General features: G+C 42.4%; 1 long non-coding RNA gene across 1 annotated transcript; it reads right to left on the bottom strand.

The window, feature by feature from the left end:
- Positions 1-36,287: 36,287 nt before the first annotated feature.
- On the bottom strand, positions 36,288-52,507 carry LOC134478980 (uncharacterized). The gene is made up of 4 exons (XR_010051816.1): positions 52,320-52,507; positions 50,480-50,552; positions 45,939-46,040; positions 36,288-36,631 (listed from the first exon to the last, which is right to left on the bottom strand). It is a non-coding gene; the product is annotated as an uncharacterized LOC134478980 (long non-coding RNA).
- Between the last annotated feature and the right edge of the window lie 19,582 nt (positions 52,508-72,089).

Genomic DNA, 72,089 nt, shown 5'->3' with positions numbered 1-72,089 from the left:
ATCTGCTCTTCAGAGAGAAAGTGACAAAGTCAGGCCTGATGGCACAAATTAAGCTACCAGGGAGGTTGAGGCAGGAAAACTCCAAGAGCGATTTTTCCATTACTGAGTTCAAGTTCAAAAGGAAGTCCTCCCTAGGCTTTAGAATGAATTCAAGGTTCACAACTTGGGGAGAATTGTCTTAAATAATAAATGAAAAACAGGGCTGGGATATAGCTCAGTGGTAGAGTATTTGCCTGGCATTCACGAAGCCCTTGATTTGGTCTTCAGTACTGCACTCACGCACATATAGAAAAAAAGAGAAGACTTGGGAGTAGACATTCTTTATCAAATCACCCAAATTCTCTGTATAGTAAACTGCTAACATCACAGCTGTGCTCATGAACAATAGTAAGTTTGAAATAAATGATGGGGCAGTCTGTTGGGCTGCTGTAACAAAGCCTTATAGACTAGGTAGTTCCTCAACAATGACATTTTTTTCTCGAAGCTCTGAAGGCTGCATTTGGTTCCAGTACACTCAAGTTCCACTAAGGAACCCTCACACATGAGCTTCTTTAATAAGTTATCTACTCCCACCCACAAGTGACCCAGACTCATGATTTAGGCCCTACCTCCCACTGTCACCCTTAGAGGTTAGAGCTTTGCCAAACAAATGATGAGGCCATAGCAGATGACTGGCTAGTTTTATGTCAATGTGACATAAGCTAAAGTCGTCTGAAAGGAGTGAACCTCACTTAAGAAAGTTCCTCCCCTTTTCTGAAGAGTAAGGGAAGAGGAGTGTATGGGGGAGGGGAAGTGGGTAATAAAACCATGAGGAGAGGAAGGAGAGAAAATTGCAGTCAGAATGTAAAGTAAGCAAATAAATTAAGAATAATTTTTGAAAAGACAAAAGGAAAGAAAATGCCTCCATAAGTTTGAGACTGTAGGCAAACCTGTAGAGTGTTTTCTTAATTAGTGATTGATGGGAGAAGGCCCTGCCCACTTTGGATGATGCCATACCCGGTCTGGTGATTCTTGTTTCTATAAGAAAGAAGGCTGAGCAACACATGGTGAGCAAGTCAATAAGCAGCACCCCTCCATGGCCTCTGCAGCAGTTCCTGCTCCAGGCTCCTGTCCTGACCTCCTCTGGTGATGAACAGTGAAGCTATCTGGAAGTGTAAGCCAAATAAACCCTTTCCTCCTCAGCATGCTATTTGGTCATGGTGTTTCCCCATCGCAATAGAAATCCTAAGATGATAGCACTTTCTACAAGCAATTTTAGGATTACCGAGTGTTGTCACCTTATGCAGAGACAGTCACAGTGTTTAACCTATCTCATTGCTCTGACTCCCAGAAATGGAGTAGACACACAGTCAAATAAATTGACTACCTTAGGTAAACAGTCCTAGTTTGTAAGTCGAGGGGACAGTTTCTCACTTTATGCTTAAAAGAGAAGGAGATTCCAGTCAAATGATAAGCTCAAATGTCAGGAGCAAATTTATCACGGTTGCACTTCCTTCTTGCTCAGACTGAAGTTTCGCCTGAAATCCCAATTCCCATGCATCCCCTTGAGCACTCTGCCTTTGACTCATTTGAATATTTGAGGGAAACATTAAAGGATGAAAAACAAATGTATGAAAATCCTAGTGGAACTTTTTACTGTAAGTGAAAACACTGGAGGGGGGAGGGGGGATTAGATGACATTGGATGTGGGTGAAATTTGGAAGCGTGACATGGTGGGGAAGGGATGCATTCAAGAAAAGAGAACCATATAAACAGATACTTGAAGTAGAATTCTTCAGTAAGGAATCTGATGTGTGAAGTGGACAATTCACCTAGCATACACTCCCTTGCTCTGTCCTCACATAGAGACCCCTCGCTCATGGTAGTGACTTGCTGGATAACCAGAGCATGCCAGGCTGCCAGAGTAATCCATGTTTAGATTCTTTTTTTTTAACTTCTGTACACAATATTCTTTCCCCCCACAATTCCTACAGTCAGGTGTTAACTGATTTTGGACAATACTCTGCGAGTCACTTGGTGCAATTGCTAGTTCATGGTTGGCAACATGTCTTTCTTTCCTGTATCACCTGAAGGTATACATGCTGCAAACAGTTGCTGATCCGACTGAGAACTGCTTCCTTATGGACCGCTCAACGTCACACTTTGTGGCTTTGAAGATCTGATTTCTTTCTCTCCTTGTTTTATTATTTTAACTTGTTTTTTTAAAATACTCTCATATGAAGCCATTTTAGGAATGTGTGTTGTGGAAGCATGCCTAGCTTATTATGACTAATATAAAGAGCTTCCTAAAAGCAATCAAGAATGTTATGAAGACCATTTTGGATCCAGCATACTTAGTTGCATATCTGAGGAGAGCAATCTTAGATGCACTTATGAGCCAAGAGACACCAAGTCCATTGGTCAAATGCCTCAGATGTTCATAAACACTTCTCTTAGGGGAGCTGCTCACGACAGTAACTCTAAGGTCTGTGTAGCTTAAATGTAAAGCACCGGTGCTATGAAGCACTGTTGAGCATCCTGAAAACTACATTGAGACTCAGATAACACGAACAATGACCTCATAGCAGCTTTACCTAGCAATAATTGCCACCAATTAGCAAATTACTGAGAGTTCAACATATTAGTGGACAGGACACAGCTATGGCTGGTTTCACTCTTACATTTATCCTGAAACATTTGAATTATTATGTACAATTTGCTCATGAGAAACAAGTTCACAGATTGGAGAGGGCTTTCTTAAGTTCACTGAAGTCAGTAAAGGAAAACTTAAGGCACGGGTTTATTTATGGTCAAACCCAAGGCGAGCTCCCTTCTCATGAAGACGTATTCTGTTCTCTGAAAGCTCACAAGCAGGGTGTGCTAAAAATAGAATCTAACCTAGGATTTCTCCTTGTAAAAATTTATTTTCATTTTTAAGCATGATGTGTGCCGGGGTGGGGGCTGTTCCATGTACATGCAGGTGCCCTCAGAGGCCAGACAGGAGGGTCTTGTTGCATGGAGTTGGAATGACAGTTGCAAGCTGCCCAACATGAATATTAGGAACCCAACTCAAGTCCTCTGCATGAGCACTAAGTGCTCTATCCACTGCACCATCTCTCTAGCTCCAGGCAGTTTTCATTTTTAACTGAGGAGAAAAACTGAAATGTGCAGACAAAGAGTGTAGCGTTCAAGTAATTGAGTAACAGGTTGGTGTCTTCTATTGCTTCTGCTTACCCAGGGAGATACACAATCCAGTTGATGTGTCCACACAATGGAAGAGGACCTTCAGGATTAATAAGAAGTAGCTCTATTATGCTAAGCCAAGGACAAGTGTAGAGATGTGTGTGTGTGTGTGTGTGTGTGTGTGTGTGTTTTCCTATCACAACCAAATTACAAAATAAAATCAATTCTGGTGGTTCAAGATACACTTTGCTCATTGGTCCTTGCATGGATCCCATTTATTTATCTTATTAGCTCTTTAATTCTTTATTCTTTTTAAAATGTATGTATTCATAAAAAGCAGTCGTGCAAACTAAAACTAGGACCTTGGTAATAACCTCATCTACATACATTGTCCAGTCCTTCTAGCTGCTTCTCCCCTGCCTTCCAGCATGTATGGCGACTGTTATCCTGAATACTAAGCTTTTTATTCCCTTCCTTGCATCTATGATTTTACGGTGTCTGTATCTCTCTGAATTTCTTTTTTTAAAAAGTGTGTGCTTTAACACCTATAAAATGATATCATAACATAAATACTCCATTAATATCTAATTATTTTAATTTAACATATTATTAAATTATATTGATGAATATTTCTGTTGTTTTTTTAACTCATTTTTACTGAATTTTATTTTTCTTGTCATGCACATGCCTAGATCATTCTTGCCTTGATAACTTGGGAAATTTATTCAGTTTCCATAGCCACTTATCGTAAGAGGACAGTTTGGAAGCAACGGAAAAACTAGAGTAGCCATGAATCCATACTCCATCTTTTCCAAGTCTAGTCCTGTTTCCTGTTCATTAAAATTGTCCCCTGAATTCTCTTCCTATAGGCAAAGATTCATTCATTGAGACTAAAAAAGACAAAACACTGTGATTTCTACCACACTGCACAAATATTATCACATGTAAGGGGAAGTTCCTCCAAACTACTTTCTAAAATACACACACAGAGAGAGAGAGAGAGAGAGAGAGAGACAGAGACAGAGACAGAGACAGAGACAGAGAGACAGAGAGAGACATGCAGAGACAGAGACACACAGAGACAGAGAGAGTGAGAGAGAACACAAAAGATGGACAAATACACACACACACACACACACACACACACACACACACACACACCTCTAGCTGATTCTCCTAAAGTGACAAATTCAACCATGTAGACACATTTCTGTGCTGGCTGCCTTCTCTCTAAGCATGGGTAAAATGAGTGGTAGACTTGAATCATCCCTCAACTCTGCCAGCCGACACCGCCCTCTTCTCCAACAGTTGAGATGATGTTCATTATCCATCCACTGGACAATGGCAGTGATGTAGCTTCTGATTTTAGCAGATCTACTCTGTGTGTGCTGCTTCCCTCAGTTTGCACATGTAGAGATGGAACTCAGTTTGGCTGAGCTGCAGTTTACACTATGCAGAGTATTTAAAACAGTTTGCAGACAGTGGATTCAGGGTATATACCATTCATGGTTCTATCTTTTCTTTGGAGGATTTCATATATGAGTACTGTATCCACATACTTTCCCTCTCCTTCTTCTAATTCCTTCAGAGCAGTCCCTCTTCAAATTCATAGCTCCTTATTTTTTTAATTATTATTAATATATATATGAATTTATAACAGCCTTCTGAATTTATTTAGTGTTGCCCAGTGCAAAAAACAGTTGTTACAAAAACTGAATCAGCTAATGAGTTCAATGCTGAGAACAGACCCTGACGTCAACACAAATCTCATTTAAATGCTGCTCCTGTTTCTTTCTTTTCCTTTCCTTGGAAGTTCTTCTAGAGATGTTTAAGTAAAGGGAGTGGAATGGTTTCAAACACCTAATATTGTGAAGCTTCCTAATGCTACATTGCTAACCAGATGGCAAGATCCACACAAGTGCAGTGGGAGTATTTGCACACAGATGACTTTGCCGACCAAGTGCACATCCCATCTCCAGAGCCATCTGCAATCACCACGATCTAGAGTAGCAAGACTCCAAGTGTTTTTAAAGACTATAATGTCAAAAGTCCTTTATTTCTCAGAGGTTAAGACTAGGTGCTGGATTTACCAGCTAGCATGTAAGCTAAGATCAGAGATGAAGTACCGAAGGATTTCATCTCATAGCCTTGATGTTAGAAAAAAGCATTCCTGGAAAGATCATCAGTCATCAAAGTGCTTTCTGCATGAGTGTGTGACTTCCAATCCCAGCACCCATGGGAAAGGTCATGTATGGCAGTGTGCACCTACAACCCCAGCTCTGGAGAGAGAGAGATCAGAGGATCATTGGGACTTGTTGCTATTTTTTGAGGTCCAGGTACAATGAGAGATCCTATCTCAAAAATTAAGGTGGGGAGTGATGGAGGACAACCCTTGAAATTGACTTCTGGCTTCCATATGCATGTACAGATATGGGAACTCTCTCTCTCTCTCTCTCTCTCTCTCTCTCTCTCTCTCTCTCTCTCTCAAATTTAATAAGACAGTATTTGCACAGAGATACCTCCTTCACCCCTTCAAAACTAGGTTAGATTACAGGCCCAAAATAACAGAAGAGCTGGAGCCTCCATTAGGTCACTGAAAGCAAGCAGGTGTCTTCTTCGGAATTTCTGCTTCTTCAGTCCAATAGAAAGAACACCTGTCCAGAGTTTCCTCCATGCAAAGGCCTGTGCTGAGGACATCCTTCTGTAAGCCCCACCAAACCTGAGAAAGCTAGACATGTACAAAGCCTGAAGAGAAGTTCACATCTCCTGTGGGGAATTCCTACAGGATTCTATTTTGATCATGAGCTGTACAGAGCTAGTGAGGACATCAGATGATACACTTAGATCCTGTGTTTGACTTCAGAGTACAGGACTAGGGTGGGGAGCCTCCAGACAAAGCAGAGAGGATTTCTTGCCAGTTATTAGCTGTGTAGTCCCTGGCTCAATTACTTCACTCTTAGGATTGTCAGACTGAGTACATGAAAACACAGTCCACCCACTGAAGTTTGAGCCTCAGTGTCTTAGTTAGGGTTTTACTGCTGTGAACAGATGCCGTGACCAAGGCAACTCTTATAAGGACAACATTTAATTGGGGCTGGCTTACAAGTTCAGAGATTCAGTCCTTTCTCAACATGGGTGCATGGCAGTGTCTAGACAGGCATGGTGCAGGAAGAGCTGAGAGTTCTACATCTTCATCTGAAGGCTGCTAGAAGAAGACTGGCTCCCAGGCAGCTAGGATGAGTATCTTAAAGCCCACGCCCACAGTGATGCACTGACTGCAACAAGGCCACACCTCCTAATGGTGCCGTACCTGGGCTGAACATAGGCAAACCATCACACTCAGTTTAAAGGGAAATGCTTTTTCAGGGTAGCACATAGACTCAACCTTCATTTCTCTGAATTTGAATTCTGTAAGCCCCACCACACCTGAGAAAGCTAGACGTGTACAAAGCCTGAAGCGAAGTTCTCATCTCCTGTGGGGAATTCCTACAGGGTTCTGTTTTGATCATAAGCTGTACAGAGCCAGTGAGGACATCATTCTAGCTTGTATTTTGTCTGACACTATCATATACACTTCTGCTTCCATTTATCCACCTGTAAACTAAGAGTTAAAAAGCCCACCTTGCCTGTGTAGTTACAGTTGAAGTCAATGGGGTGGGAAGAGGGGTCTGAGTATGTAGTTTTCCTTCCTCCCTGCTCTGTTATTGTTGTAGGTACCTAGCAAATAGCAAAATAGAACTGAAGAACAGAGCCTCTTCTGTACATGGCTTCCTGGATACTTGACTCCTCCACCCACGAAGGACTTGGGGTAGACACTGAGGTGAGTATTTGAAAACTGAAAAGCAAATTTATATTCACTGTGCACCTGGTCTGATATTTTCTCTTCTGTCCTCCTGTTTTGAGAATCATGAGGGTAAGCCTCCGAACGGGACAAGAGCATGTAAAAGACCTGGAGCCAATTCACTTTAACCCTTCAATCTCTGTAGTGAAAACTCAACTCTGGAGACTAAACACTCAAAAGTTAGGAATGGAAGGAGACTTGAGAAGGAGGTCAAGACGAGAAACAAAAAAACCCTAAGTCCCATTCCTGACCAGCTAGCTGATACATCTAATGAGGTAGATGTGCTCCTAGAAGAGGGCATCTGGCAGTGCCTGACTTACACCAGGTCATCTCCACTCTGCTCAGCAAACTCACAAGGCAGTTGTGGTTCATGCATATCATAGGGGTAGAGAGGATGCTCCAAGGAGATCCAGAGACCCTGGGCAGGGATAGCTTCTGACCTTGGTTCCATGCTCAGCTCATGCCGTCAGCAAGCCTTCAAGCTTAAGCAAGCACTTACTTATAATACACTTTTGAAAATGAATTTATAATTTTCAAAATGAGTTGCTAAGAAAAATGAAGCTAACCTCCCTTGTTCCATTTGCCATGTGACCCTGCAAAGAGGGGTGTGGATGCCACCGGAAGGTCTGCCTTGTTTGCTCAGAAGTCATCTTCTTACTGGCTATATGTATTAGCTCATGTTTCTCAGATGTTCAAGGTCACATGCTACGGGAAGACAAGAGCCTACTGTAAGAAAATCATGAGTCGGAATTTTAAAGGCATTTTCTTTATTTATATATGCATCTTGTGCATGCATGTACCCATACATGTGATATGTATGTATGGCTGTGTATGCACGTGTGCATGCACAGAGCCAGGATAGACACAACAAGTGTCCTTCTCTTTCACTCATGAGTGTATACCCTGGAACATGGGAGCTTACGACCAGCCAGGACTTCTAAGTGAAAAAAACAGTGAAGAAATAAAAGAAGTCCATAAAATTCATAAAGAGAATAGACTGATTCTTCGGGACTGCATTTGCTCTGAATAGGGGGAAAACAGGACTGGAAGTGAGCTTCAGTTTATAAGTTTCATCCCCTTAAGAAACTCCCGATGTCCTGAACAAGACAAAAGGGATCTTCATGAGGGAATGAGTTCCTCATCACCGGAAGTATGTAAGGAAAGTCTGGGAAGCCACACAAGAGGGCTGCCGCAAAGAGAAAGCCAAACACGAAGGGGAAGCTGGAGTCAGAATAGACCGCAAAAGCTAAAGGCTCCCAACATCCCCAACAGCCTAGCCATGTAAGACTAGGCTTTTGAAGACCCAAACTGGTTTTCTAAAAAACCTCATGGACAGTGCTTTGTTGGCCATATCTCTCAGTATCCCTTGTCAGTATGGGGCACCGAAGGACTGATTCATACATTGCCTTGGAATACCCCCTCAGTCTTCGCAGCTGACAAAACTCCACTTATGCTGATTAATGCGGTGATCCTTCCAACTGCCCCACCAGTCAGCTTCCCAGAGGAGGCTCCAAGAGGTGATGAGCGCTGCCCAAAATGACGCAGCTGGTAAATGACATATCCTCCTGGCATCATGCACTGGTATTCTTGCCAGTATAGTTCGACTGCCTCTACTCTGGGCCAATGACTGGGCTAGCACCCAGGATCCCAAGCCGGTTTCTGACATCTGCGTTCTCCTCTGTGGCTCGTGCGTAAAGAGAATGTTTGCCCGGCTTGTTCCTGCCAGGTACCAGCTCACTGCTCACGTAGAGGAGTCTTTTACGTCCCCGGGAATCCTTCCTAGGGAAATAATACTGGACTCCTGAGAAGCCGCGAATTATTTGACTCTCCAGGCTAGCTAATGAGCTATTTGAGTCTAAGATTGAGGAAGCCCTGCATCAGCTGGAGAAGACAGCAGAGAGGTGCGGCCCCTCCTTCTGCAGCCTGCCCTCTGCTCTGCTCACTGGTTACCACCTCTCTGGAGTGGCACTTCCACGTGCCCGAGGCCATCTCTCCTTGGGCAGAGAGCCCATCAGATTTTACAAGCCAGGCAGGGTCAGGTCTGGTGAAAACATGAATGGGAATGCCCAAAACAACAAAGGCAGCAGGCGTTTTCCCTCAGAAGTTGGGGTGAGCCAAGCCACATGCTGCCAGTTATCGTGCATCTAGAGCGTGACCTCTGCAGAACCCCAATATGAACACCAACTGAGGACAAACCTGCTGGGATTAACCAAGTCTTCCCAAAACTGTCCCGACCTTGCAGAATAATTCCGATGCCCTTCAAATCACTTTGGATTGCTAAAAGGGAAGCAAGCTAGCAAAATCAGAAATCTGTAGAGAGCGGGGTGGGGGAAACGATTTCAGAAGAATGCCACATAGTAGCTATTTTAGGCTTCATGGACATAATAATTTTGTAGTGTGAAAACCCCATAGGAGATGCAAAAATGGATGAGTATGCATGATCAAAAAAAAAAAAACCAATTTGTATTAATGCACACAAACTGGAATTTTGTGTAATTTCCGTACATCGTAAAATGTGTTCTTCTTTGATTCTTTTGACAGCCATTCAAAGTTGTAAAAACGACACTTTTAGCTCATAGCTGTAAGAGAACAGATGGGTTGAGTTCGACTTGGAGGCTTTGGTTTTCCTGTTTCTTTTTTGAGGCAATGCTTCTCAACTATATATGGCAAGCAAGCCATTTTTAAAGATTTTCGAGCTTTCTTGGTCATACATTTGTGTGTGTGTGTGTGTGTGTGTGTGTGTGTGTGTGTGTGTGTGTGTGTGCACGCACACGCATATATATATATATGTATGTGTATATATATATATATATATATATATATATATATATATATATATATATATGTATTCCAGCCAAAAGGAAAGAGAAGGATCAGGAGTAATGGCACCAGCCTATGGCCCCAGCTTTGTGGAGGGGGTGGGGTCCTGGCCAGCCTGGGCTACATGGTGAAGACCAGTTTCAAACAAATAAACAGTCTTGGTCTTATTGATGGATTCCAGTGTAAATGTATAAGAAGGAGATAAAGAAAAGGGGAGAGAGAGAAGGAAGGAGAGAAAGGCAGAAGGGAAGAAAAGAAAGCAGAAAGGAAGGGGAAAGAGAAGAGGAAAGAAGAAAAGAGTTGACAGAGAGAGATTATGAATACAATGGTTAATTTTATCTGTGGGCTTGATGTGACAGTACCTAGACACAGGCTAAGCTCGCCTTCTGGGTGTTTCTGTGAGGACATGCAGGAGAGAAGAATACCTTTGACTTTTCAGACTCCTTAAAGTGGTTTGTGCTTCTCTGTGTGAGTGGGCGCCATCTGATCCACAGAGCACCTAATGGAACCAAAAGAACAAGAAAGGGAGAAGCCATTCTTTTTGAGAGCTAACTATCCAGCTCCTTCTGCCCTTGAACCAACACTTGCGCTACAGGCTTCTCGGGGTCCCAGGCATTTGTAGATAGCACAGACACTAGTTTTCCTGGATTTGTAGTTTGCACCCAGCAGAGCAGACAGCTTGGCCTTTGTAACCACAAGAACCGTTCTTCCTAATTAATCTCATAAAAATACACAAATATCTATCATGTTCATATGCAGTTCATATATATATACATATATATATATATATGCATGTATCTATGGCTCTGGTTCTCTGGGTCACTCTAATGCACTGGACACAGACACTTGGTCAGATATGTGCTGTGTAATTTTTTCGTAATGTGCCATTTGACTTTCCATTTTCTAAACAGAAGCTTGTAAAGATTAAAAGCTCTTGATTTTGATGAAGTAAGGTTTTCCAATTTTTATTTTACAGTTAATATTTTTCTCTGTTCTAAAGGTTCAACCTCATATTTAGATCTATGAGTCAAGTTAATTCCCGTTCCTTCTGTGAATTAAGGGTCACGACCCTTCATATACATTCACTTATCACGTGATCTTCCAATGATGTTCATGCTGATGTGCAGCCAATCATCCCGACTCCACTGAACAGTATAGATTACTCTCTTTAACGCAATCGGGCCTATATTCTGGAATGTCTAGCTCACTCCACTGACCCATATGTCTACTCTTAAGTCACTCCTGTAGGTTAATGATTATAGCTATACATTAATTCTTAAAACCGGATGCTTGTCTTTTTCAAAACTTTGTGCTTTTCGTGTTTCAATAAGTCTAAGAGTTACACTAAAAACAGACCCTGACATTTTGACTGCAGTCACACTGAGCAGTGAATCAGTAGATCTGATACTAATTCTTCCAGTGAACATGGTATAAACATTTAACTTAAAAAATTCTTCTAAATTTCTCTCATTGACATAAAGAAATTAAGAGGTGATGATATTTATTATCTCTGTTCAATTAGCACATGTTGTACTCTTCTGTTGAATATCACAGCTGTCTGCCTGCTATATGACAAGTCTGAGGTCACCCTGATCCACATTACACCTTGTATGAGAAAGAAAAGCAGAAGGAAGGAAGGAAGGGAGGGAGGGAGGGAGGAAGGAAGGGAGGAAGGAAGGAAGGAAGGGAGGGAGGAAGGAAAGAAGGAAGGAAGAGAGGGAAGGAGGGAAGGAGGGAGGGAGGGAGGGAGGGAGGAAGTAAGAAAAGGAGGGAGGAAGGGGGGAAGAGAGAGAGAGAGAGAGAGAGAGAGAGAGAGAGAGAGAGAGAGAGAGAGAGAGCAGGCAGGAAGGCCTACCCCTCTGAAAAAAAATCAGAATTAAATCCCACATAGTAATCAAGAAATGTGTTTAATAATTTTATCAGATCACATCTTAATGTTTTCATCACCAGCAGCTTCATTCCTTCTGGACACTCTGGAGATTTATCTAGCTCTTGCCTTTTACAGCTTCTAGGCACTACCTACAGTCTCTGGCTGGTGGTCTTGTCCATCCACTTTCACAATCAACAACCCCAGTCTGGATTCTTTCTGAGCAGCTATCTCTCTTGTGCTCCCTGTTTGCACTCTCCTGTTGTAATAGTATTGGGTCCTTCTAGATGAGGGGGAATCATCTTTCCTTCTCAAAGCCAGCTTATTGACACTCTTAATTCCATGGGAAACTCCACTCTGCCAAAGCGACCTATATTCCATCTAAGCTAAGGCTTAGGAGACCATAAGTCTGCCTGCCATTCATGATCTCTGACATAGAATGAGATTTTAATCTGATAAGCTATATTTCAGACTTCTAATATAACCAGTGCATTTCTGTGTTGTTCTAAATCATTACACCATTTGTGCTAATGTGTGTGTAGACGTGTGTGTGTGTGTGTGTGTGTGTGTGTGTGTGTGTGTGTGCGCGCGTGCGCATTTGAGTGGGAGGGACACGTGAAGGCCAGAAGTTAATGCCATTTTCCACCTCACCTTTTGAGTCAGGTCTCTTAAGGAATCTTCAGTGAGCTCACCAATTTTGCTATAATTGTATTTGAATATCCTACTGACTGCTTAGAAAGGTTTAATGTTATAATAATAATTATACTGTAGATTTTTGTTCCTTTTCAGTTCTTTAATATTTTTCTCATAAATTTCAGTAATTAGAAGGTACTTGCAGAGCAAAGGCTTCCTGGTAAACATACCCATTCATCACTCTGAAGCCTTCTAAATGGCCAACAGTATCTTCTGAGTTCCACAATTAACCTGGATTTTTGCCTTTTCTCCACAATTCTGCTCTGTAACTTCATGTGTGCTATTTTTAAAGTATGATTCTTTTCATCATTTCCTCTTTATCTTTGTTGTGTGTTGTATCTGTGTGTAGCCATGCATACAAGTGCTGCCGCCCATATGTGAACATGGAAAGGCCAGAAGTCCACACATCTGGGTGACTTCCTCTATCTCTCTCCACTTTAAATTTTGAGACTGGTCTCTCACTGAACCTGGCACTCACTGATTGGCTAGGTTTTCCAGCCAGTAAATCACCAGAATCCACTCATTCCTGTTTCTCCCAACAGCCAGAGCTGGGATTAAAGCAGATATCAGAACACGCAGCTATTACATGGGTGCTAGAGTTCTGAACTTGGGTCCTGATGCTTGCTTTGCCCACTAGCCACCTCCCCAGGCTCCTTTCTTGAAGTGAGAACATTACTGGATCACAACTCTTTATACCATGTCACCATCTCCTCTTTTTAGGGACAGTATCAAACCACTTGTATCCAAAGCAATTATTGGTAAGCTGGGCGTAATTCTACCATCTTTGTATTTGTTTTTAAGGCTCCCATAGAACTTATGTCCCTTCCTTGATCATTTCCTTTGTTTTATTACATTTTACTTTCTCTGTTTGATGACATTTTTAATAGTAGCTATAGTATTCAGAATATAGATCTTTCTCATGATCTACAACAGTCTACAATTGTAAAATGTTACATTATTTCATGTAAACTGTTACATTGTTTCATGTTCAATGTAATATCATTCCCATGACATATTTATGTTCCATTGGCTTGTGTGTTATGCCTACTGCTAAGGACTGATGCATCTTGGATCCTTATTGACTGCCCAACATCTTCAGCAAGCTCTCTCTACTGTGACTGGCTGGAACCAGTCTGTCTCCAAGCTCTGCATGAGCTCTGAGATTACTCAGTTCATGCTCCCAAGTAACTTCTCATTGCCTAGGATTGTGAAATTTTAGCCTTTGTAAAATTTGCATTCAGCCAAATATTTGAGAAAATTTTTATGTGGTCTGAGGGTTGAAAGACAATCACTTGATAAAACTACACCTGCAGTGGATTTGGGAATCTTCAGGGATTAAAAACATATCAAATGATAGATTATTAGTTTGGTAACCATTGCTGAAACTTCTTGGGGGGTGGGGGGATTTGTACTGAGCCCAGATCCAAGGTACAATGAATTCTTAGACATATGCTTCTAATTTGGAAGTTGAGTCTTTGCTTCTGAGAAGGATGAGTCTAGAGACTTGAATTGCAACACTCATAAGTGAGTCCCAGTGAGGACGAATGTGTCTATACAGAACCGTAGGATCTGAGGGGAATGAGCAAGTAGAGGAAGGAAAGCTGACTTGAAATGAGTGGGCAGTCAAGCGAAATGCTGTGATTATAGCGCCTGCAGGAGGATTTCACAGATCCTCATGAAACCAAAATGCCTGGACATTTCACTGGGATTCAGAGGATAGCCAGGCCCAGCTTCACAGATCAGGAAGCTTGAAGAAGGATTTAACGAATATTTAGGCAAATCCAAAGACAAAAGCAGAACCAGCGATATGTCCCAACAAAGTACTTGAGTACAAGCACAAGGTCATGAATTCGGATTGGCAACATTTTAAAAAAGAGTTGGTGTGTGTTGGGGGAGGGTGCTGGTGTTCACAGTTGATTCCCCAGGGCTTGCCAAACAGCTGGGCTGGCTGCTTTAGAAAGTTCCAGGCCTGTGAGGGTTCCTGGGTGAGGGCACAAGGTGCACAGTGCCTGAGGAATAGCACCTGAGGTTGTCCTCTGACCATCACACACGTGTAGCACATGAATGCAAGTACACAGGCTCTCACACACATGTGTAACTACCCACATACACTAATATGCAGGTAAATGCCCATATGTTCAAAGGCAAATGCTCTTTCAAATTTAAGAAGCAATGAAAAGAGGCACAGAGGGATGAACATATATGAACTAATCTGTCACATATGTGAGCTATTCCGTCTTTGCACATGGGTGTAAGTATGAGTGGGTAGGAAATGCCATCATGAAATGCAAGTCATTGGTACTCTTTGAGTTTGAGAACACAGAGCACAGGTGAACAGTTTACAGCTTACAGGTGAACCAAAACCAAGAAGAGCCAGTGCTTATGGTGTTGAATGTAAAGTTACATACCACCATTAAAAATGTGTGTGTGTGTGTGTGCGCGCGCGCGCGTACACAAGAGTGCGAGTGGGAGTGTGGGTTTTCGAGAGTGTGTGGGGATATGTGTGTATTCCTGAGTACCACATGTGCAGGAGCCCACAGAAGTCAGAAGAGGGGTGTGGGACCCTCCTAACTGTGAGTTACAGATCATTGTGAGTTGATACGTTGGTTCTAGGAACTGAACCTGGGTCCTGTGTAAAAGCAGTATGTATGTGTGCTTAACCACTGACCCATCTCCAGCCTCTTGTGCAAACCCTTTTAACAAGGGCTGGTCCACCCTGATCTAGCTGGAATCTTAGAGGGTCTTTATTTAGACGTGCTGGTGTGGTTGACTCCTTTGGACTTCAGTAACTTTGTTATATGGATGAAGTATACATGCCCTTACCCCCTGTACTTTCTTTAAAAATACTTTGATAAATTAACTGGAAAGAACATTAATCGTACACGCATGTAAGTATGATCTTCAACGTTTTCCTATCGGTCACTTCTCCATGAAGCCCAAACGGAAAGTTGGGATGAGAAATGCCTCTCCCTAGAGGTGAGTGCATGGAATCAGACTACTCACAGTGTCTCAGAGCCACTCTGTAGCCCAGTCCAAGTGTGCTCCGCCCCACCTCTCCCTATTCTCCGGCTTCACTGCTACTCCACACTACGAGCTGGGCCTTAGCACGGCATATACTGTAAGTGCTCAGCTGTGGGTGTGCTGGTCGGACCTGATCTGGCCCACAGAGGCTCTGGCCTTCCTGGTGGCTGCCTAGAAAGGTGGCCTAGCACAATGCAAAGTGTGAAGAAGTTCATGCTTTGACCTCATTAGAACCAGAAAGCAAACAGTGGAGAGTGGGTTGAATCTCAGGAGTGTACAGGTCATTCTAACACACCCCAAATCCCATGACCAGATAGTTTATCGTGAGGTTTTTGTAGTTGTTGTTTGTTTGTTTGTTTGTTTTTTGAGGCTCCAGGCGGTTCATTCTCAGTTCCCCAACTTTTCTTACTTTTTCTCCATAGGGCTTACACATCCTAATGTAACATCACCGTTTGAACTTTGCCTCAGACTCAACCTTGCCTCTGAAGATCTAAGGTGGCAAAGCACCTCTTCAGGATATACTAGATGTTCCACCTATGCTGCACTCTTTCTTCATTATTAACCTTCTCTTTTCTTAGAACTCATGGGTTGTGTGAGGCTCAATGAAGATAAGACATGAAGCTGGGAGGCGGCTCAGTAATAGATGACGTGCTTGGAGTGCATAAGTTTATGGATACCATCCCCCAAACCTAACCACTAACAAGCATCTCTGAGGTAACACATGGAGAAGCATCGTGTGACATTCTTATAAACATTCTAGCAAAACAAGTGGCTTTGCTTTTACAGAGCAAACAGAGCATCTTTGTTCAAAGGGAAGATTGACAACACATTTTATTTTATTTTATTTTACTTTATTGACCAGATGGGATATCTTGAGGAAATAACCCATTTATTTTATATATGTATGTATGTATGTATGTATGTATGTATGTATGTATGTATGTTTATATGTACACATCAGGAGCTGTGGAGACCAGAAGAGGGTATCATCCTGTAAGTGGAGTTACAGGTGGTTGTGAGACGCCATGTGAATGCTGGGAAAGCGACCTAGGCCCTCTGCAAAAGCAGTGAATGATAATTAACTGAAAGGTCCTCTCTCCATCTCTAAGAATCTGGACTCTTGAAGTTTAGATGCTAATGGAATCATTTAGTTGAAATAAGAGTTGTCAAGAACCTCATAGATTTACACATTTTAGAACATAGTTGGTTTTATAGCATTTGTGTGATTTATATCAATATGTTATTTTATCAGCCTCACAATACTTTGAGGTGGGGTATGAATTCCCTCATTTTTAATCATAGAATTTTTGCAACTTGCCTCCAGTGTCAAAGATGATTATTTGTAGGACAAATACTTAGAACAAGCTTTGCCTCATTCCCAAAGCTGTCCTTGTTCCTCTGCACCAGGCTGCACCCAAAAGGCTTGTCTTGTCCTCGGTCACAACTTGCCTAGTCCTCTTAGACTGTGCTCTGAAAGTTGGAAGCATTCATCTGGAATCTCAGTCCCTGGGAGGTGGAGGCAGGAGGATCAGTAGTTCCAATTTATCTTTGTCTACCTAGCAAGATCAAGGTCACCCTGGGCAACATGAGACCCTGTCTCAAAACAAAACAAACAACGAGCAGTGATCACTAAAATCACTGTGAACACAAAAACAGATTCTTAGTCCCTTAGAAAAATTACAACCCCTGGCCCTCACACAGACAGACAGACAGACAGACAGACAGACAGACAGACAGACAGACAGAGCGGTCTTTTAGTGTTAGTCTATTTCCTGTTTCCACAGTATATGCTACAGCTAAGTTGATTTTACCACCAAATGAAGGGGCAGTCCTGTAGCAAACCAAGATGCAGGCCATAGCTAAATCCCTGACTTTCTCAATCTATCTCTAGAAACTAGAATCCACAGAGAATTATCTCAAAGGATTTTCCATAATAGTTTCTCTCTGATCCTAAAGCAACTGCTATCCCCTTCAACCACGCACAGGCACTGCAGTCTATAAATGCCAAGGTAAGAAATACTTTAGCAAGGTAGATTATACCACATGGGTTACTCTTTTCTTCGTGGCTGCTTTGAGTTTTCTCATGCATTTTGGTCACCTCAGAATCCTAATTGTCATACTAACTCTGGCATTTCTCTTCATCCAATTCTCGCACCCTTGTGAAAAAGCAGGGAAAGGGTAAAGACGAACTTCATTTGGAAGATTATACTGAGAAATTAACAGTCTAACAGAGGGACATTTTCATTAACACAAATGCTTCAATGGTCACCTGTGTTAGTTGGGGTAGCGTAGCCAGAATGAGGGACTGAAATGATGTCTACTCCTAGTATATAGTGCAGGTTGCCTAGAATCGGCCATCTATGTTTCCTAAAGATATATTTTTTGAAGTAATACAAGAAAATCATAGATGTCTAGAACAGAATGTGCAGGAGAGCAAATATTGGTAACTTAACATGAGGCAAACACTGTACTATGTACTTCTTCTGTCTTCCTGATGTCCCCCTTATACTTTCAAAATAACTGAGACTTCAGAGAAATGCCTTAGCCAAGACCCCACATAGATTTTCCCATGCAATTCTCTCTCTGGCTAATACTTCTGCTTTCTCATGATGACTTTAGATAACAGAACAGTGAGGGTTCAGCAACTCAGGTCATTGTCATTGTAGGTAACCACCCAATGGGAAGTTTCTGTGTTAAGTGAGAGGACCTTCCCACCGTGACGATATCGTGAGCTCAAAGGTTGCAATCCCTGTTATACCTGCTATAGAGAAAGGAAAACTGGCATTTCTGAAGCTCTCTTCTCTGCCAGGCAAGATGTCCCTCTTTCCCCATAGGTCAGCAGTTTATATCCTCACAATACCTAGCTCTCACCTTGTCTGATCAGCAGTGTGGCCAACCTCATGCATCTCTCTAAACATTCAGGCCTATATAATTGACAATGGGTATTCTCAGTCTCAGGCAAATATCAGTCAATGAGAATTGTGCATCAAAGTGGGCCTATTGGTCACCAGATTTCCTTCATGGCTGTGTCCCTGGCTCATGTTCAACAAGAGACCATCCCCTTTTATTCCCTTTTCCAAGAAAACATCATCTTATCCCACAAAGCAGGCAGAGGGGAAAGGAAGCAGTGGGGAGAGAGGAAAACCAAAACAGGAGACTCACTTTTTCCTAGCCTGGGGGATGGAGATGATGAAGCTCTGGTTTTGTTTTGGGTTCTGGGATTAGTATTTGATGTTGTTTGTGTGTCAATTAATGGAGTGCCAAAGCTAGAAGTCATTTTCCCCAACAAGCAGATGCTCTGATGAAAATGGACACAAACCTTAGAGTTTTTAAGATCATTCTGTTTTTCCCAGAAGGTTGTTGGGTCTTCAGCGTGGCTCCTCCTCTTCATCTCTTGTCTTTCCAGCCAACAGTGTTAAAGGAGCGGAGGCTGGCCTATAAAAGACTATTGGAGTACAACTGATTCTACCATGGCCTCTGCAGATGCTCATTGTGGAGCTGCAAGATTGATATTTATTGGGTTTCAGTCATAGTTTGGCTTGATGTCTTTGGGAATGAGAATACTTAATCTGTGCTATAATATTATGGAAGAATGTGACATTTTATTAATCCATATTTTTAAAATAGGGGTTCATATTTAAGAGATCAAATAGAGTATCAGAAGACACCTGGAGATTTGAGCTTTTGAACAGTGATACGTTTTATGGATAAAGAGTCTTAGCAATGGACTGAAACAGATCTTGCATTGTGAGATGAAGTTGAGACTGTGAAACACAGTATGGAAAGTTATGACAGAAAACAACAGTGTACTTTGGTTTTAAGTTGTTAAAGGTATATTAATAATATACCTTTTTGACTCAACTTCAGAGAAACCTCTCTAGGTGTTCTTATGTCTGGGTTGCCAAAAAGCTTTAAATGAGGAGGGAAAACCCACCCTACATGTGAGAAACATCATCCTATGGGCTGGTAGGGGTAGAAGGGACCCTGGAATGAGTGAAATGTAGAAAGTGGACTGAGCACCAGTGTTCATTTCTCTTTTCTTCCTGCCATCGGCTGCCTCTGTTGCTACGCCTTCCCAACCTTGAGGGACTATACTCTCTTTTTCCTGAAGTTGTGGTGTCAGGCAGTTTGTCAGAGGAATTAGTACATTACCTAATACAGCATGATCCCCAGAAGGGCTGTGGCTCCACTTGCCTGTCCAACCTCTTGTGGTAAGCAAGGCTTTCTGCATTGGACCGGGTAGACCTACCACAAAGGCTGGTAGAAGTGAATCCCCCTTTGATCTCATTTCTTCTATGAAAGCTCTCTAAATGCAGACTCCACTAAGAAAAACTTGACAGGCAAACAGTAGGTACAGCGTTTCACTGGCTTCTTCACTGCCTACTGCTGTTCAGTCACCTTGAAGAGCACTTCTACTCATGTTCATCTTCATCTCAGGAAGTCATTTAGTGTATGCCAGGGAAACCCCTTTGCTGGTGAAAGAGGTGAAGTGTCCATGCCGTGTGGGTTCATCGTCTTACTGAGTACTTGCTGTGCACTCGTGTGGTGTTTATTGCTGTCAGCTACACTAGCAGACGAGAAAGTGAGATTTGAAGAGATCAACTGACTTCTCCAGGAGGCTATGGTCATCCAGGATGCAGTGGTCACTTCCATATCTTGAGCTAAGTATCCAAGCAGAAGGAACTGCTGTTTGACTTTATGAGATGATTCTAGAGCACACTCGGAGAAAGAAATTTTATACTTTCTCGGCAGTCTCCATTAACAAAGCCCTCAGGAGGAGAACTGCAGATCAGTCCCATAACTTCAAGAATTCCTCGACAATAAACCTTAGAGTTATTCCAGATTGCAAAACCACTCGCATTTCATTAATTAAAAAGTTCTGTCCGAGATAATAATCAACAGAGTGGCAAAGGACAGTAAAATTCCTCCCCTCTACTGTGGTCCAATACGTCCTATAAGTTCAAAGGACTTCTGCCCTGGAAAGGGAGTAAGCTACTATTTTGACATCAAGCAAAGTGTCTCCTGTTATATTGCTTCTGTACCAGTGGGAGAGACACACACTGATTCCTCCAAAGAATATCCTCAAAACCACTCTTACTGCTGAATCCTCCAATGCCAGCAGTCTCTTAGCACATTGTGTTTAAATAGCCCCTGCCATTAAGGTCAGTAGACGCTGTTGCTTATGACCTACCCACCTAACCTAATGACAGAAGAATCCATTACCACATGTATTGGCGAATTAAGAAAAGGACTAGAGGATGTTCAGCCTCGTTGTAGAAATTAATAGATATAACATTGAACTCTTATCCAATTGGGCAGCATTCTTTATTCTGTAAGTCCCAAGTGGGTTTTTCATGGGGCATAGTGAAGTGGGGTTGTGCTTTACAGACCAGACTTGCCGGGAACTTACTGTGTAGCTTAGCCTGGCCTTGAACTCACAGTCCCCATGTCTCAACCTTTTAAGTACTAGAATTTTAGACCTGCAACATCATGCCCAGATAATTTATTTAGTGTAAATCAGAGCTCTTGACCAAAGCAAGACTGGAATGTCTCTGTATGGATCATTGACTCAAAATCCAACAGTTAAAGATAAAATGCTCATTAACAGAGACAGCCACTCGCAGTACTCCTGCAAGAATTTTCCAAGAAAGATAGTGCTGGACAGTAGATCTCAGGAACAAAAACACTACTCTCAGGGCTGGCCATATCAGGCACGGAGGTAGGGGCATCTACCCACCTTCATCAAGTTACCTTAGCTGGAGAACTTCTGATAGAATGGTTAATTTTAATTTTCAATTTGACACTCATCACCTGGGAAGGGAATCTCAGGGAGAAATTTTCTGGATTAGATTGGTCTGTAGCAATCTTTATGGAAGATTATGTTTTTTTGTTTGTTTGTTTGTTTGTTTGTTTGTTGAGGGGGAGAACTGTTCAAGATGGGGTCTCACTTTGTAACTCTGGCTGTCCTGAAAGTCACTATGTAGACCAGGTTGGCCTTAATTATCTAGGAAACTGCCGACCTCTGCCTCCCACATGCTGAGATCAAAGGTTCTTATCACTATTCCATGTGGAAGCATCTTTATTATGTTAATTGATGTGGGGAGATTTGCCCACTGTGGGTGGCTCCATTCCCTGACTGGAATCCACCTGTATAAGATGACAGGAAATAGGCTGAGCATGCATATGTCTGGTCTGCTTTTCATTGTGGATCTAATTGCTAACTAGAACTTGAACTTCCTGCTGCTTTGATTTCTCCACACAATGATGGACTATGCTTTGGAATGGTGAGCCAAATCGACACTCATTCCTCTGAATTAACTTGTCAGAGTATTTTATCAGGGCAACAGAAAACAAAACTAAGACACAAACTACCTTAAAATCATCCATCCAATCACCTTAGTCCAACATCACAAAGTGTAGATATCTTGTTATTTGAGTCTTACATCCTTCCAAAACAGTAGTCTCTAGTGTGGCTGAAACAACTGTTCCAAGAAACCTAATAGTGTATATAATTTTGTTGTTCAAGCCTCAGTAAACTGAACTAGATGTCCAAGAATCATCTTTCCTGTACCACTACCACTCCAGAAGAAACTCCAAAGAGAAAACGATAGGGGATGCTGAAGGCCAAGGTGAAGCAGCAATTGTCACATAGAGAAGTCAGTTGTGACCAGATATGTAGACATGTGGGCACATAGATGTTCCGCAGACAGTCATAAGTTCTCCTTCTCCCTGACTCAGCATCTTCCTCTCAATCTGCATGATGTGGCCCCAGCTCACTGCAGATGTTGGCTGTAGATTCACAGAGATGCGGGCCACATAGTGACAATGGCCACATTACCTCTACCACATCTACAGCCCATATAGGAAGAGGCAGTCATCAGGAGAACATGGAGAGTTATGACTAGAGACAACGGCAAAATTCCAACATTGTGAGAACAAAAAACTAGAAGTCATTCTGTACTAATATGCAGTATATGGTAGACATTTCCCCCAATAATATTTGGAGAAAACAGATTTGAAGGATATTACAATGAGCTGAGTGTTTATGGCTCCCCACGTTAGTATGCTGAAATCCTAATCCTCAGTGTGGTGATATGGAAAGGTGGGACCTTTGAGAACTGATTAGGTCATGAGGGTGGAGCTGCTCAATTACCAGAAGAGTGCCCCAGAGAGATCCCTTGCCCCGTTAGTGTTATGAAAACAGCAAGAAGCTATCGCTAAGACCAGAAAGTAGACTCTCTGAAAATAGCAAGACCAATGATGTCTTCATCCAGGACTTCCCAAACGAAGTATTGGAAATAAGTGTCTGTGGTTTATAAGCCATTCAGTCTGTGTTGTTTTGCCATAGAAACCTGAATGGACACAGACAAGCAATACTCATCTCTGACCTGGAATTTAGAGGGAATTGTGAGCCAAAGGCATTAGCAGGCTGCCAATCATCAAAGGCCAGTAATGGAGTCCCACACTTAGGCAGGAGGCATGCTAGGTAATAAGAACAACGAGGCCCCCTGAATAGGCTCAACTAATTTTGCACAACAGCGAAACAGAAAAACTGGTTGGGGAGAAGGTACAAGAATATAAATTTCATATATATATATATATATATATATATATATGAAAATTTAAAAACACATAAATTAAAAACCTGCACATGACCTGTATGAATCCTAAACACAATCATATAGACTAGGCTTTTTATCAAGCTCTTATTAAATTGAATTTTTGAAAAATAGTAGGGGAAGTACAAGTTTTTAATTACTTGTGTGTCTGCTGTGTATATGAGGAAGCACAGAACAATGGCTCGCTGAACATGATGTTGTGTGTCTGTTTCCTCTGAAATTAAAACATTCCATCTTAGAGGGAAACATCGTAAAACATGGTGCCTAAATAGAAAGTGAAAGTATCACGTATTTTCAGGACTTGATGTTTACAAGGAGGTGACACAACAAGATGGTCTAGGGAGAGATGAAACATTCCATCCTTCAGAGAAACTCCTTAAGACCGGAAGTAAAGAACTCAAAAAAGTTTCAGGAAGTCCCTGAAACTAATCATACTCAATGGATCCCTCCCATCCCCCCATCCCCAGTAAATCACTCTTAGATGAGCAAAGCAGCCTAGAAAAAAGAGAGACCAGAAAAACTGCTTAGAAGAGATGCAAACAGACTGAGACACCAAAAAGACATTCTGCAAACAGTTGAGTTGTCTGCAGGCTGTGTATTTGGTCCCGGTTTTCAGCTCTTGTGAGATGTCCCCTATGCTGATGTGGGCTTTGGAGATGCAGCGTCTGTCTCTCAGTCATTTCTACTTCTTTAAGTAATTCCTCACCCATATTGTTATAAATAACCCCAATAAAAATCATTGGTTCACCAAACCGGACTTTGGTAGTACCTGTCCTTTAGTCTTGAGTGGGCTCCCTGTACTGTGTGAGTAGACATGTGTGTGTTTAATTTCTACAGGAAAAATCTGTCATCCCACGGCCAACTCTGTTACTTATGAACCAAGTAGGTTCAACTGTTCGTTCTCACTTTTCCATCAGTAAAATGGGTATATTTCTTGTAGTAATTTTTTTTTAAGATTGTGAAACAAAAGCTTTAATAGACTATTTCTTTTAACTAAACTCTTGCATTGGACCTTGACAGACCATAGTCAAAATCAAACTGAAGTCGTTTTGCAATAAAGAGCTAAGTCATCAAAAGGGAAGTATGCTGATCATTGTCAAACAACCAAAAAAGATAGATGCCAATTTTCCCAAAGCAGCCACTAAACTAGCATGATGATGCAGTCCTCATACCCCAGACCCCACTCCCATTAAATTCTTTATAAAGCAACTTTATGTTCACCAATTAATTTTTCTATTGTTCTGGCTTGCTTGCCTCCTACAGGGAAATGAACACATCTTTGTGTTATGTCTGTTTTCCCCAGCCCTCTTCCCTTACCTCATCAGAACTCCTTATAGAACAGGGTGTTGCTACGTTCTAGCATCAGAAATAAAGACGATTAAGTTCTTCAAACAGTATTTGTTGCAGTTTTTTCTTTGAACAGAATAAAATGGGCAGTATTTGTCAAGCACACGGGAAAGTTCTTACCAATGGCAACCTAGATCTGTCTTATTGAAACAATGATTTCATGTTCATTCCATGGTATCAGTGCAGTTTTCCTGGTTAAAAAACAAAACAAAACAAAACAAAACAAAACAACCTTTCTGTGACTTCCTATGTCTAATCAGGGTCTTTTCCCTACTCCCGCACTATGCACTAGTATAAACAGATTGATCAGGGTCAGCACATAGCCATGTGGCAGTGAGCAATCCCAGGAAAGCAAATACCTTCCAGAACTGTGCTCTACATCCCAGTGGGGTCCAGTAAGATTGCAAGCATCACTGTACACTGCTACCACTCCCGAACCATTTCCCACCCTGGTCAACAGACTTTGCTTTCCTGCTATGGAGCAAGGGAGAAAGTTTATCTGGGTTGCATGTTGTGGCTTTTCATCTGGTCACCCCTTTCTTGTTACTTTCTGTCGCCATGCTAGCTAGGAGATGGTCTTCCTGAACATTATTAGTCTCAGTTCTGCGTGAGGTCATGCAGGACGATACAGGTGGGCCAAGCAGGAAAGAATATGAACTGCTTTGCCCTGGGCCCCACCCGCCTTGGCAAGCCAACAACCTTAGGCTGGTACATTGCCATGGCATTTGGAAAGAGCAGGGAGGGAAGTGGATGAAGGCCCCACTTTTGTGAGCCTCTTCCTCACCAAAGAGCAAGTAGAGGTCCTCACTGTAACTTCATAGATTTGCTAAATTCCCAGTTGTTGTGTATAATTTTAAAATGCACGCTTGCTCCTTCTTGGGAGCGCTCCCTGAGTTCCTGGCTATGGTCCGAGAACAGCCGCAGCCATGTTGCCAGCTGGTGTTTTCACAAGAGTGCTTTGCTAAGCCGCCCAACATCCATCCACCTGGAGCTACCACTCACTCACTTTGCACCGACTAACCTCCCTGGTGGCTCCACCAGCTGCCAATGAATGCCCCGTGTACCCTTTCTTCTGCCCACCTGAGTCACCATGGATGGAAAACACCAGACAATTTTAATATTTTAAAAAAATCAGTGTGGAATCTATTGTCTTAAACTCATCAGCTATTTATATTAGAATTCTTCCAGTGGCTGCCCAGTTCTAATAGCCCCCGGGCCTTCATGGTGTCCATGCTCCTCTCTCCAAAGCCTGGTTGAAAAGCCCCTTGATCTATGTCATCTCCTCTCCTTCCTCCTTGGACCCAGTAAACCACCTCTAGATCTTTGCCCAGAGATTAGCTTCTTCCAGCTTTATTGACGCAATCAAATAATTAGGGAACCTCCCCCTACACCCACTGGCCCATGACTAGCTGTGGGGATAGACATCTGCTTTGTGGGAGTTTTTCTTTCTGTAGAGACTTAATCAGTAAGGATCCTACCCTTGAGCAGGTAACAGAACAACCCATCTGCCATGAGGAGTATGGTCAATAAAAGGGGATATGTATGAAGGAGTGAGCCATGCTAAGTGCTATAAGGGGTTTCCCAGGAGGGCAGTGAACCAAAGGGGTCAGGGGAGGCTTCTGGGTAGGTGCAGCAGAGGTTTCTGGAAGATTGGTGGACCTACATGGCGGAAGGCAAACATGATGATTTTATCTATATTGTGGTGCCCATTGAAGTCATAGGAACAGATGACCTAGAGAAGTATAGATGAGAAGGCTGCCCAAGTAAGGCCTTGATTTCTTGGATGGTTCTCTAAAGATATCCATACAGGGCTTTCCAATGGGCCTTAACAAGGGCAGGATCCAAGCTCATAGGGGCTGCCCTGCTTGATGCTTTGTGACCTTTTCTGAGATAGGCTCTGGGCTAAGAGATAGCCTGTTTCCCCAGGATACCCCTCTTACAGGCTGTTTTCCATAGGCAATGAATAGCTCCCACACACACCCTGCTTGTCAGCCACCCTTTGCTCTGACCCCCCACCACTACTTATCAATAGGCTGCTGGTTTTAGACTCCCCATGACAAGTACCTTGTGCCTCTATGTCTCTGGACTCTGAATAAAGCTCAGAGCTATCCCAGAAGCTTCCAGACAGAGTAAAACAGGCATTGTTTCCTTCGTAAGACTTGTCCACTCCTTCCTTACCTGGTGTGGAGCAGAGGTAGACATGTAGGGGTGAGATCTGATGATTCCTTGCTATATCCTTCAGTGATCAATGGATATCAATAGAGGATAGGGCTCTTGTATCAGAAGAAACCATGATGATGACATAAATTTGCTGGGTGGAGAATTAGTCTCTCCTCTCCATGAAATGACCTTTTCCCTGGAATGGCTTAGGTATAAGGCTGTAGCTTAAAGTACAATAATAAACACCTGCTTTTCCAGAGATATAAAATAGCTCTCAGGACAAATCCAGCTCCTTTCTGTGCATACTTCACTCCATAGGGCACCACCTAAAGGAGATCGTGAATCCAGGTGCAGAAATACTATCATAGGAGTTGACGAAGTCTTTTTTTCCTTTTTCTTCTTTTAGTTTTCTTCTCCCTTCCACTCTGATTGAAGTTGAAACATTCCAAAACTCACTTTCCAAAACCTACATTTCTCCAAAGGCAGAAAATAGCTCGCTTTCAAATCTACTGTAAAGATTTCAGTTGAAAAATAATAAAAATAAAATTAAAAAGTAAAATAAAAATAAGAACCAAACGCTGCTGGCATTTAATCTGACTACAAATTGAAAGCTATACTGGTGTTTACATGGCTTGGGGTTTTATTAGGAAAGAGTTGCCTGGCATTGATAATATGATGTTTAGCAGGAATAAAATCCCGGCTCTCCATTTTTCCATACTTTGGGGAAATGAGACCTCTCCCGGCTTTGCACACTCAAGGGCTCATTCCACAGGAAGGTGCTTGATGCAGGACTCAAATGAGAAGTATGGCGGCCATCACTTGGCATCAGGAATAAACATATGTAAAACCTAGCTGGTGTGCCACCAGGCCTCAAACACAGTACTGCCAATCCCACTGCACACGTGAGGAAACTGATGCTCAGCTGCCTTATGATTCTGCAGACTGGGACCACCCAGGCAGTTAAGGAAGAAAACAAGAATTTGCATCTGAGATTGCCTTCCTCCATTTCTAGATAACACCGCAAAGAACAATGTTGTTCCAAACGCCCAAAGCCCCAAAGATGAGCAACTCAAGTTCTACTGAGCTGTGAGTGTTGGCTGAACACCTCAGCCGATGATGATTTGAAGCTATGTTCAGACCCTTGTTCTCAGAGTCACCCCACGAAAATGAATATTTCTCAGCTGGAGAAAGTTCTCTCATCCACAGAAATGGGCACTTGCATTTTCCATAAGAGTAGTTTAACAGTGAGGTACAGGCTGAAGAGATAGCTCAGTGGTTAAGAGCACTTGCTGCTCTTCAGAGGATTTAAGTTTGGTTCCTGGCACCCACGCTGGGCAACTCACAACAGCTTATAACTGCAGCTCCAGGAAAGCTGACAGTCTCTCTCTCTCTCTCTCTCTCACACACACACACACACACACACACACACACACACACACAGAGAGAGAGAGAGAGAGAGAGAGAGAGAGAGAGAGAGAGGAGGAGATCTTAAAAATGTGAAGTGGTTAATGTTTGTTAAAATACTTGAGGGATAATTCACTTGGAAATCCCTTTCCTCTTCTCTGAGTCATAATGGAACCTTATAATTCTGTGGCCGTTATAGTAAATATCATAGATCATCCCCCCAGGGCACTATTCCCTCTGCAAGTTTCTCAGGGACATCTTGAGGGAAGTCAGGAAGGCTGGCTCATGGTGTCAATAGACACCTATACACCTGTGGAAAAAATGGAGATTTTTAAACTGCTTTTTACTAGAGTTGCCCTGCAGAGGCCCCAAAGTCATGGTGTCTACACGTATAAAAGGAGTGGGTCTGATGAATAGAGAAAAGAAGCCAGGATGATAAATTGGAACCATACTCAAGAAGTTCCCAGAAATAAGAAGTGCTCAAAAATGATGGGGAACCTGCCAATCACAGAGATGAAGAGAAAGGGCGAGATGGGCAAGATCAAACTAAGATTTGTTGTGGACGAGCCTTGGCTTTGTGTGGGGCTTTCCCTGATCATTTCAGAGGTTTTGGAAAATGGTCTAGGTCTCTGGCCAAAATACTTGACGTTCTCTATAGCCTAGAAAGGGAATTTCCACAATGGAGGACAGAAACCATAGCAATGGTCCTCGCCCTGGTCATGCTGTGTAACCTTATGCACATATTTGAGGAACCCAGCCCTGGAAAGCCATTAACTCTGGACAGGCCAGTCTTGGGCTTGATACATGTGTGAGCAGAAGCCATGCACTGAAGACAGAACCAACAAGGCTTGGGGGCTGGGGTTCTCTAACTGTACATTGTACTCAGGGAGGGTGCGCCCCAACCTCACAGGGCCTGCATTCCCTGGGTAGAAGAAGCAGGCCTATGCCATGCTATACGATGCCTGCGCTCTCCTATTTCATCATTTCTGGCTCAAAGCAGGCCTGCAATTTTCATTTCTTTATGGGCTTAAGTAATCTATTGCAAATGGCTCCAGCAGGCTGTAAGGCATCCTTGTTGAGGAAACAGTTCTTTCTCTTCCGAAGCTTTCTGGTTGACGGCTTGTGGAGCTGAGGCTGGGTAACTGTTTTACATTAGCTGTAATGGTGTTTACATTGGATGGACCGATGTTTAAATCGCTGAACATATCTGTTATTAGTAGGGAGGCAGTGGCATTGTTTAGCCCAAGTATCTGGGTGGGTGGAGGGCGCTCCTATTAGCATTGATAATATTTTACAAGGGACCTTGCAGGGACGTTTATAATAAAGCGGTGCTGTTTATCTCATCAGGATTATCGTTGGAGTAACTTTAATTGTATTCATATTAAACATATCAGTGTTAGAACTGATGTAATATGTTTAGCATTAATATGAAGGTTGCTAAGTTGGGGGCTTTTAAGGTAGAATTAAAGTGCCGGGAAGACAATAGAACATATGGAAAGCATTTGGGGGGGGGGGGTTCTGTTCTTGTCTAACAAGAAGGATTAGTGCTCTAGCTGAGGTACACTCTAAGATGAACAGTGGGCTGTAGTGCTACCATCTGCTCGGCTTACTACGCGATTCTCTTGGCCGGCTCGGGTGCTCTCGCGATTGCTCTCCCTTCCCCGTGTTCTCACATGCTCCACCAAAGCCCAAATGTCAGGGATACTTCAGATGCTTTGCAGCTGGCTGTCGCACCCAGAGACATTTCAAAATGGATTTTGTAATGGCTTATAAAAGTCCCACATTGTGCACGAGCGGTTATTGAGTGTGATATAGTGTGCACAAGAATGTTCCAAATTCCCTCCGCGCCGTATCCATCAATCTGGCTCTATTAGGGTTGGCAGGATAATGGCTGGAGTGAGGCTCTGGACTTTATCTGCAGCTGAAAGAAGCATCCTAATTATCTACTCATCAGAGCAGCCCCACTCCTGGCTAGTGGAGATCTTTGCCAGTTCAGCCCCAGAAATTCCAAATCCTCCCAGTCACCCGCCAGGCGCACGGAGGCAGGATGCAAGACTGTGTCCAGCCCAGCTGGGGAACATAGTCCCAGTAAATCCTGGAACTCAATCTGACTGCCCAGCTGGAAACACTGTTCCAGTTTTAACCCGTGGAGGCTCAGTTTCCTGATGCTTTCCTCCCACTGGGTTCAGTTCCCACTGGGCCCAGAAGGCTCCCTGAGGATACATTGCAGAGATCGGGATCCTGCTCCACCTCTCAGAAGCCCCTGTCTTCTGCAATGTGGGAGTAATACCTGTGTCTCCCTAATGTTACTGATGAGTCTGACAGCACTTTGAATGACATCTGCACCACGCTGTACCATCATGTTAGTGAACAATTTAAAACTCCAGTGCAGCGTTAAGGTTCTGGGGGAAATGCATGTCTTGCCTGATGGAGATACATACGCTCTTTCAGAGCATTCAAAGAATATTCATGAAGACTTATATTCTTTGCAAAAGCACTTCTTGTTAATATTGCAAGCTCATGCACAAGCTGTAAGCTTGTATTAATATCGTAAGTGTATTATTTTTATGGTATAAAAGAGGAAGCAAGGACCAGAAGAGATGAGGTGATTTTCCCGTTAGGTCCTGGGTAATTCCCTGAGCTGTGATCACTGCTACTTAGGCTGAGAGAGATGAGGGTCCTACAGCAACTACTTTTCCTGTTTCCATAGACACCCAATACAAGAAAACCACTTAAGGAAAGACTTATTTTGGCTCAAGGTTTCAGAGAATCCTGTTCATCATGGCCTGGAAGGGACGCTGAAAGGAATGTGATGAAACTGTTCCTATTGTATCCCCAGTCAGGAAGCAGAGAGAGAGAGAGCACCATGCCTAGCTGCTGTTTGCCTTTTCGTTTGTTCAGGCTGGGACGCTTGTCTCTGAGACTCTTCCCACATTTAGGGTAAGCCTTTCCACACCTATGCATCTCTGGAAATGCTCTCAAAGAAACACTCAGAAATGTATTTTCTAAAGGTTGGAGAGACCGCTCAATGGTTGAGAGTACCTGCTGCTCTTCCAGAAGGCTTGAGGTCAGTTTGCAACTTGGCAGCTTGCGACCATCAATAACTCCAAGTCCAGGGAATCCAGTGCTCCCTTTTGACTTCTGACAGCACCAGGCATGAACAGTGATGTCCATACACATGTACAGGAAAACATCAATATTACATACAATAGAGATAAACGAATATCTCCCAGGCGATTTCAAACCCAGTCAAGGGCGTTTAAACATCACACATCTCTATCCTGCTGTGGCTTACCAAGTGACTGGGTCTATACAAATCATTAAGCTGGTATCGGTCTTTGTAGTCCTTACTCACCAGATGGCTTTCCTTCCAGAAAGTGCTTAGGAGGTGTGTAAACGTGTGAAACGCATGAGGTTAAGCATGAATAACTGTAACGTGGGGTGCAGAGGACTTAGGAGCCCTGAGGTGCAGTGTGCTGGAACTGAGAATCGGACACCTCAAAGGTCAGTTGGAAAGACCGGAAGAGTCTTGCAGAGGGGGTGGAATGTGAACTGTACTTGGGATCTTGTACATGCAGAGGCAGACACACATGCTTTAGACAGCAGCAACAGGGTTAGCAGTGGTCCAGCTCTTGTTTAGAAAGGTAGAGGAACATGACAGGAAGGCAGGTTCTTTTCTGAAGACTCCAGTGATGAGTATAGAAAGGAAGAGAGCGACACATCCCTCTAGAGCTGATGGATGGCAGATTAGTGCAAGCTGAGGTCGGGCTTTAATGGTTAAGAAATGGGAGCCCAAGGAACAGCCAGTAGTTAACTGTGGTTAAATGTCTGCTATGTAAGCCTGAGAGCCTTAGTTCAGAGCCCAACTCCCGTAGGAAGCTAGATGCAATAGCATGTTCTGCAACCCAGGCCTAAGCAGGAGGAGTAGAAGAGGGAGAACGAGATGAGTGGACTACCTGGCCAGCCAATCTAGCTAAAAAACAAGCAAGTCTCAGAGTCAATGGGAGAGCCCATCTCAAAAATATAAATTGGCAAGTTGTCCTCTGCTCTTTACATGAACACTGTGATGCACATGCCGTCATGCACCACACACACACATACACACACACACATACTTAGACCCACAAAATAAATACATGAAATGGTAATTCAATGTTTAAAAAGTAAGGAGGAGAGTGATAAAAAAAAAACCACCAAATACATCAACATCTGGTCTCCACATGCACACCAGGATGTGCTGTGTGTGAGTGCACACACACATACACAGAGAAAGATAAAGCACATGAACTGTATGATCAGAGCTACACTTTCAGAAGATTAAATGACACTTTGAAGGAAGTAGATAGGGGGAGGGGTTGAACAGTGGCATAGTAACTCACGCCAACCGTGAGAATCTCAAGACTGATGAGACTGATGTGGCTGAAGAGGGGTCGAGCATATGCATCAGAAAAGTGACAAGCTAGAGCTGCGACCCCATTGGCCTGTTTCCACTGTCAGTCCTTTGGAATCTTGGAGGGGCTCTGGCAGTAGCCCAGAGAGTCTAAGGGAGCAACCAGCAAGATCTGGCCTGGCTATGTTACCAAGCTGATCGGTAGGTGGTGTCTTCATGGGTCCCGCTGGATATATGTTTGGGAGCACGTCTTAGTCACTGGGTCTTCCAGAGCAAAGCACCACAGGTGGATGCCAGAAGCAAAGAATTGATTTTCTCACAATTCTTGAAGTTAGAAAGTATAGTCATGGTTAGTTCCCCTGAAGGTAGCTCTCCACGATTTGCAGATGGTCACGAGTACAGTCTTGAGTGTTTGTGTGCCCTTTAATTCATATATTGAAGACCTTGCTCCCAAAGAGATGATATGAGGCCATGCAGACTCTGAGAAGTAATGTGGTTGTGAGGGTGGATCCTTCACAAATGGATGGGTGCCTTTGTAGAAAACACATCCCCTTACCCACTTCTAGCTTGTAAAGACAGGCTGAAAGGTGCTAGGAACCAAACCTCTGTCTCTCACCAGACACTGCATCCACTAGTGTCTGTCATAGATTTAAAGGCCCTAGAACTAGGTGACAGAAGTTTCCCTTGTTCCTAAACTATATTTTGTCCAAGGAGCCAAAACAGACTTGAGAAAAACCCTTTCTCCCCATACCTTCATGTGGTCTTTCTTCTGGACTTGTCTGCATCTGGATTTCTCTCCTCCTAAGGATGACTTAAATAACTCCTTTTCTCCAAACACACATGCTATGGAGCAGGTGTTTAGGACTTCAACATCTGCATTTGGGAGAGGGATCAGTTTACTATACCACTTTACTCCTAAATGGTTGGCTTGATGTAAATCCATCCCTAGTCAGAGTAAAATGAGGCAATTTCCAAAGCTTGCCTCAATGTCCTAAATAAGGCCTCAGATTCGAGATGACGAGTCAGTGGAAGACAGAGGATGGGTTCTTGAATGAGTATAATTAGAGTTTTATTGATATCAAATAGGCTTAGAAGGGGCCAGTGAGACAATCTGGCAGGCAAAAGTGCCTACATATCTCAAAAATAAGCAGGGAAACTTGAGCTCAATCCCCAGTGGCTGCCCAATGAACAAGAACTAAGGACGTGAGATGCAGTGGTAGGTATCTGTAATTCTGCAAGAGATGGCAGCAGTGATGTGAGAATTGCCTGGATGCTCCAGGGACCAGCTCACCTGGAGAATGCAGCATGGTGGGAACAAGACACATTGCCTCAGAAATGAGGTGGGAGGAGAGAGCAAACATCTGAAAATTGTTTTCTGACTTCCACATTCATGGCTACACATGCACATGTCCGCATGCACACACATGTGTGGTCACACATACACACGCATGCCACATGTATACACACATGTAATTATAGTAAATAACATTAAAAATGAATGAGTGGTCTAATCATGCTCTCACATCACCTGGTAGCTGCTGAATGGGGAAACTGTTATCTGAATCAGGAGAACATCAGTGCAAAAGGTACTGTGTAACAGATATATGGAATTTAATTTTGATCTTAAGAGAGGAAAAGAGGTCTTCCTGAGTATGCTGGACTAGCCTCCCAGACACAGTTTTGTAAAATTACAAGAGGCAGAGGACACTCCCTGAAGCCTTGCAACTAGGTCAACTTTGTACTGTCAGATCACGAGAGGGGTGGGGATGGCAGCCAAGGCAGAAGCCTGTGAAGGTTGAAGCTATAGCTGGCTCCTCGCAGGAGTGAGTAGTGTTCTGTATAGGGTAGAAGCTGCTGACTCCTCCCTCTGACTCTGGTTAGTACTGATTCTAAAAACCAGTTACGTGTTACATACAGAGGTATCATGGGAAGACAGCACACCAAATGTGGCGACTCTCATGCTTTGGATCTACAACCCCTAACAACCAGTATTACAGCCTTATACAGCATGACACCATGGCCATGAAATATCCCTGCTGACACTTATTATTCTGGAATAACTGTTAATGGCTAACAGTGTTGCTGTCAATTATGTCCTCAGATGTGTATGAGCTTAAGCTCAACTTAATTAAGACATCTTACAGGTGCTGCTCTGTGGCCCATACACTGATCCCTGGATTTTCCTTAATCATCGACAAATCCTTTCTATAACACATGTCCTAAGAACCAGGTTGTCTGTGTGACCTTTTCTGTTTCCCAGTTGATAGCCAAGGACAGGCTCAGATTGGGTATGCTGGAAATATTTACTGAGTGGGACAAAATCTATTCAACCAGACAATGCAGCTCCCCTATTATGGATGTCACCTTCTCTTTGTCGCCCTCTCTGAGGTCAGTGATTCCTAGGAGGAGCTGACTGTCCTCAGAAGTCCCATGCTGAGTGTGTATCATAGACAAAGGCAGGAGGGTAAGCATCAAGACTCTGTCATCACCACATCTACAAACTAAGGCAAGGTCTCCTCTTTCCTATTGTGCTTCTCAGACCATGGGAGAACTCTGAAGCTTCCTGTACAAGACAAGGAAGTACTGTGTTCTTGCATCTGCTTCAGTGTGCCTGGAAGCCAATGCCAAGTTCCTGGTTGGTTAGAACACTCTGCTAAGTCTGACGGTTGAGGATCTCACCATTGTTTTCCTCATATGTTCTACTCGTGTTTTTCATCTCCTGGTACTGTATTAGTGACCTTTCTCATTGCTATGACAAAATATTTGACAAGAGCAAAATAAAAAAGAATTCTGACTCATAGATTGAGAGCATAGTCCATTATGGCCAGGGAGTCCTGGGAGCAGGAGTGTGAGGTGACTGGGTACATGGTTTCTACAGTTAATAAGCAGAGATGGATGAATGTTGGTGCTCAGCTAGCTTTCTCCTTTCCCTTTTTAATTTAGTCTGAGACCTCAGCCCATGGAGTGGCACCATTCACACTGAGGGTGGGTCTTTCCCACTCTAGTTATTCTCTAGAACTCCCTCAAAGACCAGAGATTTGGCTCCTAGGCGATTCTACATCTAGTCAACTTGACAATGGAAATTAACCATCACCAGTCTAACCCTTGCCAACTTGTCACCTAAACACATCCTATTTGTATCAGCTTCTTTTCAATCACCTGTGCCTCAGCCTTACTGCATCTGACTGCTAAACACAGACAACTGCATCACCTTTCTGAGTCAGTTTCTTACAAGTTCCACTGGTATAGGTGGTCTGAGAACACCCTTTGAGAATCACTACCCTTCATCCTACTTAGAAAAGAACCCTGCTCCTAGAAGCTCAAAGTAGCCATCTTCTTTTGGGATGCTCATTGTAATCAGCTGGTCCTTTGGGGATTCATCAGCAAAGGAATGCATCAGAGACATCGTTCTCATGATTCCCAAGCACAATCAAGGCTTCTTCAAAGCTTATTTCCCCCAAACCTGACTTCCCTTCTGCCAATCATAGCTGTCCTGGTCTGAGCTATGAGCACCGTTTACTTCCTCACGTTCTCAGAATGTATTTTTCCACCACCACATTGAATTCATCTTTATGAGGTGGGAGGTTGAGAGCTGGCAGGATCCTAATTTGTGACACCTCCCAATAGTATCCTTTAAACACTTGCTCAATATTTATTTAGGGAGGTGGTGTGGATGAAAATGATTTTCTCTTAATATAAGTTTTATTCAGGCAGGTTCTTATAATTCAATCCCATGACCAATGACTATCCAATGCTCATAAAAATGATAAAAGGGGGGAAAACAGATATTTCCTATTTTCTATGGTTCTTGAATTTAGTATTCAGTTGAGTTTTATGAACTTTTTTTCTGAAGCCAATAAACTGCTAAAGGGGATTACTAAGAATTTTTAATTTAGATAAGAAAATGAATCATCAAAGTAAAGAATGCTACATCCACACAATCAGTTCCAGCAGCTCAGCTGACCAATCTTGTCTAGAACATCCCTCCAAACTAGGCAACCAGGCAGTTGTCGGCAAGGCTTTCTTTTTATTTTCTTTAAACTACTTCCATCCAAAGGCATTTTGTACTTGGGTGAGAGGTCCAGTCTACATTTTTGCAAACTGTGTAGTATGTGATAGGAGGATTTCTATGTAAGACTATTCCATATTTCCAACTCTTAGAAGCTATGCCCATGGAATTGTGCCCTGGGAGGTGGCCCAGGTGCCCTTCTTTCCCATGCCCTTTGCCATCCATGTTATTCTTCTCACCACAAGCATTTCTGGAGGTGGACACTATAAACATTTCCTCTCATCAGAAGAGTTGGCACCTGGAAAAAAATCAAGGAAGAGATTTCAAGGCAGAAGAAATGACCAACCAATGACAGGTTCATTGGAAAGCCCAAGGCAGACAAGATGGTGGAGGAAAGAGAGAGGTCATGCCCATTGTTTAGGAGAATGGCAGCCACATGAGAAAGTAAAGATGAATCCGGAAATCTCTTTAGAAGAAGAGGGTGATAAAAGAAGCTGGAAAGAAGGTAGGACTGGGAGGATTTTGTTTATTTGCTTTAGGGTTTTTTTATGTTATTGTCTAAATTTTATTTTTATTTTATTGTCTTGGTTCCTACTTGTCAATTCTCACATAGGATCTCAATTTAGAAAAGAACTCATATATTAGTCAGTGTTCTCTCTCTCTCTCTCTCTCTCTCTCTCTCTATATATATATATATATATATATATATATATATGTGTGTGTGTGTGTGTGTGTGTGTGTGTGTGTGTGTGTGTATGAATGAATGATTTATAGTGTGCAGTCCAGCTAATCCAACAATGACTAACTATGAATGAAAAGTTCGAGAATCTAGTAGTTCAGTCTCACAAGCCTGGATAATATCTCAACTGAACCTCTGTATATATTGGAATCCCAAAGAAGTGGACTCCAATGCCAGTGAAGGAATGGACGTGCTAGCAAAGTGAGGGCAAGCAGGCAAAGAGCACATGCTTCCTTCTTCTATGTCCTTATATAGACTTCCAGCAGAAGGTATGGCCCAGATTAAAGGTGCGTCTTCCCACTTCAAGATCAGGATCAAAGATGAATGTCTTCCTACCACAAAGGTCCACACTAGAAGTAGAGTCACCCACTTCAAACCAAGCCAAAAAAATCTCTGACAGGTATGCCCTCCATCTGTGGATTATAGTTTATTCCAGGTGTAGTCAAGTTGACAACCAATAATAGCCATCACAAGTCCACCCCTAATCATCTTGATACACAATCATATTTCCTCTTGTCATAATTAATTTCCAAATTAAAATATAACCAGGTAATAATAATAACACATAAGCATAATGTAACTATCTCACATATAATCGCAAATACATTATATGTTTAACCAGATCATAATTACATCTAACAGTATATAACTATCCCTAGTACAACTGAATGCATTATAAATTTAGAATAGGTAGCAATGTCACTTGAAGGACATTCTTTTAGTATCTCAAACTTAAATATGACAATCACTGATAACATGTGATAAAGAAACTGAAAGAAAACACAAATATCTGTACAAACATATTCTTAGTAGATACAGCAGAAGCACTATGTTAACAATAATCCTCATTTCTGCAACTGGCCACATGGCCTAAAGCTTGTATTTGTAACTACCTCTCTCTATCCCCCATTCTGTATTCCCCCACTCTCATCAAGCACCTCAGCAGGTCTTGGCTCTTTTCCTGGAGAGTGACCCATACCTTCATTCTTGATGGGTCTATCTGTGTTCTTTGTCATCCTGCCTGGATTAGGCTGCAGTGGTTTCCCATTGACAAGAATCACAGGACATGGTTGCACCAAGAGATGCCTTAAAGCATCTCCTATACTGGAGACATAATTTTTCTTACCTCCATTGTGGAGAAGTAATCCAATATTTCCTTGGTAACCTGGGTCACTCACCCCTCCAAACACAGTTATCAAAGGCAGCCTATTTCATTTCTTCTCCAGAAATAAAATGCCAAATGATAAACTATTCATTTCTATGCTGGTTTTAAGTAAATAGCTTGCCATAAATACAATAAACTGTGCAGATGAAAGTGGGCCAGAAACAGAAGTGGACAGAGTCCTAAGTTCTTATGGAACTGTACTTCCCAACTCTAAGAGATGCATTGGTTATTCAGAAGTTGCCTGTATCCCATAATTCCAGATGCTAAAATACAAAATATTGTTTTATTTTTCTTTTGAAAACTGACCAGATGTTTTCAAATATCCAGATGTTCTCCCTGATATAACCCAAACCACTCCATGTCTTGCCTGTGTTTTATTAAGATATATGATATCAGGAAAACAGATCTCAAACTTACTTGTAAATTCCATAAATATGGAGACAAGAAGATTTAACCAACTGATACTTATACTGCCTAGTTTTATGTCAAGTTGACACAACCTAGAGTCATCTGAGAGAAAGGAGCCTCAAGTGAGAAAATGTCTCCATAAAATTGGGCTATATCCAAGCCTCTAGAGCATTTATTTAATTAGTGATTGATGGGGGAGGGGTCAGCCCATTATGGGTGGTGCCATCCCTAGGTTGGTGTCCCTGGTCTCTATAAGAAAGCAGGCTGTGCGAGCCATGAGGAATAAGCCACTAAGCAGCATTTCTCCATGACTTCTGCATCATTTCCTGCCTCCAGGTCCCTGTCTTGCTGGAGTTCCTATCCTGACTTCTTTGATGATGAACTGTGATGTGGAAGTGCAAATCAAAACAAACAAACAAACAAACAAACAAACAAAAAAACAAAAAACAAAAAAAACCTTTTCCTCCCCAAGTTTCCTTGCTCATAATATTTTACCACAGCAAGAGTAACCGAAACTAAAACAAACCTAATGCATGACTGAAAGACAAAAGGAAGAAAAGAATCCAGAAGATATACTTAAGATGTGCGACGTTATCAAAAAATATTCAGCCTCTCCAGAAACATCCTCAGTCAGCATGCTTTCAATGGTCATTCAGTAGTGTCCTAAAGGGGCAATCCTACCCAAGTGTCCCCACCGTTCTGGACCATGGTGGATAATCGGCAGCCTTTTTAAAGCATGCCAATCACTTAAAATCTCCAAGCCAAAACATTAATCTGCTTTCCATTCACATAACAAATGTTCAGTATAAATCAACATACAAAAAAGGCTTGTTTCTGATTCACAGATTTGAAGGTTTTAGTTAATGGCCAATTGACTCCATTGCTTTTGGCTTAAAGTCCAATGAATTATAGCAGGTACATGAAATAAAGGAGACTCAATCATGCCATGAGCAGATGTGAAAGAGAAAGAGTAAAAGACCACAATCACCTTCACGAGAAAGACCCCCATAATCTAAAAGCCTCCCAGTTGGCTCCAAGTCACTGTGGTTTCACATCACCTCCCAAGGATCAAAGCCTGGGCTTTGAGGAAGACAGTGAGATGACTCAGAAGGTAAATGCACTTGACAGACAAGCCTGAAAGACCTGTGGACAATCACTATGAGGAGAAAACCAAATCCAGAAAATGGTCTTCTGGCTGACACAAAAATACACACACACACACACACACACACACACACACACACACACACACATATATATATATATATATATATATATATATATATATGTCCATTAACAATTTGCAACAGTGTTTTCTGTACTTGTTTTATTACTCCCACAAGAAGGAAACACTAGAAGGATGTTCTGGTTAGATTTTGTTGTTAACTTGACACAACCCGCATGTCTCTAGGAAGTGGAAGCTCAACTGAAACATTGCCTTTATCAGGTAAACTATGGCCAGACTTTGAGGAAGCACCTTGACTGATGATTGATATGGGAGGCACCATCCCACTATGGGTAGCACCATCCCTAGGCAGGTGGATATGGGCTGTATGGGAAAACTATCTGAGCATGAACCAGGGAGAAAGCCAGTATAGTATCATCCTTCTACAGTTTCTGCTTCCATTCCTGCTAGGGTTCCCAAGTTGAAACGAACTGTTTGCTCCCCCAAGTTAAATAGTTGAATTTGGCTAGCATGCTTTATGACTGCAACAGCAAAATAGCTGACACAATAGGCAAAATCTAATACACATACACATGCACACACACACACACATACAAACACACTCATACATACACATATACCTATACATACACATACATATACACACACATACCTATACATATACAGATATACATACACATAAACCTATTCACACACTCACACACAAACACACACATACACTCACACACACACACACACACACACACACACACATATATATATATATATATATATATATTCCCTAAAGAAGACATGAAGATGAAGCCATCAGAAATGGATTGGTGTTTTTATAAGTTTCATCTATACTAGTTTGCAGACACCATGATTAAAAACCACTAGGGGAGGAAAGGATTTTTTGGCATACAGGTTTAAGTCCACCATGGAAGAAAGTCAAGGCAAGAACTTGAGCAGCAACCTGGAGGCAGGAACTCAAGCAGCAGAGGCAATGGAGGAATGCTGTTCACTGGTTTACTCCTCTGTCCTACTCAGTTTACTCCTTTATACAACCAATGGTCGTCTCCCCATGCCCATAGTGGGATGAGCCCTCCCTTATCAATGAAGAAAATGCCTCAAGGCCAATCTGACAGAGGCAATTCTTGAGCTAAGACTTCCTTTCCCAAGATGAGTTCAATTGGTTGACTAAAAAACCCTCAATAACAAAATGAACACCAAGAACTAGTACATGCAGGAATGCCGCACTGATGGGTGCTAAGGCTTTTAGATGATGATTGCAAGTACCTGTGAGTTACATATGCATCTAAAGTACTCATTACCCACACCCCTCATTATCAACAAACTCACTGACATCTCTAAAGCAGCAGCAGTGTCAACAGTTGAGGTAATAAGTTCCAGAGCCCAGGAGGACACTTCACTGATGGCAAACCAGCAACAATCCTATCTGAAGGAACCACTCTTTTGCCTCAACCAGTAAGAAACTTGTTCTCTATAGAGCTCTCAAGCCACACCTTCAGGAACCAGAGTGCCAGCATTGCCAAGTGAGAAAATGACTGATTTCTAGACTGAGGACTATTTTATAAGTACTCTCTTTTTCTTGCACAGATTAATCTCTTTTCTTTTCAAACATTCGCTGAATGTTGATAATTTCATTGCATTGTCTCTTTTCTCCGAAGTGTCTAGTCTTTGATCATGTTAATGAAGGCTATCAATTTATAACAATGAAAAGTCTCCTTTCAGATATTCACACATCTTTCCCTAGTTCTCTGTGTAGAATAGAACAGCACCACACTTTCCTGGGGAATTGTTTCTGTCCAGCTACAGTGGAGACATTTTGGTAGGGTGCTGTCTCCCACTTTGCTCTTGAGAATGACAGTCCCAGTGGGATCTCCTTAGAGCAAGATTAGCATTTTCCCAAAGAGTCTTAGTCTTCCACTTGCCAAGTGAAGGATGGGACAATGAGGGAAGGGACATTATTCAGGCAAATTGCTTCAACACCAGCAGTGCCCTTCCCAGCCTGGTATGTGAGGCTTCTCAGATAATATTTCATGAATGAAAAGAAAGCTTTATTCAGCTGAAACACAACATTTCCGAAATAATTGTAGGGAAGCAGGTAGGCCTTCTAGATTAAAGTAGGGGTATAAGTCATCCTGGGAAGATGAGTCACTAGGGAATTGAACTTGGAATTCTTCCACCATGTTCTGGCTCTCATTAGGATTCTTCCTTGAGCCTTATAAAGGGTGAGTCTCTCCCTGAGAGTCAAGTGTCTCCAGCTGTCTGGAAAACACTGCTTGATCAAGGAACCAGGGAGCACTTGACATCTAATGGGTACCACTTTGAGGCAAGTCCACTCCAAAGTTCTGTGGGTCCTTTAAGCTTTTAAGTCTGCTGGGCGGAGGGGTCTTTCCAACCTCTCTCCTTTTATCTATTCTCTGTCTCCCCTTTCTCCTTTGCTTCCTTGACCATGCAATGGCCGGTTATACCAAACCCACAAATTCCAAGCTATATGTAGCACTGAGTGGCTGTTTGTCCCTAAAATACCACGTCGCTGACTACAGCAAACACTAATTACAAGCTTTATCTAATCACTGTTGTGTGACCGGTCATTTTTGGTTTCCAAAAATGACAATGAGTGGCATGCTCCTGCAGCTGGTGGGGTTTCAGATCTCAAGTGCGCACAGATGTGCATGGAATTGAGCACCCCAAGTGACCAACTCAGAAAGGGAAATGGGACAGAGAAGAGAGGAAGCACAGAGAGACAGGTTTTGCTGCTTAGGACCTCACAAGCAAACAGTTTAGGGTCATCAGAATGTACTGCCACCCAGAAAACGCAAATCAGACCTTTTTCTCCCTGATATGTACTCTGATAATGCAATTGGTGACACCAGAGATGTCACTGAATGACTACATCACAGACTGAAGGAAATGAAATTTGTCTCTAATTTGTTTGGGGTTTATATTTATTTGTTTCTTCCACAGGGATCCTTTCTTTCTTTCCATAAAAAGTAGAATGTAATGATATCAAGGAAACAGTGCTAAGCATGGGGTCTGGCACCTTTGTGAGCCTATGACCATGACCTTGAGTAGGTTGGCCCACTATTCTGCATGATCTTGCAAATTGGTGTGGTTGCTAATAATACCCATTTCCCCTGACTGATGAGGCAGTAGGATGAAGGTGGACAGGGAAAGGTTCCTGAGGAATGTAACCACTCAGCCTATGTGGCCTCATCATAACCAGCTTGACTGCTCCTCACTCATGTTCACTGCCATGAATATAGGTTGTCAGTTGCTTGGGAACAGGCAAGAAAGGGTGTCATGATGAACTTGGCCTGTGATCAAGAGTGTCAGACACTGACACTCAAAATAAACCAGTGCTCCTCAGAGGTTTCAGGGCACATGTGCACACTTGGAAGGCACCTCCTCTCCAAGTTTTAAATAGCCCAGAGGTAAGTTTGAAGAAGATGCTGTGTCAAAACACAGAAGCACTTTGGATACAAGACCCTTTAAAATCTTACATCCCTCTCCACCCAAATGCTCTTCTCACAGCAGTCTTTTGTATAGAGTATTTGAGTTCTCGCTGTTGACCGTGCCATGGCAGGGGCCTGGCTTGCCAGGGCCAGCAGAGGGGAGGAGAGGCATAGAGGATCCTTGGGTGGCTGAGTGTGACAATGGTGAGCCAGTGCTCAGACTGAATTTCACTTCCCTAAACTATAAATACAGCAGAGTTCTCCCCTTTAGTTTAATCTCATATTTGTACCCTCCTCTGAGTGAGTCCTTTAAGAAAAAAATGGAGCACATCAACTCTAACTCATTCTCCACCCGCCATCCTGGAAAGAGATAGTGATGGGCTCGGCACGCTCCCTTCCAAGCCCACAGTTCTGTTCTGTTGAGATCAGTTCTTCCTAACAAGTGGGTTGGAATAAGGACTGACACAAGGAGTGTCCTTGTCCCTACCTGCCATCCTATTTGAGACGTGTAGATTAAGTTCTCCTTCTGTACATGTCCATCACCATGCATCCACGTGGCTTATCCTGTACCACACTGAGAAAGGGATATGAGCTCTGAGGCTTAGTCAGTTAGTGTGCCAGCCTTCAGAGAAGACACAGTCTGAGAAACAACAATAACAGTGAAACAGTATACAAGGCTGGGGAGGTCAGGGTAAAGTCCTTTGCAAGTATGAGGATCTGAAGCCACATACACAAGCCCAGTACAAAGGAGGTAGTCACAGAAAGCTCTCTGGGATTCATTGTCCAGCCAGCCTAGACTATTTGGTGAGCTCCAGGCCATCGGGAAACTATTCAAAAGCCAAAGTAGATAGTTCCTGGGGAATGACATATGAAACAATCCTCTTAAATCTGTGCTAGTGCACATGCATGTATGGATGTATAGACACACACACACACTCATACACTTAAACACAACTCCCACTTAAGAATTGCACATTCCACCTTCATTTAATCCTTAGGGCGATCCTATGATGTCAATGTTTGTAGTTTCATTTTAGCCACAGTGAAACTTAGATTTAGAGATAATGTCATTCACCTAAAGCATTTCTTTGTTTTCCCCAACCACGAGGAAACTCAAGGTCAAATGTGACCAGAAAGAACTACTCAAAAGGTTTATATTTGTGTTCCTGTCATTCTTGAATCTGTTTGCCCCACCCCCTACTATCTTCATAACTTTTTTTAAATTTCCTATAGTTATAAAGAAACTTTAGATCCTCTTTGGAAAACAGTGGTGTATAAATGTATTAGTGAGGGACAACTGGCCAGTAGCAGTCAAGATGAGGACTCAGATTATAGATGTCTCAGCCATCTGTCGTTCCTTATGTTCTCTTGCTCGCAAGTGGCCTGATGGCTTGGAAAATGGACATGTGCTACGGGGACCAAGACACCAAAGGAAACAGCAAGTCTAAAACATCCAGAGCTGCTTTAATTCTAGCTGTGTTCTGGATGGGCATCAGAAAGCAAAGACCATGTCACCCTTCCTTTTGGTGAGAAGTCAGGAGACTCAAGGATGGAGTCTTCAAAGGAGCGAAGAGAGAGAGAAGCCCCTGACATGGAATGTTGTGTCTCTCTAGCATCACTTGCATCACTTTGGGAACAGACAAGGGCTTTAAGAAAAGAAAAAGAAAATGGAAAGGAAAAATATCAAGCTATGCCTACACACACACACACACACACACACACACACACACACACACACACACACACACATTTTCAGAACAAGGATAAGAATAAGCTGAAAAGATTCTATAGCATCTTGATTCACCAGCAAGAAGCAACTAAGCATCTGTACAGGGATAATGAAGCACATCCAATATGTGTAGTGCATTAAGATTTTAGAATAAGTTGAAGGTCAGAAGAAGCTAGAAGCTACCAATGGAAGAAAGCAACAATATCACAACTAAGCACTTAAACTGAGGCAGGCACATGCTGAAGGTTTCACGTTCCATTCAATTAAGGTACCCTTTGAGGATGCCATTACTGTGACTATGTGGTTATAAGGAAGACCAGGTGTGGGTGGCTGAATAATTTGGGCAAGCAAGCAGGAAGCAGGATGGGATTTCTATCCAATGACAATCCAATTATAAAGCCATCCCTTTCTACCCAGCTACCACTTCAAAGAAATGATTTCCCTGGAGTCTCCACTGACCCACCCTATAAAGAATGTACATTTAAATGAACCCTACCCATGTAGCAGGTAGGTAGTCTCTATTTAGAAGCAGAAAGAGTAATCCAGGGCTCTCAGTTAAAGGGAGTCCAAGAAATAACATAAGATTAAAATAAGCAATGGTGGAAGAACCAGATGCACTGGGAATTAAACCACATGATAATGATGATGATGATGATGATGATGATGGTGGTGGTGGTGGTGGTGGTGGTGGTGGTGGTGGTGGTGGTGGTGGTGGTGATAATGATAACCATAACAGTGAGAGTGAAAAATTGCAATACTCCAAGAGTACAGAAAACTAATTGTACAAGAGAAAGGAGTATATGAGGCAATTTAGTATATTATTAAGAAAGCACCAAGGGGCTAGAGAGAGGCTGAGCGATTAAGAGCACTTGCTGCTCAGACAGATGACCCAGGTTTGATTTCCAGGACTTCCTTACCTGAACTGTACATAATTCCAGTTCCAGAGGATCAGATGCCCTCTTCTGTCCCTGAAGGCGCTGGGCAAGCATGTGGTACACAGATATACAAGCTGACAAGCACTCATACATGCAAAATAAAAGCAAACAAATCATTAAAATTTTCTTAAAAATAATAAATTACTTTAAAGAAAGAAAGCATCAAACTGAACTGGAACACTTAGTGCTTATTTAGCTGGCTACTTTATGCAGTTGAATCACAATTTAGAGATAAGTTCGTTTGCATTGCCATTAAATGGTAGGCAAAAGGAAACACCAAGTAAGCAAAAGTGAAAAACTACTCAAATGAATCACAGAAATAACATAATCAAAATAAAGTACTGGATAATACTTGTGGAAGGGAAGTTCTTAGTAAGTAGCAAATAAATAATTTCGAAGAAACCCAAGTTCAAATTCACCAACAATTTCTCTTCAGGAACTGTAACTCTCTTCCAAAAAGAAAAAGAAATTAAAGTCACTAAGGTAAACAAAAGATATTTCCCAAAATATGGCACAGATGGTATTATTTAATATCCATGCTGCATAGCGCACAACTAGCCAGCACGAGAGAACCTACAGAATGAAGGGGAGAAGTTAATTAGTATAAGGCCAATCCAACCAAGGAAATAAACACATTCCAAGCTCAGGAAATAAAATACACACACTGTCTAGTGGCAATAAACTTTGGTTATGCTCTTGTAGGAAACAGTATTATTCACTGTGGGATGAACAAGGCGAGAGAGCTGAAGTCCAACAGGAAGGCCACAGGTGGGCATAGGATTCCTGCTTAAGTGAGCAGACACTCTTAGCACACCTACACAGACAGAAATGCACACACACACACATACTCACAAAAACAGGTAACCATATGAGGTAATTGTTTTGTGGATTTCCCTCATTAAATCGTTAATGTTTTGATGTTTATACATATCCCACAGCATCAAGTTATAATATAAAATATGTACATATATACATATCCATATTTTATTTATATGTAAATATCTTTACTATTACTTGTATTGTTGGAACTGGTAAAGCTCTGCTAGAACATAATCTTCAAATACATTAACACGAAAGAATAAACAATTTATATGCAGAGAAGTATCCTTTGCAATGTTACCTAAATAAGTAATAAAGGGAGAAAGATGTATACAAAAGCCAGCAAGATGGCTCAACAAGTAAAGTGATTGCTGTCAAGTTTGCTGACCTGAGTTCAGTCCCTGGGCCCTACAAGTTGCCTTTTGATCTTGGCATGTGCACTTAAGCACATGCACACCTATGCACATATGCATAGAAATGAATAAATACAGGAAAAGTAAATAAATTCCTAACATTTACAGCATCCAAATTAATGACCATGGGGTGTGCCTAGGTGACACGACCGAGGAGCCATGCCCGGATGGAGCATTAGGGAGACTTTGTAAGATAAAATTAACAAAGCCATGTGGAGAAAGAGAGCAGTTCACAGCGATGTCCATGGATGGAGGTCGTAGGAACACAACTATGTGTAAAAATGAAAGAACACTTAAAAAGTACCATCAAATCTGAGAGTTTTTATGACACTGAATGTTCTTCATATTTTGGATTCCTCTCACTGTTGTGAAGTTTCTCCTCTAATTTAAAACCTGGTTTAATTATGGCATTATTGAGAACTCATGGGACTGAGCAATGTACTTATGAATGCTTCAGAAGAACTCCTTGGACTTTGCTGCCTGGGAATCTGATCCAACCTTTAACTACAGTGAGAGTATTGCCCCCCTGAGACAGCAAGGTTAGATAGAAAGGCTCTCAATCTCTGTGAGACTATATATTTTCTATTTGTTGCTTGGGGCTGCTAAAAAGAATGCTACAAACTATGTGGCTTAAATGATAAAGGTTATTTTTGTCATTCTTTCTTTTATTCTTTCATAAGCTATGATGCTAAAGTCAAGGTGACAGCAGGACCATGTACCCTCCATGACTCTTAGCAAATTCCTTCTTTCCCTTTCTAGCTGCTATGCATCCCTTAAACTGTACCTGCGTCACCATAGTCTTTGCCACTGCATCAAATGTTGTTCCCTCTGGGTATTTTCATGCTATCTTCTTTCAAGGCCACCCATCATTGGGTTAAGGATCCATTTACTTCAGTAGGATTTCATCTTAACTAATATATATCCATAATGACTGTTACCAAGTAAGACTGCATTCTGAGGTACTGTAAGGACTTCAAAATATAACTTCGAAACTGTGTTTGAGGGGGCACAGTTCAGTAATAACTAATCCATATTCAAATTTCAAATGTCCACTGTTCTTAATTGTATAAATCTCTTGATCCTCACAATGATATAGGCAAAGGTGCACTAAAGATTAAACATCGCAGTAACTATAGAAAGGCCATCATTTTATTCCCAGCTACAGGTATTTCTTGCTGTAATTGCCTTGCAGACGATAGAGAATGACTTATTTCATAAAATAGGGGACTGAGGAGATGGACTGGTCAATAAGCTCTTGACATAAAAGCATGATGAATTGTGCTCCCAGGATCTGCATAAAAAGCTGAGTATGGCAGCCTATACTTGTAACGCCCGTGATGAGAAGGTAGAGACCAAAGGATCTCTTAGGGTTTCTGTTCAGTCAGCCTAGCTGAATTTGTGTGCTCAAGATGTAGTGAATGACCTTGTCTCAAAAATTAAGATAGAAAATGATCAAGAAAGAGACCTGACATTGAATTCTGTCATCATCCAATTATGTGTTTGTATACACACACACACACACACACACACACACACAAACACACACACAAACACACACCTGCACATGCATAAGAGAAATTATTTCAAGCGAGGTTTTTTTTTCAGATCTCTCTGAGTTGATAGTGAAGAACTACTGAGTTCTAAAGTGTTATATTTGCCTCTTGTCACTATTTAAACAAAATGAGTATGGTATTCAATAAAGTTTAAATAGCTACTGTGACCAATTTTTATCATCCTCAACTTTGTGCACCTGAGAAGAGAAACAAAAGCATGATAGAACCACAATTTGGTCTAGTATCTATAGAAGAAAAATGGAGGGCTTTGCCAGACTGGGGAATGCCTGAAAGTGTCTAGCAAAAGCACAGAATCCTTTAAGGATGACAAGAGAGTATTATAGTAAACTCTAGACTGTTAGAAGCAATTTTAAAACCATTCTCAAAGGAGACTCTTGAGCTCCAATGTGAACAAAGTCCTTGCGTCATCTGTGTGGTTTCCATATATGAGAAGAGAAAATCTCATCACCATGGCGGGACTTCAAGCCATCATCGTCTCTAGCCTCATAGTTACTATTAGGCTTCCTATCCCCTAAACAGACCTCAAGACTAAGCACTCCCCTGGGTTTTTCCATTCTTACCTTCTGGGATGCTTCACTGCCTTCTGCATCTGGAGAAGAGAGATCTTCAGAGGCCCAGAATTTCTGAGACGCCCCCTTGCCATAACATAGCTCAGAAACTGCTCCCTTATATTTGGTTGGAATGATTTTCTGTATTATCTTTATTCACCGTCTAAAGTCATCCATCCATCTGATCAACCATTGCCTGTCTACTGACAATAGACACATATGGCAGGACAATATACAGCAGCGTGAACAGACAGATGTGTAAATGGATTATCCTGTAAATTCTGAGACGGGAGAAGGGTATTTGGATTTGTGGCTAAATGCTGGAAGATCTAATTGGGAGGTCCATATGGAATTGAAACGAGGGAAATTTTGCATGTATCATGTTTCTATTCCATGGCAGGCAGCCCACTCTGGGAGTCCCATGCCATGATTATAACCTAGCTGCTTATTCTCAGATCAACACTTCCTTTCTCCATGAACTTATGCAACTTAGATGTGCAGATGCACACTTTGGCATGGGTGGCCTCACACCCTCTATAGGGATCTGAGTATACAAAGGCAACCATGGGCCCAGCCTTATCTGCGGTAGTTGCCAAACCAGGTGGCCTAAAGAGGAACACAAAACTTCTGGAAGCATCTTCCCCATCCTCTCATGGATCCTGCCTGATGGATAGAGGAACACTTACATGTCTGCTTTTTTTGCAAATAGAAAATGTCACACTTCCCAAAGGGAGGTGTCTTTCCATTGTCATTTTTGTCCCTTGGAGAATAATCCCAATTCCAAAAACTGGCAGGGAAAGTAGTCCAATCGTTGGCTTTGCCCAGCCTTTCTTAGTTTCTGTTAGGAGAACTTTTATTTCCTCCTTGCTCCTCTATTTTGATAGCATTTACTTCCTCTATTTGCTGCCTCAATAGTCCAAGTCCCCCGCACCCCCATATATCACTTCCACAGAGAAACAGCGAGGCAAATGAACCACTTCTTCCTCTGGTCCTGCAGAGTTCTGCCCTGCTCTCTGCCACCAGTGATATCATGGCTCACTCAGATGGCCAGTTTCCTAGTCTCTGTCAGCTTGAACAAAGGTACACACACACACACACACACACACACACACACACACACACACACACTCATCACATGAAATTTGGCTAGATCTCTGTGTCGGGCATACCTCATTGTCTCATTTGAAGATCTCTGGGTGATGAGAGAAGAAAAGCCATACATTCTGCTGCTGTTCTTAAAGTCTGTATTCCAATGAAAGACAATTGAATGATAATGATTAAAGGAGGGTGTGGAGGGGAAGTAGAGGAGGATGGGTAAACTATTTCAGAAATAACAGAGAAGCAGAAATAACAAATAGTCAATCCTGGACCACATCTTGTTGGGATTGGTTCAACTAACGTACAATATAGACAGATCTTGAGACCCAAGATCATGAGCTCCCAGTAGACCTAGGAAGAAAGAATAGTTCTCACAACCTCCAGAACTGCTCTCTTCCATGTAACTTCTCATTGTTTGGTCCTCTGATAGCCAGCACACTGGATTCATACAGAGAAGTCATCTAGCTAGATGCTGAGCCTCACAAAAGTCTTTCAATGGACTCTCACCCTTTCTCCTTTGGAAGAGCCATCCTTAAGGAAATGCTGACAGATGCTCTGACTTCAGATCACTGTTCATTGTTCCTCTGGCAGCATCAGCCTTCCCTCCAGATTCACTTCTGACTATGATAAACTCTCCTCATCCTTCATGGGACTGAGTATATGCCAGACACAGGCTGTTCAATTTTCCTCACGTTTGAGTGGCTCCCTGCCTAGACCCATGGCCCCTGTCTCCTCACATCTCCCTGCATTGGATTGGTACTACTCATGCTGATTCATGACCAGTTCTATCCAGTACGCATAGAATTCCTACTGGAACCAAAGGACCATCAGAAGCTACAGGGGACTCTGTGTGCATGTTGTGAGGAGGTACCTTGACTCTCTTATCAGCCTGTGCTTCCCTTCCACTAAGCTACCATAAGAGTGCTTCCCTACCCAAGGGGGCAGAAAGAAACCTGAAGTTCCTGGGGGTTGGGGGATGGCCACAAGTGCAGGAGGAACACTTTCTTCACTGGTATTTCAAGAGTATTTCACAATCACAGAAACCACCAGCCACATGCAATCACTGGCTGGAAAGAAGCAAATGCAAGTTTGGATTAGAGGAGCATATGTGTGAGGGTACATGTATGTATGTTTGCACACATACTTATATATGTGTGTGCATATGCTATGTATGTGTGTGTGTGTGCACAAGCATATGTATGTGTGTGAACATGTGTGCATATGCCACAGATGTATGTGTGTATATTAAGAAGTTATGAAGGTAATCCAGAGACAGCCAACACAATTCTTTCTGATGCCAGTGTGCGTTCCAGCCAAAAAGATATATTTGGAACAAAAAGAGAAGAGGTTCATTCAAGTCCAAAGCTTTAGTTAAATCATCAAATATGAAAACAACAGTGTATATGCTTAAAATATTTGTAACTAATTTTTATTTTTATTTTTATTTATTTATTTTTATTTCAGATTACAATTCTTAACATGAATGAATGGCATAAGGGCACATGGAAAATTTTGAAATTCAGATTCAACCTATTTCAATGACATTTTAAAAATTATTATTAATGTGTCCTTTGTTTGTGTAGTTTCATGTATAGCATAGCATGTGTAGGGAGGTCAGAGGACAACTTTGTAGAGATGGTTCTCTCCCACTTTTATGTGTGATAGAATTTAGCTCACGAGAATTTCATATACAATTTCACTTGAGTGTGTGGTTTAAGATATTTTATTTTTATTAATTTACCTTCTTCTTTTTCAATGCTAGAACTAAGTGTCATTGACTGCTGAAGCATCTCACAGATCCACACTGCACATGAAAAAAAATCATGTTCCTAATATCATGTTCGATGTACATACAATTAAAAAGAAGAAGAAAAGGAAACTAATTTTATGTACACCGGAAGTTCACATTACCTTGATGGGCTGCGCTTTGTGTGCTTAGCCAGTGTTCAGGCCTCCCTCCAGCAATCATGAGCACTTCACTTGCAGAAGGCTGGGGCAGTCTTCAGGTCTTCCTCAAACTTGCAGAGCCTGGAAGTTGATCTAGTCCAACGTCCTCATGTTACAGATATCGAAACTGAGCCTGAGAGGAAGTAACTTCTTCAAGGTTGCACAGGGATTTGACGGTATAACCAGAACCCCAACCCACTCGCATCACCCCAGGAGACTTTTCCCAACATGCCAGTGGGGCCCAACGACCACAAGACTTGACAGAGATCAAGAGAATGTTGATCAGAATCAAATCAACTTAAAAAAAATAATAGTGTGACTAAGATCTTTAGCTTATTCACTTGGAAATGTCAGTTTAAAAAGTTGGGGTATCCAGTGCTAGAGATGTAGTTTTATTAGGAGAGTCAGCCTTCGCAAGGCTCTGGGTTCAGTCTTTATCATTGCAAAAAGTGGGGGGTCATAGGTGTCAGCACGTGCAGCACGCTGATTTTCAGGAAGTACGAAATGTGCAGGCTGCTTAGATGGTAAACACGTCGCCTTGTGTGCGTAAGGATCTGACTTTGTCCTCTAGCACTGAAAAAAGAAAACATAAATTGAAAAATAAAATATCTTGAAGCATTTACTCAAATGAAACTGTCTGTGAAATCCAATTTATACTGGACCTACAATGGTGGATGTAGGGATACAGTGGAGGGTCTCCCAGCCCCAACATTCCCTGGTGGCATCTGCTCCCAAATTACGGAAATGGAATCATCTGAGGTCCATCTAAAGCCGTGGAATCACCTCTCAAGTGCTGGACTCAGCAGCCCAGGGTTGAGTTCAGAGAAGTCACTGCCACTGGCTTTCTATCAAACACTGAGCCTCAGTTTTTTCATTATTCCACATGAGAAAAGGACAGTTAATAATGGTCAGAGGACAGGACGGACGAAAATACTTCTATGCATGCTTTGAGTACCGTGTGGTTGTACAGCGCAAGTTTGCCCAGATTTCTGAATGTATTTTGAATGAACTGAGCAGGAAACTGGACTGTCTTGCCTACTTTACCAGAAAACTGAGAGAAATGCTGGACAAATATTGTAGAATCAATTCAGGTGTAAGATCTATATCTTGACTTTCTCTTCTGCTCCTGCCTTCTCAAGACTGGCGATCATACCAGGACCTCAGGATGTCGGGCAAATATGATATCACCCAGCGATACCCCCAGTTCAAGAGTTTAGATGCCTACCAGTGGGACTATTCTTAAATCAATTTCATTGTCTCCTGTCCCAAAGGGAAGTTGATGAAAAAATACTTGGCTCATCAAAGAACACTTCTAATATTATTCAAATTAAAACATTTATTGGTATGCCCCCTCCCAAAATGGACACTTCCTTGACTATATGATGTTTAAAGCAATAATATTTTGGTGGAGTAAGATAAAGAGAAGAATAATCTAGATAGAGTTCCTTTGCCTGGGCTGATTTTGTTTCCATATGAAAACCATGAATGATTATATTTCATTCCAAGTAGAAGCAACAGGGACGTGACCCACAGAGCTCTGCCTTCAATGGGAGAGCAGTGCAAGGGTACAAAGCTGCATGCATTTATTTCTCCTCAAAGTCTCCTCAGGACTTTTTCACACTTTGAAAAAAAAAGAAATAATTTTAGAATCCTCAATTGAAAACTGTCTTATTTATCCCAAGTCTGAAAACTCCCTAGGCCAACACACTACCTCACATAGGAGGGAAGGGCCCTCAGGCTCTTGGATGTTATCCTCAAAGATGCAAACACCTTGCAGATTAGATAAACACAAAGTGACATTGGCATTTTTGTTTTCTAGTGCAGCGTGGGACTCCATTACCCACGAAACAATTTTACCCATGTTCCTTTCGTGTTGGTTTCTGTTGCTGGGGAGATAATTTAAGGACTCACATGGGCTAGGCAAGCACTGTGCCACTGAACTCCACTCCCAGCAGCAAGGCTTGCACTTTGTGGGCATCCAGTCAGACATGGGATGGCCAAGTTCATGAGGAAATGTTGAGGCCAAGCCATATAAGACGACTGTTTGCAAATTCCTCGAACTCCGGTTGAGGAACTGCACTAGCAGAAATATCACTTCTTTATCAGAGGGTAAAGGGCAATCACAAGAATAATTTATAAAGGGAAAGAAAGAAACAACAGAGAAAACCCATGATCCCGTGCCTGAGTGTCCATTTGGACTTCTTCAATAATGCAGGTGGCATTTCTATTCTGGAATCTGGTCTCATCCTGTAATTTTCTCTGCCACATAATTCTTTTGGGGTTGGGAATTGATTGAAGTATTTAAACACACTTGAGCTCCTAGAATATAACCCTCTCCATGACTGCTCTTGTTCATGCTGCCTCTGTACATTTGTGCCTGGAGTGTGGAAAGACTTTTCTTATCCATGAGTCCATTTACAGCGTTATCAACCTGGGAAGAAATGAATATCATAGCCACACACCCAGCTTTTAAACAAACAAACAAAAAATAAAAAATAAAAGGCCAGCTCTCTCCTGCATGCAAAAGAAAAGAGGAGCCTATTTTCCGTTATGAAACAGTATTTAAACTACCAAGGATAAGTGAGTGAAGAAATTTCCTGTAACATTCATGCTTTTGGAAAAAAGCACTTCCAGAGAGTAAGCAGAACCAAAACTGAGTATTAATTGCTTAATAACCACAGATTTAACTGGATGGCGTTTTATGAGACATTCAAACTGGGCCGTGCCGTGTTTCTAAGGCCAATGCACTGGAAATTGCTATTTTGGTTTGTTTTCCTCACTAGAATTGAGTCCTTCTATTAATCTTTATTAACAGGATAGCTAGAGAATGAGAGGCACAGCAGAGAAGATGCTTGAATTCCTCAGAATTAGAGAGATGTGACATGTAAATCAAAGTTCCTGGCGACCCACCCTAGCCCCTGCCACAGTCTGTCTTGTTTGGAGAATAGAGTCATTTTTCTCCATTAAGTCGATTCCATTGAAAATGTCAGCATGCAATTGGAGCCACCGAATGCAAGGCTGCATCCTAAGTGTCAGAAAATGAATTGCTGTGACCGGAGGCTCTTCATTCTACTTAAAACAGAATGGAGAGTCCACACTGGTTGCTGGGCACCACTGTGGGTAGACACTCAGGGCACACACTTCCTCAGAACTCCAGAATAGCTCGGTGGTGACCCAGCCCCTGGTTTCACAGATGAGGAAATGTGGGTTGAGGGGGGTGACTTGAGACCATCAAACCAGGGCAATACTAAGGCCAGAATTCACAGTTCTAGTAGTGTATGTGTGTGAGAGTGTATGTGTGTGTGTGTGTGTGTGTGTGTGTGTGTGTGTGTGTGTGTGTGTAGGCAGTGTCAAAAGAGGCTACTCCAGGGTATAACAACCAAGCTGTGTCTCACATGGTGAGCAGAAGTTAGCACAGGACAGGGTTGCTGGGAAGTAAACTGATTCATAGTCACAAAGATAAGACATCTGTGTATTGAAGGAATTTGAAATCCACTTTGATTCACTTTGGACATGCTGGAATGCACTTATCAGATCATTGACTTTCAGATTTATCCTAATGTCCTCTGTTTCCTTCAACCAGCTGCCCTTTCTAGTGCTAGAGACCTCACTCACCACCCTTGCTGTGTCCTTGGATGCATGTACACCAGCCCCTCTGAGACTTTGGTCTCCAGCTAGACTAGGTGTCTATGTTGATAACTCCATCTATTTCTTTCCCTCCACTCTCCTGTAAGAAAAGGACATGCTACATGGTATCTGGGGGACAAAAAGAGAATAGATGGGGAAAAGGGAGGCACTGGGAAAACCATCAGGGCAGGATTGAGGATGGCACATCCCACTCAGTTAGGAGAGTTGAGAGAGCATTCGGGCAGAAGCTGAGAAGCTTTCTCTTTCCACAGCCTCAGCAAAGTAGGAGTCAGAAGCTACTTTGTGAGCATGGGGCCAGCTTGTGAAGCCAGGCGATCTGTGAGCTTGTCCTCTGCTCCCACCCAGCCCTTCAGTTCTGTCCTCCCCCCACATAGCAATGTGAGCAGGGTGTTCACACCACACTACGGAGTCAGCATTCAGAGCCTGTGTCCGCACTTTAGGACCACCAGTACAAGGGGTTCTTTGAGGCTGACATCTCACTGCTCCACAACCGTGATCTTTCTCAGATGTGTCTGCAGATAAAGCACTTCCTATCTCATAAGCAATGTGTTGTTTTCCCAGTGCATCTCTGATAATGAAAGTTTGAATGAAAGAGGTTCAAAGGCTTTGGGAAAAAAACAAGTCATAAAGTACCCGTAATTGCATTGGTATCATCCACTGCTGGAATTGGCTAATATTGGCTCGCAAAAGTTAGACATGCTGTCTCTGCTCAGCTTTGTGGTGAATGATGTTGACTTTACTAGACTGAAGTCAGTCACTCTGGGGGCGTTCACACCATAGGCATGGGCAAATACTTCAAATCGATTTTTGGTCATTTTTGCCAAAGGATTTTGAAAATTACGAGCACCTTGCTTCTGGAAGAGTCACACATCCAGCATTCAGAGCAGAAAATTAATCGAATAACACAAATGAAGCTCAGAATTCTGGTACTAAGTAAGAATCAGCACATTCCTTCAATGAGAGTTCTCCTGATTATTTAGAAATAAACGGAAATCAATGTTCTCCTTTAGACAGGGGTTCATTTCAGAGCATAATAACAATAAAATTGAATTTAGGATTGGAGGGCACAGGACTACATTTGACCTTCACTGATTTGAATAATAATAAAATTGTTTTAAACCTCTGGACACTGGACCAGGACATTGTCCTCTGTAGAACTCATGCTCAATAACTCCACAGTATTGTTACAAAAGAAAAACTATAAAACAAAAATCTCATAATATTTAAGTCAATTCACAGTTATGACGTGTACTAGTCATCCATGGCCACATTACAGGTTGGACATGCCAGTCTGAGGTAATCTTTTAAGCCTCAGTATCTATAACATTACTTTAAAATAAGGTTGACTGTTTCTCATCCCGTTTGATAAGAAGGAATGCTACATTATACATAAAATACAGAGCACTTGATAAGCACCAGACAACAGCACAGATCGGGAAAATGTGGGAGCCATCTTGTGGAGCAGATCAAGAGTTCTTGGCTCTCGTTGAGGGGATTTCCGTCTTTCCAGGTGGACTTAACATTTCTCCTTTATTAACTTTATTTCATCTTTACCAGCTGCCGTGATCCATGCCAGCTTAGCAGAGGAACTGTGAGACAGCAGAGGCTGCTGAGGGGCTCTATCATCCTGCATGGCCCTCCCATCTGGGGTACCGGGGATGACTCCCTCGGGTGTTATCCCCGCCAGATGTTGGCAAGCATGACAGCTCTAGAAACTTTTCCAGCTGTTTGATCTTTGATCACTGGGAGTTCTCTAGATTGCTAAAGAAACAAATCTTATTAACTGTGCTAGAAGCACGTTTTCTTCTTCCTCTAAGACCTCTAGAGAACGAAGTATTTGTTGCAGGAATCCTAACAGAATGAGCCATGCAGAAGAAGGTTAGAGAGCTATGTTCTGGCTGCTATTGCCACATAACAAATAACTCCAACATGCAATGACTTCAAATAGCCAGCATTGGGATAGATTTGATCTTAAATGTTCCCCAAAGTCCGTGTTTGAAAGGCATGGTCTCTAGCCTGTAGTTGTAGGGATACAGAAATCAGATTACTGAGAACATGCACTTAAAAGGGGGACACTGGGACCTCAGTCCCAACTCGTCTCTCCCTTTGCTTTCTGACTGTCACAAGGTAAAGAGTGTGCCTCTATAACATGTTTCCCACTTGATGTTCTGTGTCACCACAGGCCCAAAGGAAATGATCAACCAAGAAACCAGGGACTGAAATAATCCTTTCTTCCTTTTAAGTTGATTGTCTCGGTACTTTGTCCCAGTGGTGGGATGCTAACATACAGTATCCTCACAGATTCTGAGTTAGGTATGTAAAAAGAAAGCAGGTTTGACTCTATGTGTTCATCAGTTCTAAAGCTTCATCCAGGAAAAGGCAACAGCTGGGGTCCAGTAGCCAAGGACTGAAGTCATCTGAAGCCGCCACCTTCTCTCCCATCTGCCAGTCATCTGGAACCTCAGTCTTCATTGGAGTTGTCAGCCAGAGAATCTGTCCAGGTCCTTTCTGTATGGACTTCCTCACAGCACGGCAGCCTCAGGCTTCTCAAGTCCCAGCTGGAGGTAGAGTGTCACCATGGGTGCCCAGCCAGAACCTCTGTAACCTGACTTTAACAGTCGCTCCACTCCTCCATGGTGGCATTCTGTCCTCTATTCCTTCCAAGCACACTGGGAGCCTTGCCCAGATGCAAGCAGAGGGGTATTAGACGCCACTTGTTGAAGGGAAGGTGCCAAGGATCAGGAAAAAACATGCAGAATAGGAAGTTTCAGTCGTGCTGTTCTTGGAAAACAATCTGTCATGGGCAGCAGCAGATTTTTCCTCATACCCAGGACTTTGCCCTTCCCATTTCTGTGATGAAGACAGCTACAGTGTCTGAACTTGGCCCAGGCCTTCTGGGCATCTGCCTCCTTCAGAGCATGAGACTGGTTCAAGTTCATCATTCATTCATGATGTTCCCATTAAAGGGATCTTATAAGCAGCTTAAGGGTAAAGCCAATGCTCATCTGGAATTTCCCACCCAGATTCATGCTGCTCTTAGCACAGAACAGCCCAAAAAACAAGACTGGATAGGATTTTCAGATTATCCAGTTCCTTAAAGAATGTAGTGACAAGCCTTAGAAATATCACACTGGGCTCATGAGTGCAGATACTGCTCTAATCTTCTAGGGAGCTAAAGTTCAGTATTGCCCCCATTGTACAGGAAAAGAAATTGAGGCACAGTCAGGCTTATGACTTACCTACACCCAGTTAATAAGGATATGGCAAAGCCAAGTCTGAACCAGCAATTTCTTAGTACTTTTTGTTTATTTATTGCTTGTGATGCTGGAAGAATGAACTCAGGTCCTCATTCATGCTAAGCAGGCACTGTCACCAGGCTATTCTCCAAGTCCAGAGCCAGCAGTATCTACATAGTATGCTAGTGTGTCGCTCGTGGTGAAAGGCCCTCGCCAAATGAGTACATAGTTGCTGAATATTCAGTGGTGTCTCTTCTACTTCCTTCAGCCTATACACTCTCTCCTGAAATTCTAGAGATACTGTCCCCATCTGTAAGGAGATATCATAGGTGTCTGAAAGTGTTTCCACACCTGCTGCTATGTACTTTGTCTTGTCTTCCTATGTGGACCAATGCTAAACCTTGTATGACGGAAACATTTATGGTCGTCCTGAAAGAGCTTAATGGGGAATTTCAAAGGTTACTAAGGACCTCAAGTCCTAGGACAAAAGACTATAATCTAGATGCATGTCAAATCATTCATCCTAGGAATGTGCGCTGGCCTCTTTAGGGTACCAGATCCTGGGTTAGGCATTGACTACAATGTGGCTGAGGAAAGGAGACGCACAGGCAGCCCCGATGGATTAATAGGCTGAGGAACCGAAGGCAGTGTTGTGGCTCAAGGTGAGTAGAAGCAGCCAGAGTATGATATAGACCCAAGGGTTCCCAGAAGAGACCAAGCAGGCAGGCAAGGTACCATCCAGGCTAGGTCCCTGGAAATCTTCCTTGCTGTGATGCCTAACACCTATGCAAGCAGCGTACTTGTGGCTTCTCTTGACTAGCTCACCGTCCCTAATCTCCAGGGAGATCAACCAGGGTCAAGGGTCAAAAAGGCCCCTGTCCAGTTCTACCCTGTCTGGGGATCTTGTAGAACAATAGAGAATTCTCTGAAAGAATAGACCCAGGATCATGGAGTTATTATGAGCTACCTGTGGGGGTTGAGGTGCAGTGAGTGTGCATAGGATCTAGCCTTACAGGGACTAGCAACAATCATGTGATTCCTATTTTGCCATGCCATCTCTGAGGCTTAGTCCCTGGGACTAAGCCAAATTCTGCATGTGAGGGACACAGTGTCCTCTGCCTTTTCTGGCCTACTCTCACTACCAGCTCAGAAGAAATAAGGGCAGATGACACCAGAATGGCATCATTGCATCCTCTTCTGTCATTTTACCCAGAAATTAAAGCAGTAGACTGAAGAGAAATGTCTCAGACTCACTGGTGTCTCACTCCTTAATACGGCCAACAGTCATGTCAGGTACATTTCCTTCTATAAGGTTCCTAAAAGGAAAAAGGCCCAGCAAGGTGGGCTTAAAATAAAATAGGAGAAAAAAAGAAGAGGCTACAAATTGGATCTCTCCACATGCCTGGGAGCTGACCACCCCATCAAAAATGGGGCAAATGTTATTGAAATGAAAATGGCTTCCATTCATTCCAGCCTGGTGAGTGCCAAAAGAATTTCGGTGTCACATTTATATCCCAAAGCCTCACTTCCAAGATGGAGCATTTTGTCTACATGGAGCTGGGGAAATGGCTTAGCAGATATGTGACACAAGCATGAGGACCTGGGTTCAGATCCCCAGCACCGACATAAAAACTGGGGTCCAGCAGCGTGTTCCTGAAATCCCAGCGCTGGGAAAGCAGAGAGTCCAATTACTGTCTGCTCACTGGCCAGCCAATCAATCAGCTCCACACTCAAGGAGCAACTCTGACTCAAAACCTAAGAGGGCAAACAGAGGCTGGGAGTGCTCAGAGACTGGAGTCTACCAAGCCAACTTCAGGCATGTGGGATGTGAAATACACGAGAAGGCTGGGCTGGATGCCCCTACCCCACCATGCCACCTCTCAAACCTAGAACAAGTGGCTCTAAGATTCTAGAATCTTGATATTTCTCTTGAGCCAACCCAACACTGTTGTCCTGTGCTTTCCTGATCACTCCCCATGTTTTAGCACTGACTTAGGGAAGCTTCTAGTTCTGTGTTGTCTCTAAAACATGTGCAATTCCCCTGTGAAATCAGTTGTCCGGAGCTTAACTTGGAAGCAGTGTCCCGTGGCTATTGTTGTTTGATGGACAGTGGGAGTCTTGTCGCTATTGTGCTGCGAACACTCTCATTTGTCTCTTATAACTGAGAGCTTGCCGCATCTGCTTCAAGGGACAAAGGTGACACCAGAACAGGTTCATGGGAAACGTCAATCGCAACTGACAAAGCCAACACTGTCTCCCAATTACACACTAAAGCGGCTTGTAACACAGAGTTGCTTTATTTTGCTCCTGTTGGTGTTGTTTATTTTCTGTAGAGTAACTAGTCTGAATTAAAAGCATTCTGAGTTCACCACAGTGCTGCATGCCCTGAGAGAGAGAGAGAGAGAGAGAGAGAGAGAGAGAGAGAGAGAGAGAGAGAGAGATATGAAGGGGGAGAAGTCTATAGGGAAAAATTTCAAGCATCAGAAACTTGAATCTTGCTTCAGGCCTGCCCTGCTCCTGCTTCCCCTGAATCGGGAACTGACTTCTCTGTGGCCCTCAAAGGGCCAGAACTGCCTATTTAGAGAACAGAAAGAACAATGTCCCCTTTTAGAGAGAGAAGCTGCACTGGTTATGGTGGGAAGGTGATGCTTCTGCTTTATACTCTATGAGCAAAAGCTGGCAAGGCATGGAACAAGCTTGGTGTCTCTGAACCTCTAAAGCCAAAGAGAACTTAGGCATGATGGCCTACAGGAAATTCTCTCAGGAAGTACAGGTAGGAGGATCTGGAGGTCAAGGCTATCCAGTACAAAATGAAGTCAAGGCTAGCTCTAGCCACATGAGATTCTGTTGTTGTTGTTGTTGTTGTTGTTGTTGTTGTTTTTAAGTTACTTTGTTAAAGTCAAAGAGACAATGGGAGACTGATCTCACCCTTAGAAAACAAATAATTGAGCCCATCTTAAACTCTGATAAAACCCAGTGAACAGAGCCATCATCACAATCCTGATCCAGTAAATAACTGATTTATAAATGCTGACGGCACACGTTTCAATAAAATAGTTCATTAGAATTCGTTCTAATCCAGTTCCAGCAAGCATATGGTCTACTATAAGATAACATTTTTTATGAACAATTCTGAGAGTCTACCATGACTCAGTCAAGGGTGTGCCTGAAGAATCACTCCTCATCCATCCACATAATCACTCAAAAAAGGCCTGCGAGCCTTTCACAAAGGAAGTGCAGGGGAAGGGAAGGCAGCCCAGCAGCATCTTAGGCACCGTGTCCATGAACCTTTACACACTGAGACTCACCAATAGTGAGAAACTGCACTGTAAACTGTTAGGGTCATAGACAGGTGAAAGGCTCAACTTATAAATCATCTTGATTTTCTTTATTAACATGGGTTCCAGGGTTCTGTGCTATTTATTCTCCCTCTAATTACAAATTCCATGTTTGAATGGATGATAAAACATGCATGTGTATGTGAAGTCCAGAGACCAACCTCTTGTGTCAGTCCACCTTTTTTGTACAAGGCAGGGTACCTCACTGGCCCAGGGATCACTACTTCGGCTATGATTGCCGTCTCTGCCTTCCCAGCACTGGGATTATGAACACATAATTCATGACCACGCCCAGTTCTTTCTCATGTGTTCTGGGAACAAAATTCAGGTCTTTGTGCCTACAGAATGAACTTGACTAACTGAGCTATCTCCCCAGCCCTGAGGTAAAACATGTTTTAAAGATATACATAATATTCACACATACTTTGCTTAGTGGTAGACTAAAGTAAGATTTGTGACTGGAGAGATGGCTCAGCAGTTACAAATGTGAACAGTCTTCTAAAGAACTCAAGTTCAGTTCCCAGCACCCAGATCTGCCAGGTTATTCCATTCCATATCCCCTTCTATTCTCCTTGGTCATTAAAGCCATATGCATGTGTGTGTGTGTGTGTGTGTGTGTGTGTGTGTGTGTGTGTGTGTGTGCATGCACACACACACACAGAGCTGTAAAAATAAATCTTAAAAAATAAAAGTAGTAATATTTTGATAATAGATGGAGGTGGTATGAGGAACGGGGAGTGAGAGAGAGAGAGAGAGAGAGAGAGAGAGAGAGAGAGAGAAGAGAAAGAAGAAAGGCAGGAGGGAGGAAGAGAAGGAAAGGAAAGCAAAGGGGAGGAAGGAAGGAAGGAATGAAGGAAGGAAGGAAGGAAAGAAGGAAGGACTGAACAGACAGACCAGACTTCAGCTTTTTCACAAGAGAGCTCCCTCAGTCAACTGCCTGTTCTCCTTTGTCATACCTGAGTTCCTTGAGAGTTTGAGTCTGTCTTGTGAGTGAACTATTAAAAGATCCCCTTGTGACCGCTCTCATCTCCTGCCCTACCAACAGCCTGCATCCCAGTCTTTTCAGGCAGTTGGCATTCTCTAGGTTTCTTGAGCCTCCCAGAACCCTCTAGCCCTCTCCTTGCCTCCACCTGCCTCTTGAAGGGAGGGCTGAGATCCTGGTGTATTTCCCACCAAGCATCGACTTCCTGATCTTTAAATGCTGCCTCAACAGTAGTACCAAAAGCAACAAAGCAGAGAGATCTGGAGTGACCAGGAAGAGTAGAGCAGGGTAGTATTTCCCTGGCTCTGCCTGCATACTCAGTCTATACCCAGAGATTCTCAGTTCTTTGTAAATCTGAGTTTCCCCACCATAAAATGGGCGTGACAAGCCTCCTCAAAGGTTCCCTGCCAAGATGGCAAGAAGGGGATGTCTCTCTTTGAAGTAACAAGCACTGTATCCAGTAGCAAATCAGGCTAGGAATGTGAACACTGGGAATGTGAATCCAGGACACTGGGCTCTCCGTAGGCACTGCAGCACGGAGCAGTGTCTACTAATTCCCCAACACTCACAACTGCACTGCCTGGGATGCTGCTACACTTCCCTGTCTATCTTTCCAACTGCAGTGTTACCTCTAAATGTCACATGAATAATTTTAAGTAAACACACAACTTTTGACCAAGTACTTATAGGGTTATTTGGGGGAATAGTGTGTGTGTGTGTGTGTGTGTGTGTGTGTGTGTGTGTGTGTGTGCCTGATAACCAGTTCACAATAATCCCCTCTGCTTCACCATCCCCAGTGCTGAGATTGTAAACATGAGACTCTGCAAGTCCAGCCTTTACTTTGTAAGGTTTATACGATTCCAAAAGTTTTCCTTAAATCCAAATTCCTATTCTTGACTTACAGAACTTACAATGATTTGGGCCCTACCCACCTGTTCACTCCCTCTTTCTAGCTTCTTCCTTCTCCTTACAGAAAGCAGCAGGATGCTTCGTGACTTGAGGACTTTGCAGGCACTGTTACCTCTAAGCAGACTGCCCCTCCCTTGGTGAGCACATCACAGGACTGAACTAGAGGGGAAATCTTGTACTGTAGTGAATAAGTCCACACTGTCTAGTATGCATGGCCCAGGTTTCCTGATTCAGAGTCTATAGGCAAGCCTTTTCACAAGAGAGCTCACAAGCACATGATGTCTTGTATAAGGAGAAGTGCAAATTTCGCCATATGCACAGAGGCTCCATTGATTCCTCTTCTACTGTGGAGAAGCCTGGCTTTGCTTTTGTTTGCATATTCATTTCAATATTTCTCATCTATCGATATGCCAGTTCTCCAGAGTCTCCTTTGACCTACTTATAACAGCTGCCTGGTTCTTGACTTAAGAAATTAAATAAAATCCTACTATGTATTCAAGTTCTCTCTGTCTGAGAATAATAATATTAGCTCTTAATTTAAAATCACCATTGGCCAAAACTGAGGTTTTACCTAGAATTCATGTTCCTTGCTTGCTTTTACAGCAAACCTTCTTTAAATGCCTATGTAGTGTCAGGTCCTGTATCAGTGCTGGTGATGTATAAGGCATGATTCCTCACCCAGTGATGCTTCGCAGACTTTTCCTCTGAATTAAGAAGAAAAATAAATACACAGAGACAAAGTGAACAATCCCATCTCTCAACTGTGAGCACAAGGAGATTCCCGAGACTCTAAGTAATAATTAATATAATGAGTTAATCCTATAATAACAAATTCTAAAATTCTCTCCAAAGTATGCTACATGAGTATAATTTTTGTTGAAGATTATTTGAATTAAGTAAAACTAAGCATTGGCAACATCTGGTTCCTCAGGAGACATGTTAGTAATGATATTTGGCTTGTGTTGTGTTTGAAATAATACCATATCCTATTCCAAAGTACATAGCTCGAAAGTCCCAAATCCCAAGTGCAGAACAGCTTAGTTCGAGTTATTTAAACAATCGTCAGTCATCAAAAAGTCATCCTTGTGAGAAGGAAAACAACACACATATACAATGATGGGATCAGAAATCTCCTCTTGACTCCAGGCAAAAGCAATGGGAGAGGGAGTGAATTTGAAATGAAAGCTTGACCTACATAAATAGAATAAATGTAACTCTGTTTTGCATCGATTACCATATGCAAGCCTGTCTCTCCCAGGAAACTGATTAGAGTCTTGACTTTTTTTCCCTCTGTCAAGTCTCTCTGTCCATCCACCTATCCTATCTTTCATCCGTTCATTCTAATATATACAGTGAATGCCTGCCTGGGCTTTTAGGAATTTAAAGTGCTATAGTGATAAAAGAAGATGCTGTCTTGGAATAGGGACTCGGTCAGAGTCCATATTAAAAGCCATTAGGCCATTCAACTGTGTTATAGTTTGTTTACAAAAGGATATATGAATAAAGGAAATGGTGGTATCTTGTGAGATCAGGAGTGATGTGATGAGGTAGAGAAATTGTTTCCACGAAGGAAGGCTCTAAGATAAAGCTGAGCTAGGAAAACAGAATATATCAGCTTACTTCCTCTTTCCGTAGAGTGGGATATGTGCCTCCAAAACACTGATATTAAAACATCATCTTCTAGAAGTTGTAAACAACTTTTTTTTTCAAATACAAAAGCCAAACAAACAAACGAAAAGCGAAGTCAGGCAAGCGGCTAGGACTTTATCCTTCTTTGATTAATTAGATCTTAAAACCAGTTAGAGTAAGAACAAGAAACCACACGCTTCTTTACAGTTAATTTTTCTTAGGCTAACATTCCAGACTTGATATAAAATTGGATTCATATCTTACAGGACAATAAGAAACAATCTTTGGCTGATTGATGAAATATTTATTGTGTATAACCCTGGTCAAATAGCCTGGTTAGACCATTTATGGAAAACTCATCCTCCCTGGTGTCTATGGGCCCTCCGAGTTTCAACAAGTTTAAGATGGTCCAGGTAGGCAACAAATTAGAGACGAATTATCCCATTGGCCTTTGTTCGTTGCTTTTTCACTTTATATTTAATTTACAGTTGTAATGAAAGCTGTGGGAAAGAAGCATCCTGATGCATGGTATGGTAGTTTGAATAAGAATGGTCCCCATGGGCTCATATATTTGAATGCTTGGTCTATAGTTAACAGAACTGCTTGGGAAGGATTAGGATGTGTGGCCTTGTTGGAGAGGGGACCTGTTTTGAGGTTTCAAATCTCTCTCTCTCTCTCTCTCTCTCTCTCTCTCTCTCTCCCTCTCTCTCTCTTTTCCTCCCTACCTCCCTTGTGTCTGTGGATTATGTTGTGAGCGCCTAGCTACTTTTCCATGCTCCCCATCATGGGCTCCCTTTGAAACCAAACCATCAACCCAAATTGAATGCTTTCTATTATAAGTTGACTTGGTCATGGATTTTTATCACAGCAATAAAAAGTAACTAAGACACATAGCATTTTGTATAAGGGACTCAACAGACATGAAAGCCTATATTTTTTATCACATCAGTCTGAAACTTGGAAACAAAGTCATTTCATAGGCATTGATTCGGTGGGGGTGCTAGATGTTGCCTCCAAGGGACTTTCTAGTGATAAGGCTATTTTCTACTCTGCAGAGGCCAAGAGGAACTAGTAGGTTGTTATCTGAAACAGATTCAGAGTTTCTGGCCTAGGAAGCTCTTATAGTTCACACTACATCAGCTTCCACAGCTTTCAATAAAGTTAATGGTGAGTCTCCTCAGGCTGTGTTTCTCCTGGGACACTTGAGGCAGAAGGACTGGACCTAGCCAATAAGCCTTTGTATAAAATCTCACTGAACTCTTCCCTCCCCAGAGCTTCCAGAAGGTTCATTCAAAAAGTGCACAATAAGAAAGAAGCAACAAGCTGAGTGTGGTGAGTCAGGTGTGTAATCTCAGTTCTTGGGAGAGGTTGTCACCATCTTGAGGCCGGCCTGGACCACGTGCAGAAAGGAAGAATGGAAAGAAGGGAGGGAGGGAGGGGGAGGAGAGGAAAAGACAGAAATGTGGGAGGACAGTTTTTAGGAAACAGGCTTATGATAAACAGGTAGTTTGAGGGCTCATTGGGCAGAAGGTTTGGAGTATACCCTGTTAAGGGGTGTGTGGGTCCTCATTTCCAGACTGTGCTGGAAATCAAAATTAATGTGAGAAGAGTCCAGCAAAGCAGGACAGGGTCAGTTGTAAATGTTACAAGGACAACTCTGAAGGATGGATCAGAGCTTGGAGATCTGTTGGAGATCAAAGAATGAATATGAGGTCTTGGGTTTTTCTGAGGAATAGAAAAGCCATACCAGATCTTGCAAGGAGTGAAAAACAGGGCGTTGAGAATCATCCTTAACTTTCTAACTTGAAAGCCTGCAAGGAAGGTATGCCATTCCAAAGAGAGCGAGTGGATTAGATATGCTGTGACAAAATACTACAAGAGCAACTCAAAGAAGATGGAGTTTATTTGGCTCTCGGTTTGATGGCGCCGCTCAGGTTCCGTCTGTGGTCAGGAAGCAGAGAGCATTGAATTCAAGTCACTTTCTCCTTTGCATTCAATCTGAAACTCCAATCAAGGGCATGGCGCTCCCAACATGCAGGATGGTCTTTTCCCTTCTCATGTTAAACTTTCGGCTAATGCCTTTATAGACACATCCAGAGGTGTATCTCTCAGGTGATTCTAAATCCAGTCAAATGGACATGAAAATTCATTATCACGTGGAGTTTAGGGGAAAAAAAAACAGTGAACTTATACCTAGATATTGTAAGCATAGGGTAGGGGCTGAGAAATTTCAGTTCAATGACATGAACAGCACATTGGCACACATGAGGAACATTCATCAGCAAATATAAGGACCAATCCCAGGAAAACACAAATCTTTCATTTTGCTTCAGTCAGATACAGTAGTCGCTCAGTATCTGGTAGCTGAAAACATCTAGCTTTCCACAGATGCTCAATCCTTTAAAATGGCACCATATTTGCATACAACCTACTCCCCTCGTCCCATATTTTTAAAAGTCATCTATAGATTACTCTTTTCCCATTTTCTTTTGTTTTTGAGACGATAATATAATTACATCATCTCTCCATTCCCTTTCCTTCCTCCAAGCCATCTTTGTTCTCATTTAAGTTTATGACTTTGTTACTTTTAATATTAGGTGCAAATATAAATATTGTGTTTGAAGTAATTACACTGTCTGTAAAATAATTACCAAGAAAAAGCTGCCTATATGTTCATGATGGATATAATCTTTTTATTATTATTATTAACTTGAGTATTTCTTATATACATTTCGAGTGTTATTCCCTTTCCCAGTTTCCGGGCAAACATCCCCCTAATCCCTCCTCCTCCCCTTCTCTATGGGTGTTCCCCTCCCCATCCTCCCCCCATTGCTGCCCTCCCCCCAACAATCTAGTTCACTGGGGGTTCAGTCTTAGCAGGACCCAGGGCTTCCCCTTCCACTGGTGCTCTTACTAGGATATTCATTGCTACCTATGAGGTCAGAGTCCAGGGTCAGTCCATGTATAGTCTTTAGGTAGTGGCTTAGTCCCTGGAAGCTCTGGTTGCTTGACATTGTTGTACATATGGGGTCTCGAGCTCCTTCCAGTTCTTTCTCTGATTCCTTCAACGGGGGTCCTATTCTCAGTTCAGTGGTTTGCTGCTGGCATTCGCCTCTGTATTTGCTGTATTCTGGCTGTGTCTCTCAGGATGTAATCTTTTTAATAGTTTTTACCTATAACTGGCTGAATCCATCCAGGTAGGATTAACACATACAGACTCTGTGCAGAGAGATAACTGGGTTTACAAAGATTTGGATGTATTAGTACTAGAATGAACTATCCAGTCTGCTGGGGACCTTACATGACATAATACCAACTTGCCAAGTGAAATGTGCCCACCGGAACAATAATGGCACAACTGTTATTGGTAAATAAACACTTTCTGACTAGACTTGAGACCTGTTCCACAGAAGAAAATGTCATGCCTGATACCAAAATTTCATGGGTGGGAAGTCTGCAGCTGTAGGATAAATTTGTTAATTTGCTAAGTGGTCATTTTATCATATTGTCTTCTACATATTCATGTTTAAATGCATATCCCTAGCTGCTCTCAACCCTTGTTAGAGAAAGGTATTTCTATAATGAATGGGAAGCAACCAGTACAGAAAGGTATAACTGGTTAAATGTTAACAACAAGATTGGTTTCTCAGTCACAAGTAGGGCATCTTTATCCATCTACACACAATAAGGCTCAGAAAATATTATGAAAGGAGGAGGCAGAAGCAATGTAAAAGCCAGAGAGTGGGAGGGAGTGCTGTGAAATGCTGTCTCGGACTAGGACATGGCTATCTTACTCCTGAACTCATAGCAGCAATAATTACCAGGGCAAGCCTTATACAAGATCAAGCTAGCCACACTTCTAGCAGAGATGAAAGAATTGCTCTCCAGGCCCCAACCATTTCTCAGAAGCTATTGGCTATTGACAGCTGCTGTGGGAACAAGAATCCTTTTTGAAGGGGTAGCCACTGGTAAATTTCCCATTCTCCAGTTAACAGACCTACAACCATGTATATGTGAGCAGCACTAGCAGACTTAGTGGTTTATCAGAGGAGAAAGAGGAGGGGGTGTAGGTGGAGGAGAGGGGAAGGAGCAGGAGGGGCAGCAGAAGGAAGAAGAGAGGAAGGGGTTTGAAAGAGAAAAAAAGAAGGAAGGAAGGAAGAGAGAGAAAAGGAAGGAAGGAAGGAAAGAAAGAAAGAAAGAAAGAAAGAAAGAAAGAAAGAAAGAAAGAGAGAGAGGAAGAAAAAAAGAAAGTTGGCATGAAAATATGTTAAAAGGATAGAGCAGGGGTTGAAGGAGGAAATAGGCCTCATATTATAGTGTAAATGCATATAAAATTCACAAGAATAAAGAGCATTATTTAAGAACAGCCTGAGCAAGAATGCAGAAGTGACCAAGCAGAACTTTCATCATCTAAAAGCTCACAACATCTAAGGCTTTCTGAGGAAGTTAACAAGAGCTGATAAGAATGGGAGTGGGCACCCTACTCATAGGAAAGGAGCCCACCCATCGCCTAGGTCATAGACAGCTGCCCTCTCCAGGGACACAGGGTCAGCTGGTCACACCATTTCTCTATTGCCTTTATCAGATACAAGAAGTCTCTCACAGGAGGAAGGGGTGAAAGTCACTAAAAATAAAGTGGTTTCTGATTTGGGAGCATTGCAACACTCTTCAGGGCATTTTAAGGAACAAGTCCCTTTGCTGTGACAGGAAGAAATTGAAAATCAGCACCCGTTGATGACTAGAGTGACAAAATGTTTGAAGGCTGTACCAGGCTTCCAGAAACTCTTCAGACATTCCTCCTTCCTAAATAGAACACGGATCTTAATTTCTCTTCTTCCTTTTCTCTTCTCCTCTTTCTTTAAATCCCCACCCCCCAGTCTTTCCCATCCCTCATCTGTTGCAGGCATTAAGAGGTCATTTGATCTGATCCCTTGGCACCCTAGGCCAATGGCACCTCATCACCAGAATGTCAGGTCCAATGTCCCGACCCCTTTAGGATACTCAGTTCATTGCTACATTTCTACTTCCTGGTATGGCATAGCCAGCATAGAGCAGTCCCAGAAAGATGTAGGAATCTAACTGTCATCATCAGCCTTTATCACTACTGAGCACCTGGTAAGCTCTCTAGAGCTACTGGACAAATGTATAGGCAGAGACACCTCTGCCCCATGATGAACAAGTAGAAGGGACCAGATGACTCACCACTCTTGGTTCTCTTTCTTTCTTCCCAGCTCCCCACAGCTTAGAGGAGCATTTGCATGACTTTAGTACTAGGAACATATTGTAAAAGTACTTGGGCCAAGAACTCCCTGTATTATCTTTGTAAGTGGAATATTATCCTAAAATTGAAATTAAGTAAGAACTTAATTTATTCTTCCTGTAAATATAATCTTCTACTAGTCAGCCACTCGAACTCCTGAGGAGTTGGGGGTGGGCAGTGCTTGTTTGTTTAGTATTTATTGCTCTTTCCATCAAAACCCCTGCTTTGTATATCAGTGGCAGAGCACTTTGCCTAGCATTCCCTGTGCCCTAGATTCAAGCCACAGCCCTAGAGATAGAATGGCTAATTATGTATGGTGAGCCATTTGGTTTTTTTGGGGTCATTTATTTTTTGTTTGCTTAGAAAGAGTTGAGTTTTGATTTTTTTATTGTTATTGTTGTTGGTAGTTGTACTACTAGTAGTAGTAGTAATAGTTTTGAGCTTTTCCTGAGTGCTGAGATTACAGATATGAGCCACCGCACCTAGATAATTCTGTACATATATGATATGATGCATAGGACAACCATGTTAATGCTGAGGGAACAATCGTCCCTTGTAGAAATGCAGAGGAGCACTCAGAAATATTGAGCAGGTTTGAGCCCACGTAGTCTGATCTTAGGATGCTATTCATCTCCTAAGAGTTCTTTTGTCTTGAGCTGAGAGATGGCTGTGTGCAAGTCTACCTAGGCCAGGTCACTGCAGATGCTGGGAAGAAGTCTCTGACTTCTAATG

The sequence above is a fragment of the Rattus norvegicus genome, chromosome 5 (genome assembly GCF_036323735.1).
Source record: "Rattus norvegicus strain BN/NHsdMcwi chromosome 5, GRCr8, whole genome shotgun sequence".
NCBI lineage: Eukaryota > Metazoa > Chordata > Mammalia > Rodentia > Muridae > Rattus > Rattus norvegicus.
This window is presented reverse-complemented; position numbering and strand designations above follow the sequence as displayed.